The sequence below is a fragment of the Condylura cristata genome, unplaced genomic scaffold (assembly GCF_000260355.1).
Source record: "Condylura cristata isolate star-nosed mole 26May11 unplaced genomic scaffold, ConCri1.0 scaffold00021, whole genome shotgun sequence".
Lineage (NCBI taxonomy): Eukaryota > Metazoa > Chordata > Mammalia > Eulipotyphla > Talpidae > Condylura > Condylura cristata.
The window spans coordinates 27,104,829-27,176,917 of NW_004567122.1; positions in this window are offsets into that span (position 1 = coordinate 27,104,829).

Genomic DNA, 72,089 nt, shown 5'->3' on the forward strand with positions numbered 1-72,089 from the left:
TACTTCACATTGTGTCCGTGACCCACTGCAGTGTAAAGTCTGCCTTGGAGGATGGTCCCGCACACCCCACCCCGATCTCCACCACCCGCCACTCAGGCTGTTCTGTCTGTCTCGCCAAGCCCTCCTTGCCACACAGGTGCTCCCCTGTCACTTCTGGCTGCACTTGCCGCCTGCAGTGTGTCCGCCTCAGAGCCCTGGGATACTGTCAGCGAAACCTCCGTATCTCTGCACTGTCCTGCCACAGACTCCTCTTCGCCAGAAAGGAGGGGAGGGGACCCTGTACCTTATCTGTGTTCTTCCCCTTCTCCTGGCCGGTGCTGGCCCCTACAGCTGTCTGCTTCTTCACTGCTTTGCTCTCTCAGCAGCCCAGCCATAAGCCCCTTTTTCCTTTGAGATCCTTTGAGTGAACCTCTGGTCAGAACCCCAACTCATCTCCAAACACCCTGTCAGTGGGGCTGGGGCAGCTTAAGCTGTGGGAGGTGAGAAGGAAGCACCACCCAGTGGGGCCAGGAGGCAGAAGAGTGTGGGCTATTATAGCTGGGGCCAGTCCTGTAATGAGAAATACAGGAGGAAGCAGGCAGCTCTGACGGCGCGCCAGGGAGGACCTGACCCCGTGACAGGCCGTGTGACTCTGGGGACACGGGGAGCTCTGACTCAGCAGCTTACATCCTGCCCTTCCTGCTCCATGGCAGATGAAGGTGAGCCCCACTGAATAGTGGAGGTCTGCCAGAGGGCGGGCTGGCCTGCCCTCCCAACATCCCACTGAGGTACTCCAACCTTGCATGTCAAAGGAGGATGAGCAATTTCGCTGAAGGCCAAAATAAACAGACATCTTAATGCCAGTCCTCCAGGGGGAGGGGGCAGGGTGGGGACCCTTTTATTCTGCTCCTTCATAATAACCTTTCAAATCCAGGGGATCAGATGCCTTTGTTCATAAAAGGTCACAAGAGGAGCTCGCTGGCTCCAATCAGCATTCTTTTTTTTTTTTTTAAAGATTTATTGTATACAGAACTGGGGTACAGGCCAGAGGTGCAGGGGCGGTGAGAGGATTCACCAGAGACAGAGTGGGGAGCAGAACAGGCAGATCGACAAGGTACACTGCTGAGGGGAGCAGCGGGCGGGTCAGGAGAGGTCTGCTGCGCCATGTGGGTCACCTCTGGGGTGGGGATGGAACTCATGCTGAAGTGGCTTTAGCTTCTTAGTGCTGTGCTTTAACCCGCTGTGCCACCAGGGAGGGCCCCCAATCAACATTCTTAGGCTGTTACACAGGTCAGGCATTGCAGAGGGTCCACTCTAGAAAGCCATGCCATGCCATGCCACACAATGACTGCAGCCACACAGGGCAGCGACTGATTGCAGCTCAGAGCTCTTTACCCATACTAACTGCAATGACCCAAAGTCCACTGGGCTCCTCCACAACGGGCACTGAGATCTGCCCTGGTTTCTGGCCCAAACCCGACTGGTTCTACTCACCCTGGGCCTTAGTTTCCACAGTCTGCAGTGGAGGACAGAAGTGTCGGAACACCCACCTCCAACCTTGGCTCCGCTTTGGGGTGACCAGGAAGCTCTTTATTTTGTCTTTACTGAATGCAGCCTCTTGGCTCCGCTTGCTAGGTCAGGACCTCAGGACTGTCGCCTGGACTCCTGAGGATCTGTGGGCCTCCCTGGAGGTGCAGAGGCGGCCGAGGGAACTCAGCCAAACCACATTTGGGATCCACTGAACTTATTTCACCTTTGAAGGTCCTTCTACCATAGGATTTTTTTTTTAATACTTGATAATATTTTAGCAACACAAAATATAGGCATTTTTCAGAAAAGCAGAGATGCTAGAATTTTTTAATTATTATTAAGCCAGTGATCCCTATGCTGTTATTGGCTTCTGGGGTTTTCGTTTTTGTTTACATATTGATAACCACATTCCAAACAGAAATTTGCATGTTAGCATTATAGCATCTTCTCACGCTTTATCATTTTTAGAAGTAAATGATACCATTTGGGGGCTTTGACGCCAGTTAAGTTACCCCTCCCTGTTGGGTGTTTGAAGCTAAATGATCGGACCCTCTCCCCTTGTGGCCGGCCCCTCACCTGAGGGAGGCAGGCACAGTGGCCACCCTCGCTCCTTCCTGGCTCGGGGCAATCCTGACAGCCCGCAGACTGCCCTACTTGTGTTGATGCCAGACAAAGACCAGGTCCCTGAGGCAGGTGCTGCTGTGTGCAGCCAGCAGGACGCGGCCCTCACCCTTGCTCCGTGAGCTCTCCTGAGAGCCCAGCCTCATTGCTGCTGATGGAACAGATTAGCGGAGAGACGGATGGGTCTGACCTAGAAAACATCTTCTGATCCTTCCCAGTCAGTTTTCATTTGCTATGGCTGGTTTGGCCTTTTTAAGGGATGCAATGAGCTTCGATCTTAATTGGCGAAATCTCAGGTCTGGGAAGCTCATTCATCGACCCAGTCACGAGCTTCCTCAGACTAAGTAACAAGCAGAAGACTCGGGCCTGGGTTTTGGGCCCAGGGGATGCTTAGGGTGTGATGGATCAGGCTTCACAGCTCTCACTAAATGTTTCCAGAAGCAGGAGAATCCAACTAAAAGCACATTTTTCTGTGGGAAAGCTGAGGCTCGCAGGGGAAGAGACTTGTTTAGGGGCTTGTAGTGAGTGTGTGGCAGTACCCGTTGGCCAGGTCTGGCTAGCTGCCCTTGGCTCTGCACTGAAACGCTCTGCCAGCTGTCTGGGGTTGCTCCTCCAGGATGTTCCAAGAGCCCAGGATGACCTCACTCCACCACCGAGTGCACTGCCTCAAGCCCTTGCCAGCCTAACATCCTTGTGGTTACTGTCTTCCTCCTTCCTGCCTGCCTCCCCCACTGTGTGCAAATATCAGATACTCACTAGATTCACGTGGATGAGCAGCGTGATGAGCCAGCTCACAACGGCTTCACCACCAGTGTGATAAAGACTGTAAGGGGGCTGAGGGCACATAGGAAAGGACCCCCGTCCCCAGCGTGCAGAAGGCAGGTGCTTCCTGGAGCAGGTGACCTTCAAGGCAAATCCTGACGACCCGGTAGGAATGAGCCATTCCCTCTTGACACCTGGAACAGCATGTGCAAAGTCTTGTGGGTAGGAAAGCATATCGCTCACACAAGAGACAGAAATCATTTGCTATATCTGGGGCCCGAAGAATGCACAGGGGGATGTATTGGGACTGGAAGTGGGGATCATAGCAAGAGAAGCAGCAGACAGTGAGAAGGATCTGGGTCCTAAATGGCCCCAGCCACAGCTGGTAGTTCAGACACCCCGAGGGTGGGGAGGAGGGGCACACACAGTGTGCACCTGGGTGTGCTTGTGACCACTCACATGGATGGAGTGGGAGACAGACACCCAGGAAACCATCAGTGTTGGCCTCAGCCCAGCCTGGGCTGTGGGGCAGGAGGGATGTGGAGGGAGAACTTGCATGGCGAAGCTCCAGCACAGCACTGTAGAGGCCTTGGGGGTTACTTCTAGACCGTGCCCCAAGAGCCCCAGGGCAGGTAAGAGGGCCACGGAGCTCAAATTGCTCAGCGTTCTCTGGCCACCCACTAGGTCCACAGGTTCCCCGGACAGTCCAGCCAGTCTCAGTGATGTAGACACCTCAGCGCCACTAGCAGGCCTGAGCAGCGCCCCCAGGGAGGAGTCCCTATCCTCTTCAGTGCCACATGCAGCCGGGCACTTCTGATGGGGGCTGATTGAATTCTCTGTCTCTAAATTCATTCTTTAATGCTCAAAAAAGGAGAAACACTTGTGTTTTATTCGCCTTGTTATTTCAATAAAGCAGACAATTGTAAAATGTAGTCTTTAGAAGATACAGCCAATTTCTCTGTCCCCTTAAAATCTATTGGCTGAGGTACCAAATCACACTTTACAATGACGCTTTACTGTTACCTGTTATTTCTGTAACCCAGAGGTGCCACCTTGTCCCATACGTGGAAGGGTCAGGACAACGCAAGTAGTTAAGTTCACATGTGGGGGCGCAGGCAGAGTGAGGGAGTGATGTCTCCAGACTACCAGAGGGGCTCTGTAAGCAGTAGGCTCTGCACTCAGGGAGGTTCAGGGGTCCACTTGGGTCCTGAAGGGGGAGAAGTCTCCTTCCATGGGGTAATGCCTTGGGCCTCTGTGAAGTACAGATGTAACCGGGAGGAGGTGGTTATATTTGGTGCTTCTCACTGGCTGGTGTCTCTGCTTTCCTGTTCCTAATTTGGCAGGCACCCAGTTGGGAGATGAAGTGATGGGACACACCGCAGTAGGTTTTGTGGGGAAGCATCTGCCCAAAAGGGACACTCCTGGGAGGCCCCAGGCCCCAGGTGGCCGGGCAGGGAGTCAGCAGCGACGCCTGTAGCAAGGCTTGCGAAGAGGACCCATTTGGCCCGTGGCTGTCTTGACTGTGTCTTGTGAGCTGCGGCATCCTTATCTCTGGGATCAAGCAGCTCATGTATTAAAAACCAACGCCGTGGGTTTTCTTCCTCATTGCATCTCATTTATCAAAACTCCAGTGCCACAGACAAGTGATTCTGTTTTATGAAGACAAACAGTGGTCTAAGCATTTGTGAGAGATGTGTTCAGAGACTACTGGAGGGACAGAGACTCTGACTTGAGCTTGGACTGGAGCACTGTGTGAGAGACAGCAGCAGGCAGTGGGCCGTGCCTCTGTGGAAGGTGCCAGGACACCAAACCTGCAGGCCGAGGGAAAGAGCAGAACTGTGAGTTGCAAGGGTTTCCACCTGGAAGTTGGCAGGCTCTATGGGCTCCAGGAGCTTTTTCATCACGGACTACAGCTGGTGCTGCGGAAGTCATGGGCTTGGGAGGAAGAACGGTTCCTCGTTGCCTTCCTTGTGGGTCAGGGTAGCTGAGTCAGGAGCAAGGACGTGCAGCCAGGGCGTGTCCACACAACTACACTAGTCACATGCATGACTAGCTGAGACTTCAGCCCACCAGGTCACCCTCACGGATGCCCTGGTAAGCACAGCTATTCCCACCCTCCAAACAATGACATCACTGGGTATGATCCATTTGTCTTAAAAAATCATCCGCATATGTCACTGGGATGCTTCCAGCATCCCTTCACAGGCCTACAGTCCAGCCGGTGTTTACCGTGTGGCTAATCTGGGATGGTATGAGACACAACAGAGCCAGAGACCCTGACCATGAAGTAGTGCCTCCTACCGTGTTTTTTTTTTTTTTTTTTCAGTGTAATCCTTAATACAAGTATGCGAAGTAGGTTTACTTAGCTCTGTTTTTTTTTTTTTTAAAAAAAATTTATTTATTTATTCATACAGAACTGGGGTACAGGCCAAAGATGCGGAGGGTGATAGGATTTACCAGGGACAGAGTAGGGAGCAGAACAGGCAGATCGATGAAGTACACTGCTGAGGGGAGCAGCAAGCGGGTCAGGAGAGGTCTGCCGCGCCTTGTGGTCACCTCCGGGGCAGGTGGGAATCGAATTCATGTGGAAGTGGTTTCAGCTTCTTTGTGCAGTGCTTTAACCCGCTGCGCCACCAGCGAGGGCCCTTATCTCTGGTTTTTAAGTTAAGAGCCCAAGAAGGAGGGTGAAGTGGCAGGTGAGGCGTGCTGGCAGAATTCCAAGATCTTTCTCATTGACCTGCCCGGGATCCATCCTTTCCCTGAGGGTGGTATAACTGTGCATGTGCAAGGACTGCACTCTCATATATAGGCCACATTACGTGGCCAGAGGATTGGACAGCTACAATTAAGGTTGCTAATCAGCTGACTTTGGGTTCAAAAAAGAAAGGAACTTTGGGTAAGGAAGGACCTGACTAATCACATTACTCTTGACATCATCAAGCAGAGGTCAGGGATGGACCAGGTCAGAGGTTTGCAGGAGAGGTCAGATGCGGCAGGATCTTCTCTGCCGGCGGTGAAGGTGGAGGGTGACGTGCAGCATTTACAGTGGCAGCCAGCACCAGAATGGAGCCTCCATCTGACAGCCGAAGTGAAGTGAACCGGGCCGGCAGTCACCTGTGCTTCAAAGTTCTGAGCCCCAGAAAGGCACCGGCCTCACCTGCCAGCTGAACTGCAAGCTTGTGAAACTCGGAGCACAGAACCCAGCTCGGCTGGGCCTGCACTTTGGGAGACAGAAGCTGGGGAATAACAGGGATTTTAAGCTTCTCTCCTGTTTTTGGTTACACAGCCGGGGAGAATAAACAGCAACTCGAGGCCAGCCGAGCACCAGCTACAGCGGCTGCCTCTGTGTCCTGCACTTCACCCGGCGACGTGCGGGCGCCTGCCGGACGCTGAGCTCTGCTAGTGATTGCTGAGGCCCTGGATTAGGCTGCAGGTGCCCAAGATGGCGAGGACTCGACCTCACCCTGGAGGAGCTCGCTGTGCTGGAGGCGAACGCGGGGTGGGTGGGGGCGTCACGTGCAGCCTCCTGGGCCTGCGGGCGTGGCGGAAGTTGCCTTCAGCGCAGGCTCAGGAGTAAGGAGACAGCAGGAGCTTGGGCGACTGCGTGTGAGGCCGTGGCTGGCAAACGGGCTGGGCTTCTGTGAGAGGCGCCAAGACCCAGGCTGCGAGCGAGTGAAAGCAAGCAGAGCGGGAGTTTGCTGCAAGGGTTTCCACCTGCACGCGGGACACTCCTGAGAAGCTCTGGGAGCCTTATGGACGCTCAGACTAGGGCGCTCCGCGGTGAATGCCCAAGTCATGGGCTTTCCCAGCAGAATGGTCGCCGGGTGATCTTCTTCCTACTCTGGGTCATGAGAGCTGGGTCAGAGGAACAAGGACGCCTGGAAATGGCGGCCACGCACTGGCACCTGGGCACTGGCATTCTCTGCAGGTTTCTGAGGAGAGAGAAGAGCTGTACATTCCTGTGACCTACGCAAGGTAAGATTGCGTTTCATTTTCTTTGATACACCTGTGTGCGCCAACTGCATTTTGCCAAATTCAGGGGGTCAGTTTTAGTTTAGTTCTACCAAGGACAATATGGGAAAAGAACAATGCAATTTAGTTCCAATAAGCAGCCCGTAGAATCAGGGCAGGGAGGGTGGGAGATGCCGCTGGAATGTGGGTGCCCAGAGCAGAGCCTTTCCTGGCAGGACGCCGCTGCCAGGCCCCTTTCTGGCTGGTGATACGCAGTGACTGTTAGGCTCCACAACCTCAAGTGGCCATGCCTAGCTTACTTCCCTCTGTCTTCATTTCATCAGGGATTCGTCCCACAAATGTTTCTGGTGCCGCCAGTCTCGCTAGACCCTGGGGATGGTGTGGGGTGGGGCGGGAGCATTTCCTGGAGGAGGCACATGGAACTTTGTTCTCTTCTGGAAAGTGAGGGAGGAAGAGGCCAGAAACATCAAAGGCTTCTCTTCCCAAAACGCCGGGGCATTCTCTGGGCCCAGAGACCCCATTGCTTCCACCGAACAGCGTCGGCCGTGAGCGGGGAAGAGTATGCAGGTGCCGGGAACCCTTTGGGGCGGTCCCAGCTTAATTGGATGTCCAGGGCTGAATTGCCGGGAGTTCTCTGTCTTAATTACATAATGGCTTCTTCATTAAGATTTGGTATGATGACATCACAGGCAACACAGTTTCAAGTGGCTTTTCGGAAAGGATCGTTTTCGTCCTCCCGCAGATACCGCTTTCCTGGTCTCAAGATTAGTTTTCCAGGCTATTAGGAAAAGGAATAGACAATGAGGGCTGGAGATGGGGACTTGTTCTGTATCTTAATGTGGCTGTTCCACGGACGCGTGAGTCACTCCAGGCAGCCGTTTCCCAACGCCCTAGACTGGGGCCTTGACAACAGGAAGTTATATTCTCATCGTCAGGGCCTTGCAGCGCCAGCAAGGCCCAGGGCAGGTTTTCTGTGGACCCTGCCCGTTGGGTAAAGGAGGCGTCCGGCAGCCCTTGGTGGTTTGTCAGGCCGTTAGTGATCTTCCGCAGCACTTGTAGGGAGGCAGCCAGGTGCAAGGCAGGTATGGGGCCCTGAGCTCTCAGGCCTCCAGCCCCTGGCGAACCTTCACGCTCTCTGGCGTCCTCTCGTGGTCTCTTCTGCGGTGTCCCCTGTTCTCTGCTGCACAGTCCTCTGCCCCTACTCCCCTGCTGCCACGCTCTGCTGGCTGCTATCTGCACCTCTGTGAGGCCACCTTCATTCACTCCTTTACTCGGCCAGGGGCACCCACTCGCGCACGTCCACACCACACTCCAGGTGCCTCCATCAGGTGCATGCAAGGCCACAGGTGTCGGCCATTGGTGCTAATGGTGGGAGGGCGAGAAATACCGAGTCACTCCCTTAACCCTACAGGCCTTAGTCAGAGCGGTGCTGGCCGCAGTGGCTCCCAAGGAGAGCGGTCTCCTCACTGCATAGGCATGGGGGCGGGGGCGCTGGCGTCTGTGCTCTGTGTCCTGTGTCCTGTCTTCCAGACAGTGACCCTGTGTGGCAGCCCCTCTCCCCGCCCCAGCTACTTTAGCCTGGTTAGTTATCTCCAGTGCAGTCAGGGGTCAGGGCGGTGGGCAGAGCTTTAGCTATGGCTCTTGGTGGGACGCAGCTGAGTCTGTAGCTCTGTGTGTGTGTCCTCAGCTGTCACCACAGCAAAGACCCCACTGTGTTCCAGAGATAACAGTGGACTATGTAGTTGCAGTGGACTATGCATTTTCCTATTGTGACTTCTGTTCCATTTAGGAAAAGCAAATGCACTTTAAACAGCAAACACCTGTGTCATTTAAGTAAAGAGACAAAGCCATTTTTACGGTGAACTTTTTCAAGCCTAAAACATGAGCTAGAATGGGTAGTATTGTTTCATAATCAAATGAACTGATATCAGATAATAAATTCATAATTTTGAAAAAGAGCTTTGCTTGAAAATTAGAGATTAATGACATCGATTAAAAAGTGCTAAGCTTTTGCTATTAGAACATTTACATATCCCCTTATCTAGTGCATTATAGGATAATATAATTTTTAAGTTTTCAGTTATTAGGTCAGAAAGGTAGTTATCTCACCTTATGGTACTTATTTTGACTTCTGTAAAGTTGTTTAAGCAATCAGAACTTGGTCCTGTAGGTTTAATACGAACAGAAAATATAGTCAGGTAGTCATTACTCTAAAATTGAACATTTAGGTCACACATTGCCCTGGGGAACCATGGAGCAGGCACCAGCCCCCAAAACCCTTTTGTTTTGGGGCACTCAGGACCCACATAAAATTGCACACCTTTGAGAAACTGATTCATTTTATCACTTAGGCCCCAGCATAAGGTACTCCCAAAAGACCCTCAGAGAGGCATGCCACGGAGGAAGGGTCTCAGATGCCCACCTATTCAACAGGTGTCCCAACACTGCCCTCTAGTGCACTGGGATCCCACCATCTGACCCCTCCCAAGGGGCTCCATGCTGCAGCACACCTGTTGCCCCCCTGGCACCGGGCACAACCACAGGCTGTGCCGACTGGGTGGTGGTGATGCCCTTGGCGCAAGTGCTCTGCAGAGGGTCTCTGCGCCTCAAGGAGTCTTGACTCTTCTCACTTCACCCACTCTGAACTCTTGTTTGTCTGGCCTGCCATGCCAGGGGACTTCTCTGGCCCCAAACTGGGTCACACCACTTGGCTAATTATATTCTTTCATTATTCTTACTGTTATTCATTTTGAAATTGTATTTCAATTTTCTGCTGTTCTAGGCATTGGGAACACAGGAATGAGTAAAATGTAGTCCTATCTTTTGAAATCACTGTCTCGCAGAGGCAGATAAACTTGTAAATAGATACATGTCACAGTGGGCTGTATAGAAGCGATTATAGGATTTAGCGAATCCAAAGGAAGGAGGTGGCAGTTCTTCCTGGGAAAAGAAGTTGTCAAAGAAAGAAAAAGCTACACTGAGCCAGGCCTTGAAATGAGAGCATCCAGACACTCTGGAAAGGGGAACTGAGGTGTGCCCCCACTTTATTGAGAAGAAAGGTGAGGCTCAGAAAGGGTAAAACCATACCTGCGACCCCAGTGCTCACAAGGCTGTATGGCAGCTACCAAGTGTTATTGCCACATCTGGGAGTACAGCAGGGAGCAAATCCAATTGCAAGTACAGGGGACCCCCCTCTTTAACGTGGCACCTCATCTTTTCAAGGTAGCAGCGCTGTCAAGCAGACCTACTATGCACAAGACATGTTGGGGAAATTTGCGTTAGGAAATGCTGCCCTCAAAATGTACCTTCTATAAATTGGAAGCATATTATAACAAGAGCAAATAATCATGTGGTGCTGTCAATGTTGTAATTTTATTTTTTTGGGAAAAAAAAGGTCATTATATTGTTTTGTTTGTTTTATTTTCCTGATGACTAAGTGCAAACATTACGACAGAACCAAAGTCTTATTGACCTGGTCCGTAGCACTTGACCAGGGTTTTGATTTATATGTTCTTTGAACAAAATGCAGTGCTCTCTGACTCAGAGCCAGTGGGCACTATTCTGTGTGTATTCATACTCAGGCCATGTAGCATGAGTGGGCGTTCTGAGAAGGGTCAACGTCTGTCATTGTGCGGAGTCTGCCATGTAGATGTCCTTGTCCTGTTTCCTGAACAGGAACCCTTGAATCCACAAATGAGAATCAATACTCAATCTACTTTTATGCCAAGAAGATTTTCACATGATTGCCTGAACATTCATCTCTGGCTGCGAAAGGGAAAAGCAAGTGATTAGATAGAGACAGATAATGTCAACATCCCCACATGACACCCCTGTGTTAAATGAAGCTGAATCTTGTCATCTCAAGTCCTTCTGTCCCTGGGCCCTCCTGGGCTGACCAGCGTCAGTTCTGTTCTGGGCTATCGGACCAGTACCTTGGGTGCCACTGATCTTGGATGGGAGAGAAGGCAGGAACCTGGAAACAATTCTTGCTCACTAAAACCCACCAAAGCTTTCTCCCATCCCCCTCTCCAAGGAAGCCACAAGACCTCTCAAAGCCCATTTGGTTTCACAGAGGAGAAGTTTAGTTTTCACAGATACCTGCATGTAAAACTTCAGTGATAAATAGCAGGTTCTGCTAGATTTTTCTTTTTTTTTTTTTAATCTGGGTTTAATATTACAATGCATGGCTCTCTGTGAGAAAGAACGTTTAGGGCAAAGCTAAGCGAGAAATTCACTCAGTGTTAGGCTCAACAGAGAGAGTGCTGGTGGGTGAGCCAGCCCTGCAGCCTTCCTCTCCCTGGTAAGGTGAGCCCGCTCTTCAGCCCAGGGCCCCCAGAAGCTGATAACCAGTTTCCCTCCTGTTGCTCCCAGACACAGCTTCAGACTCCTGTCTGGGATGACGTTTCTAGTAGACACTCCTGCTTTGTAAAATTAGGACAGAGAAGAAGCCTGCCTGCCCTTTTTGGTCCGGAGGATGAAACTTGCTCTGTGCTGTCCTGTCTAGGGGCTCCCTGCCTGACTCAACGGCCATTCTACATGGCCACCAGGTTCACGCCACTAGGACTAGGGCAAGGCCTTGGTCCCTGCGCTCTTGCCACTGTCACCTGTGCTTCCTGCCTCCGCCCTTGACTTCCAGCAACCTAGCGACGAGGAGCAGTGTGTCCTCTCGGTCTTCCTCCATCTACTCTGTCCCTCACTCAAAAGTCAAGTCTGAAAAGTTTAACCAGAGTCGTGTGACCTCTTTCATTATCAACATAGAATCCTTTATGCTGATCTGGCACCTCTGACTTGAGGGTCATGTTTTACAGCTCACAGTGCTGTCCCCCATGGCCCTGGGGTATCTCATGCCCCACTGTTTCATCTGGTCTTGAATATTCTTGTTGAACATTATGTCTCTCAGTGAAGTTTCGTATCTTCCCACTTCCTCTAGAAAGCGTCCATCTCTGCTTGACCTCGCCTCCCTTGCCTCTCCAGGTTGGGCCTGAATCTCCTTTATTGCCCCGAAAGGGAGTCTGGGAAAGGGTCAGGGAGGCACAAGTGGCATCTGCTACTTGGAAGCCCAGACACACAGAACAATTCACTGGTTATGCCTGCTTCCTGTGAAGGGTGGAATTTACACTAATGCCTCCTGGGGAGAGAGTAATCTGGTTAGTGAGATATCAGGATTCAGTTCCCCAGAGGTGACAAACCTTCAGGGAAGAAAGAAGCCGGGCTCCTGATTCCTTCCCTCCAGGAGATGCTAGCTGGTGGATATCCATGTTATATAGCAATGAGATTCAAGACTTGGGAGCTGAGATAGTGGAACTTGGGACACAGGCAGGCTGCTCTATAGTCTCTCTTATCTGAAGTTGCTCGGACTCAGTGGAGTCACACAATCAAGGGCCCTTGATACCCATTCTCGGAACTCTGAAAATGCCTCTTCATGGACTTCTGATTCTCCAGCCCTGTCTTTGAGCCATCCTGCACTTTATGAAACATGAATTTGATAATCTCTCTACTTGTAGAAGGAGAAAATGCATTCAGAGCATTGGCCCACGTATCAGAAAAGTGGCCCTGCTTTGGGGGGTGGGGGCGACCCTGTGTGCCTGCAAGCAGTGACTGATGAGGGAGTTCAGGTTCCAGTGGAGCCACTTGAATTTGGGCTGTGATGTGAAAACAGAAAACTGGTAAGGCCTAGCGGATGCCAGGTGCATTGCTGAGTGAGTGCCCGTGCGACCTCCTCCCAAGCTGGGAGTCTGCATCTGCTTTCAGGTGGGACCTTGGGTCTGCTGCGTTCCCTTTCCAGGGTGAGGCCAAAAGCAAAGCACGGCGGCCCAGGCTACTGTCCTCTTCAGGGCTGCTAGCTAGGCCTTAGGAAACAGCTGCTCGCCTGGGTCCAGCTAGGGGGAGGTGGGCACAGCCAGCTGTCATGACTAAGGCAAGAAAAGCCAAAGCCGGACAAGGTCAGGGGTGTGGTGGGAGTGGGTGTGGGATGGCATGAAAGGGGGCGAATGGACTGGAGGACTGGAGCCCGAGATCAGGTCAACTCCATGGGAGACCTCTAATAGGAGCATTGTGAAATGGAATCTGGAGGCCATTCAAGGGCAGGCAGTGCTTGTTGGAAGTCAGGGCCAGCTTTCAGGACAGATTCTTGGCCAGCTGCGGGAAAATATCACCTGTAGGTGAGAAGCGGCCAGGAGGGCGCTTCAGTCTTCCCTTTAGATTTCACCTCTCAAGACTTAAAGGCGCAGTCGCCCAGAGCTGGTGTCTGCTGTAGATGGAGGTAATATCTCCCATGAGGCAGTCAGGAGTCCCCACGTCCTGCGGACAGCCCAGGAGAGGCTCGTATCTTAAAGGAGGAAACACCCTGCATCCCCTCATTGTGCGTGACTGAGCAGGATGAACTGATTAGGATGGAGTGTCTCTCACTTCAAAAATGTTTTAAATGTCTGCATTAAAATTTGAAATAATCAAAAACCAAAAACTAAGACTGCAAACCACAAACATGAGCGGTAGCCAGGTGGTTGCGCTGTGGACCAGTGCCTCTTACCTTCCCTGTGCTCCCCGGGGACTTCCTGGCCTCTGTGCCAGGACAGCCTTCCCCAAAGAGCGTGCGCGCCTGGCAAGGCTCTCAGAAGTGCCATAGTTCTTGCTCCCTTCTCCCAGCTCGCCAGGCCAGACCGTAGGGCAAACTGACCACTTTGCATCATTTTGCTGGTTGAAAACAAGCCATACAGTAGATTTTCTGGGGTCAAAAAAGTATTTAAAAAGGCAAGATAGTTATCTGTATGCTCAGGAATGCCGGATAAGTGGAAGCATGGTGTTTGTTATTTTTTTTTTTTTCCTCTCCATGATGCCCCTGTCTCAAGAACTTTCATACAATTCTCCCGTTTTAAAATGATAAGTGATTCAACAAGAAAAAGAGGTGGGCATTCTGGCATCCCACTGAGGGATATGACTCGTCTTTAAAATTTTAATGGTCTTGGTTTTCCATACCCTGGACCTGACCTTGAACATCAGTGGAAGGGACTTCCTTGTCAGCCAGTGTCTGCAGCTTCCACTGAGAATCATGAGAGGTTCATATAGCACCCGTCACCCCCAAACAACGCAGGGCTGGCAAGGGTATTTGTTAAGGAGTAACCCTTCATTTATACAGGCGCTTCCGTCCCTCCCCACTCCCCACTCGCTGCTCCCCATTCCTGGACCTGTGCCATCACCTGTAAGGAACATGATGAGAGTAAGACCCAGGGCCCCACACCTCTGCTTTCCTCCCTGATGTTCCCACAGGTGCTCCCCTGTCCAGTAAGGTGCACCCCCAAGTGGCCTCTGTGGCCCCACTTGTACGTTTCTTAGCTGCTGGTCCACAGGGAGAGCCCAGTTCGCAGAGGCACATTCAGGGGGGATCCTGTGGCCGCTGTGCGGCTTAGACACAGACCTTACCACCTGCTGCGCTGTCAGAACGAAGAAAGAGGTGGCAGAAAGGACGCCCCTTTCCAAAGCTGGATTTGAAAGCCATAAACATGCTTCAGGCTGGTTTGAGGTTAGAGCCAGGTCTGTGCTGTGCAGCCTCCGTCCGCGCTGTTCTCCTGAGCACCCCTCTGTGCCGGCCGCTAAGGCCACGCAGTCGGCACACAGACGCGGCCACGCCCGGCAGAGCTCCTGCTCGAGACGGGTCTTTAAATTCGCCGCCCTGGCTGGCCGCCGCTCTCAAGAATGGGTGATTCCTGATCCTGAGGACATGTTGTGTCCTCTTTGTTTTCGGCAAATTCTCTCTTTTGTATATTTCATGTCCTCTGCTGCTTTTCTGCAGCCAAGGAGACAGCAAGGACCATTTTTCTTTTCTCTGTAACGAGCACTACCGCCCAGCAAGCATTCAAGGAAATGTTCCTTGTTTGACTGACTACGGGTAGCAGGACTTGACTCCAGATGGGCGCCTTCAGAAGAGCTGCAGTGGCAAGGGCCGCGGGTTGAGAATCACATGTCAACACGGAGGTCTGGATAGAAAAGAAAAAGGGAAACAGGCCTTCCGGTTGGGCAGTTGGCAGGCGAGGGCTGGGCGGAACCCCACGGAACCCCGCAGCTCCCCGGGCACCGCGGGGTGGGGCCGCTGCCGACAGAAGGCAGCTGTCCCAGAGCCCCCTGGCCCGTCCCTGTAGCTCCTCTTGTGTTGTCCTGAGGAGCGAGCAGATGAGGACGAATGAGGAAAAAGCAGAAGTGGGACTTGTTACTCTGAGTTAACGTAGGTGATTTTAGCAGCAAGTAGAGAGAAGCTCCTTTAACAAATGAAATCGATTGTGGTGACAAAGCATCCTGAGTGGGGAGGCAGGAGCTGGCAAGCCTCAGTTCCTTGCTAGCGGCTCTGAGACCCAACTTTATGTGATTAAGCTAGGAACCTCCTTTCTAGGAGAATGAGCCAGGAAAGCCAAATAGCAACTTTTCAAAATGAATTTGGAATTTTCTGTTTCCCACTGGTGCGAACAAAGAAAACCATGATCAAAAGAGAACAATAAACGAACTGTTTCCAAACTACAAACGTTGGTAGGGAGGCCTCAGTCCATCCTATTGAAAGGCGGCTCCCTCCTCACAGCCAAGCCCCTCAGCACAGACAAACTTGGCAAAACCAGGCCAGAGCCGCTGCTCTGTTGCTTCAGAACTGAAGCTTCAGGGAAATCTAGAAACCCAGAGAGGAGGAACTAGAGAGGGCCATTAGCTTCCGTTTCCCTCGGTGGCTCACCAGCCTCGCCCACGTGGCTGTGCACACCACACAGCTTATTTCTGTTTTGTCACAGTTACAGAGGTTGGCTGAGTGACAGTTAGACAGACTCGACGCCCCATGGTGGCCCAGGCGGGGGCAAGGCTGGCACAGCCCTGTGCAGAACCTTCAGTGCCCCCCTCCCCGGGTCAGCGGGTCCAGTGTCTGTCCTTGCCTACCTTGCTGGCCTCACTGTGTTCGTTTGAGTTGACATTGCTTGGCTGTTTCCTGGCCCTAGGCTTCTTACCAACTCTTCTCTGCTCAGATGTCTTTTCTCTTTTCGGTGCAGCTGAGAAATCCCCACACTGCCCCCAGACCTGGCTGCAGGACTTCCAAGACTCCTCCCCTGATGGTCCTCCCCATCTCGGCAGGGAACCTAGTTCATGGGGTTGGTTACCTGTCTGTTCCTACTCCTGAACTCAGCTTCTTCATGGCTGGGGCGTTGTTGACACTTGTTTTAATCTGCCACACCTAAACAGCTTCTGGGACTGGGACTCTCTCAGTTAGCTACTGATAGTAGAAGAAAGGAAAGGAAAGGATGGGGGGACCAGCTGGGGATGGCAAACTGCGACAGAGTAAAAGAGCTCCCTGCGGAGACCTGGGGTAGAGATCATCTTGTGTGTTGTGGAGACCAGTGAGGGAGAGGCCAACTCAGCCAAGTAATCAGAGTAATAGTCAAACTTCACAAAGGCAGTAGAGAATCTGCTTTGTTCCCAGGAATGATGACTTGTGTGAAGAGGGGTATCTTGGGCCCATAGAGAGGTGATCCTGGGCTCCCGTTATTAGATGGGTACCCTGGGGTAACTCAGGCCCATGAGCACAGGAGCCATGCTTAAAAAGGCCCACTTTGATTGTGTCTAAGTCAGGGCTCTCCAGAGAAGCAGAACCAGCAGGAAGGATGTTTGTAGAGAGCAAGATTTCTTGTTCAGAATTGACTCACATGGCTATGGAGGCTGGAAGATCTCAAGATCTGCAGGGCTAATCGTGGGCAAACAGAGGGACACTCTTGGACTCCCAAACTATTATACTCTAAAGGGGTTCTGTCACCTGCTCCATGCAGACAAAGCATACTCCTAGTGTGAAAGAACTTTAATAGGGTGAGAGGGAGAAGAAAGCGTAATCATTTCCCTTGAAGCACCCAAAGTTACCCATCCTCTTGTAGGTGAGTGCCCAGCCAGGCAGGGTTGATCCAAACAGGGGCTGCTGGGGCCTGAAATCCTGCCACAAGTCTGAGGCACCCTCTGGTGGGGACCATAGGAAAGGGGCAGAAAGGGCCAGACAGGTCTGGAAGGAAAAGAGCAAAATCAAACTGCAAATCAAGAGAAAGGCTGCCGTGGGTCTCACCCATGTATTTCTTCCACATGTCTCTTCATGTCTCTACTCCATGTCTCCCAAGTCCCTGCTTCAAGCTCAAAGGTGAGAAGCAAAGGAACTATTTTGCATGTCTCTCCACAGCATGTGCCTCCTCCGAGTCTGTTCTGGCCGTGCCTTGCTGCTCAGTTCCACCCTTTACTAGGTGAGGCAGGGAACCTGGCTTTTTAGAGCTCCCTCCCTGTAAGAGAGGGGTCATTAAGCTAGAGAACCAGGAGAATCAGCTGTATGGTTCCAGGCCATGCAAGAGCGACAGGTTTGAGACTGAGGAAGAAGAATGTTTCCATTTGGGTGGGAAGAAGTGGATGTCTCCGTTCAAAGGAGTCAAGCAGGAGGAATCCTCTGTGTGTTCAGAAGGCCAGCCCTGCTTCCTCCTCAGGCCTGCAAGAGACCGGAGGAGCCCTTCACATTGGGGAGGGCTGTCTGTTTCACTCAGCATGCTGATTTAGTGCCATTCTCAACTCAGGACATGCTCCACAGACACACCCAGAAGAGCGTTTGACCCAGTATCTGGCCACCTGTTGCCCAGTCAGATGGGCACATTCCAGTTTGTAATAGTAAAAAAATAAAAATAACCTAGTATTTTAAAAAGGGAATTAGACTGGATCAAGAAATTGTATATTCATACACTGGGATAATGTGCTCCAGTGAACACACATGAACCAGAACTAAATGTATCAGCATGGATGTACCTAGGGCACATAAAGTCCAGTGTACAGAGTTGCTGAAAGATAAAGCTATATTTGTGGACTTTGAGAAGACAAGATCATGTGTGGATATACAGCCATGTTGTAAGGCTTTAAAAAGCATATGGATTTGAACTGACATTCATTTCAGTTCCCTTTAAAAGGAGAAAAAATCTGATGGAGGCATGACAGAAAGCTAATGTGAAAATTAAAAACAGCATTGGTGAGCTGTGTGCTTTAAATAACTCCAGGACAGGATGGTCCTGCAAACCAGGTAGAAGCCAAGGCTTCTGCTAGCTTGAAGTCCCCCCTCGCAGCCAGGTTAGAAGTCCATCTCAGCAAGGCTGTTGCTCACGAGGACGCACACCTGTGTCACCTGTGGGTGAAGAGCCTCACTGACCCTTTTGCCTCACAGATCAGGTACTTTAAACTTTACCCATCTTTTTTGTTAGGCAGTTTGAGTACACAGGGACCCCAAGTGATGTTCGGCCTCTCTGGGGCTTACTGGCTCAGGAGACACTCTCTGTTGGACACTGTGCAGTTTGGCCGGATTAGGAGACTAACAGCAATGAGGAAATAAATAGGAGCCCCTGGTCTCTTGACAAGGGGAGGAGTCAGCCTCAATACGTAGCCAGACAGCTACCGCTTCAGTGGCATTTTCTCCATGTGCCAGTTTCATGAGTGGGGGCAAGTTCATCCTCATTTAGTAAAGGGGAGGGAATAACATCGCTTTCATAACATTGTGAAAATGAAACAGGATACGATGGTTCAGCAGAAGCCTGACTCAGTGAGACAGTGAGCATTTCTTCTCTCTTTTATGACAACCTTCCCATCTTGGAAAGAAAATTCCTTCCCAGTCACATCCCTCAACTGTGTGGCCATAAGGTTTTTGCTTTACAAATACTTATAACCTAGGTGTTACAGAAAGAGGGATGTCACAACCCAAGGTTGTAGTCAGTAATGTACAGTCTGGTGCAATCCTTATCTTGAATGGGAAGAGAGGCTCTGAATTTGACCCTGGGCAAATTGCCACACAATTACAGGTCCCAGGTTCTCCACGGTTAGAAGGGAACATGCCCAAAGTCTCTTACGGTAATAATAGGTCTTTAACAGTAGAACAGTATAAAATAGTAAGAAGCAATAATTGTTAAAAAAAAAAAACACTTTTCATTTTTCTTCCCTAACTGCAGTCTTTGAATAGATGTATGAACTAAAACTTCTTTACATTGTCAGTGTGCTCTATGAATATGGGAACCATAATTAGCATGACTCTTACTGGGTGAAAATATTCAAAAACAAGGCACAAAATGAACTCTTATTTTAGGTAACGTGCTTGAAGACGGCATCCGCCTTTCCCTCCAGCCACTGGCCATGAAGTGTGCAAGTGCAGAATATGTTAATTTCCCAGGTTCTGTTAGCTGCCAGCAGGAACACTCTGTCTAGAATTTGTAGTAGGCACTTTGTACCCTTAACCCAATTCTGAAGTTTAAATGCTAAGGAGAGAAAATACCTGAAATGACTTCCCCAGTTTATTTAGGTCACCACAATTAAGCTTAGGGTACTAAAAACTGTCATTTCCTTCCCTGCTTTGCAATAATAATTGTCCACATGATCAACCTTAAGGCTCCTCTGTTTCCTCATATTGGAACACTGGTGATCAAGGCAGGAAAGCCAGCTGGTGGGCCTTAGGGAGGTTTCCAACCCCACAGGTTGAAATCCAAAAGCTTCTGTGGCTAAAAGAGTTAACCAGAAAATTCAGTTCAGAAAATACTGTATTCACTGATAATGGCAACTCACCATTTTGTATGTTTTGCATTAAAATGAAAAATCAGTCACTCACTGCTTGTTGAAATGTTGCCTGGCATCACCGTGTGGACTGGAAAAATGTCAGCTGGCTTCCTCTATGCCCTGCGTGAACTCGACCGGTGGTTCAGAGACTTTCAACCCCCCTGAAATTCTGGGCACCCTCTGTGTGCTGAATCATCACCAGGTGCTGCAGAGGAGGCCAGATACGCCACCCTGACTTATCTTCAAGAAGTTCAACTGGGAGCCTGTCGTCCCCATCCAAATTGACAGCCCTGTCTCAAGAACTGAGCCAAGTTCTTGGAATCCCATTGAAAGCTTTGTATCTCTGAAGGACTCTGCCCTGTGATCTACAGGTAGGAAATGAAGTCTTTTACCACCAAACTTCTGACACAGCAGCTGCCGAGCCAGCAGGTCAACAGAGTGATGTGAGGCTTTCGTCACTCAACCACCTTCCCCTTCTCCGGCCCTCCGGTGTCGCTCTCAGGCAGGGCTGGATGCAGTCTGGAATTCTAGATACAAGCACACGCAGAGGCTGAGTGGCTGTTTATCAAGCCCTTTTCCTCAGCCATCTAGGATCACAGCTGACAGTTTCCCAGCAGCCCTTGCAGATCAATGAGCCTGGTCGCCAAGTTCTGTCCCATAGATGGTGATAGACAATAACCTCTTCCAGCCTGACCTATGAAAACCTCACCCAGGCTCCTCAGATTTTGTCTCTGTGCATCTTCCATCTGAAGACCACTGCCCAGGGGAGCTCTGGGAAAAGCTGCTCATTGAAGTTGGGGGAGAATGTGTTGTGTGGAATTCTGTGTGAATGCTTGTCACCACAGGCTGGACTCTGCAAGAAATAAACTTTTGTGTTCAAAAGCAGGAAATTTGGACTTTGTTATAGCAGCTAAGCTTCATATCACAGTGCCTGGCTACATTCAGGGAGGGGTATTTGCATTTTTCACTTATGGCATATTGTCAGTTAAGTGGCAGCTTTTAAGGTTTTGCCCCTTCCAGTCAGTAAACCATCCGCTGTGTTTCTGAGGTTCTAGTGAATGAATAAGTACTGAATAAATCACAAGACAGATAAACAGTGGATAAATACATCAGTGCTTGGTTAAATATACAAACAACCCTGTCAGGAGGCAGTGACCTGGAGGGCCGAGTGGGGTCAGGTGGCAAAACACATCTCTCGTGTCGCTTCCTAGCTCTGTCAGGAACTACTGAGGGCAGCCGCTGATTTATTGCTGGAGAAGTGAGACATAAATTGTACTGCAGATGTAGGACTCGCCGATACCATCGACAGGGAGAGACCCAGTGCCCAAGCTGTGCTCAGCTCCAGAGCAGGGAGGAGGGCAGATATGCCCATGTCCTGAACCAGAAGCCAGGGCAGTGGCATCTCCTGGAATGGGGACGTTTCCCATCTGGTCTCCATCCTGGAAAGAAAGCTGTGTCCAAGTGTAGTTTCCAAACAACTGAAGCATGAGTCTTTATAACATAGAATGACTGAAGAGGGTTTTTAACTGAATACTGAAGGAATCAGTAAGCTGGGCTGAGGAACTTTTTGCAGAACCGGGGTTACTGAGTATACCACAAAAGGATTCAGAAATCAACTCACTGAGTTAGACACAGAACTGGAATATCCAGTAGAGCAAATTACATGACTTCTGTAGATTGGTTAGTTTCCTTAGTATCATCCTTCAGTGGCAGAGCCAAAGATGGTTTTACCCTTGGATTTTTGATTAATGCGCCAATGAACCTGAGAAACAATTCTCCAGTAAAACATTGAAGGGACATGTTGTCTCCTGCTTTGCCTCATTTCCAAGTTTGCAAAGATTCTCCTAACAGTCCCCCTGTTTTAATAATAAATAATACCCAAAGATTATTTCTGATCACAGAAGGGGCTGGTGGCTCAGCCTGATTGGTTACAAAGTTCAAGCATGAGTTGTAACTTGAGCATATGATATTAAATAAATCCTGAGGTCAGAGACCTAGTTTCAGTCTTGGAATTTCATTCTGGAATATTGGGTTGGGCTTTCATAAAAAGGCTGGGCTATTGCTGCTTCTATCCTGAGGCTCCAGAAACTTCCATCAGATTTCTTATGCAGTATCAATGGATTTTGTTGAGTTCTCTTTTTGAGATCCCCAAGTTTTCTTCCGGTCACTGACATGCCCAGGACTTACACCCTGTGAGGCTGGGACTCCACAGGCCATAGTCCAGGCCAGGATCCCCAAGAGGGCTTTGTGAACACTGGCATCACATGTTAAGTGTATCTTCTTTTTTTTTTTCTTTAAGTTTTATTTATTTATGCATATGGAATTGGGGTACAGGCCAGAGGTGCAGGGGCGGTGAGAGGATTCACCAGAGATAGAGTGGCAGATCGACAAAGTACACTGTTGAGGGGAGCAGAAGGCGGGACAGGAGAGGTCTACTGAGCCATGTGTCACCTCCGGGGCAGGGATCAAACTTATGCTGAAATGGCCTTAGCTTCTTAGTGCTGTGCGTTAACCCGCTGTGCCACCAGGGAGGGCCGGGTGAGCTTGTCACCCTTTGGTTAAATGAAGTTAATGTTCAACCTGACACCCCCAGATGTGGCTAGGCAGCTCAGTTGATTTGTCATTATAACCAAATTCTCGTTGAACTTATGCAAATACTACAGTGTTGTGCAAAATAAAGACATTTAGTAAAAATACTAGTTTCTGTGTTCTGAAGTATCAGTGAAAAGTAGAAAACATTAAAAGCATCATGGTTCAGTTTGCCAAAGCATAGTCTACTAAGATAGAGGAAAAAGGAAGAAAGAGGCCCTCAAACCTACCTGAAATGGCATATTTTAGAAAAGAGCAATATTCCAAAATAAATAGCTCTGATGATACTTCCCTCATCGGTTAATTCAGCCTTATGTAATTAAACTGATTCCACTGAATCTTGGATCAGACATGAAGTTGTCAACTCTTGAGCTGGAAACGACCCAGAAGCTCTGACCATCCCCTGCTAGCACCTGACAGCTGTCCACGTTAGCTTTAAATTTGGGGTTCCTATTGAAGCCTCATCCTAGAGATGTCAGTTACTGACCCCTGGTGCAGTCCCCTCCTCCAGTCCCCCGAGTCTGTGCTCCGTTGAAGACAGCCTCTGCCCTCACAGTCTTCAGGAAGACAGCAGAGGGAACTGTCATGGAAACCGTCCATGGGGGAGGTGCTTTGTCAGTGTAGGGCTTTACAGTAAATCTCAAAACAGAGCGTTAAATCCTCAGTTGGGACAGAATTTTAACGTTTTCCTGCGAATTCAGTGTTCCCTTCCGGGGAAGACTAGATCATGCACAATGAGATATTGCCAGTCTCTAGGAACTCCCAATTCCTTGGGCAGTTTGTACACTTTTGGAGACATCAATATTAATAACATTGACCTATATAAGACTATTCTTTGAATTGACTAATCAGTTTTTGTCATTCTGCTTTTACAACTAATTGAAAGTATGAAAAACAAACCTAATTATTTCCTGCATCTCTTCTTTTTAAGGTTAAGAAATAAATCTGTGTGAGCTTCCCTGGAAACTTTGGAACATTTCAGAGAGGTTTATGTGTAAAAGAGATCCTAAATTTTTTTTTTTTAATTGTGGTTTTGATTTTGGTAGCTGGCAAAATCTGGAATGATGAGAGGGAATCTAGGCACTTGAGTAACATGGGAACAAGAGCTTGGTTACCTGTTAATCAAAGTAGCAATAGAGTATTAAAAAGAAAAAAATAAAAACTGTACTGGGAGGGGGTCACAGTTCCTTAGGGTCTTAGCAACTTAAGAATCGAGGGCATGGCCCTCCCTGGTGGCGCAACGGGTTAAAGCGCAGCACTGAGAAGCTAAAGCTGCTTCCGCATGAGTTCGATTCCCGCCTGCCCCAGAGGTGACCACATGGCGTTGCAGACCTCTCCTGACCCGCCCGCTGCTACCCTCAGCAGTGTACTTCGTAGATCTGCCTGTTCTGCTCCCCACTCTGTCTCTGGTGAAGCCTCTCGCCGCCCCTGGGCCTCTGGCCTGTACCCCAGCTCTGTATGCACAAATAAATAAATCTTTAAAAAAAAAAAAAAAGAATCGAGGGCATGATTAAGTCAGGATGGAAGTCTGGAAAATGATGCTAGTGAGACGTAGAATCTTTGCTATCCAGACAGCTAACACGGAACAGTCTTTTACCATCCTATGTAAGAATAGACCAAACACTTCAAAATCAATTTATCATTTTAACAGAGAGAAATCAAATCACAATTTCACATTAATATCAGATTTGAAAGTAAAGGCTCTCCAGTTCCTCCAATGACTTTCATTAAATTTTAGTACATTATAAATAAGTCCATCAACACTGTGCAAACTCTTTCAGAATTTTGGTACATCCCATTGAACTTTTTCAGTCTCATTATTTATAGATATTACAAACCAAAATGAATAAAATGTAATTCCTATAAATCTCCTTCAGCTTTCTCTATCCAGATATTGTCTTTTCTGTCACATTCAAGAACAACCAGACACTTGACTTCAGGCTAAAATTATCCTCTTCTCCCCTGGAGAGACCGCCATTATCTTGCAAATAGTATAATTTCTTTGCCAATGTTCCTAGTGTACTATTGTTAATGATTTATACTTATAATAACTTTAAAGTACATCTTAAAAGAGAGCTGACAGTTCAGTAGGTAATAAAGAAATACTTGAAATATACATAAGGACTTAATATTATGTACAAGTGCACAAAATCATATGACTCTATATACCTTTCACACTTTCTTGAAGTGGCAAAAAGAAACCTCCATTAACGTGACCCAAAGATGTAGGTACTCTAACATAAAAATAAGAAAAGTACACGTTTATATAAGAAGTCTGGACTCAATAACAAAGAGGCCTGCATTCCATTTCACTTAGAAATTATGAAAGTATTCACAGTCTATTCATTAACTTAATATTAGTCTATGATTCTAAAGTTACCTAACAACATTGGAAATGATGTTCAACTACAATACAGTTACAGTCATAATTGCTGTATATGTAAGAGGTTTTTCACAATTATATTTCAGTTTAGTTGTAATTTTACTTTAATCCCAAATAGTATGTAGGAATAGCATTCGTTTAGCTGATCAGTAACTTAGTAAAAAGTAAAATTAATACCTTCAGCCTTTTCAGGAAGAACATGGCCAAACCATTAACTTATGAAAAAGTTAATGATGTACTATTGTTTTACATGCTTGTCAGTATTTTCACAGTATAGGGTTTCCCCCTCAGGTATGGGCATTGAAGCTCTCCCACCACCAAAGTCCCCAAAGTCCACGGTACCTTGTTGATAAAACCACAGAAGCTATATTTTATTTATTGTGAAGCCCAAATTATGAAATCAACTTGATTTGTCGAAGGAGTCACCTTAATCATTTATCTTTCAGTTCTTTATAAAAATACATCCTATTTAGCATTTTCTGTAAGAAATGATTTCATAAGTCAGCTAGATAAAATATCAGAAATTCAGTTTCTTTGTTTTGGGGGACTTCGGAGAATGTTATGTTACTTATGAAAGAGATTAAAATCTCTGTGGATCAATTAATTAAATGTAACCTGCCTTGTACACTATTATACAATGAGACGTAAAGACTCTTGAGGTCTAGTTGACATATAATATGTTGGATTCAGGTGTACAGCAGTGACTTGGTAATTGTATGTGTACAATGAAATAACCACAGTAAGTCTAGTTAATGTCCATCCCCCTATTAGTTACAAGATTTTAAAATTTTCTTGTGATAGAACATTTAAGATCTACTCTCTCAGCAAGTTCCAAACATTCAGTACAGTGTTCTTAACTGCACTCGCTTTGCTATTACATCACCAAAACTTTTTATATTGCAAGTTTATGCTTCTGGCCATCTTAATTCACTCACTCTTGCCCCAATCTCTGGTGACCGCTAATCTGTTGTCTGTATGCGCAGGGCTTAGTTGGTTGGTTTGGTTTTAGATTCCACATTTAAGTGAGCAGATGTGGTATCTGTCTTTCTCTGACTTGTTTCACTTAGTATAATACATTCAAGTTCCCACCATATTGTTGATACACGTGGCAACATTTCATTCTTTATGCCTGAATTTATTTATATATGTGTGTGTGTGTGCGCGCGCACGCGTGTGTGTGTATTATATAATATATAATTATATCCACTGTGTTCATCCATTCTTTCCATTTTAGTGAGCATGTTTATTATGAGCTTTACTTTTGAACTGTTGATCGTGTAGATTGCTTATCTTCATGTCATGAAGGTTTTTTCCCCTGAGGTTTCATCTTGTTCTTTTGTTTGGACAGCGTCCTCCACCTCCTCATTTTGCTTTGGTGTTCTATGTTTCGGATGATACAGCCTCACCTTTCAGTCTTGAGTGGGTGGCCTCTTGTAGAAGGTGAACTCTGTCATTCAACATTGCCCTGGCTCCTGGTGGTCTCTGGAATTGTCATGAGTTCCCAAGCAGATGCTTTTGTTTTTAACAGATCTCAGTTGTTGAGGATGTTCAGTCAGCACCTCAGTTCTGTCTGAGGAGAAGCCACCCCTTCAGGCAGCAGTTTTTTAAGTATGCAAATGTATGGAGTGCCAGAGTACCTCTCCTGACCCGCCTGCTGCTCCCCTCAGCAGTATACTTCGTCAGTCGGCCTGTTCTGCTCCCCACTCTGTCTCTGGTGAAGCCTCTCACCACCCCTGCACCTCTGGCTTGTACCCCAGTTCTGAAGTGACACTCAGAAAGCAATCAGGGCTTCAGATTATTGGATGAACTTTTGTTTGGGAGACCCCAGCAAGATGTAACTCAGCAGAGGGAGAGTCCACTGGCCATCAAAGCATGTCCCTAGACCTCTAAAACTGAAGTCGGGCCCCCAGACAGGAGCTCAAGGACTAGCAGGTAATCTTTCACAGAAAAACTGGGGTGTATTTCAGTTCGCTGTCTGTTTAGTACCCTGGGCTGGTAACCGATAAACTATTTTGTCTCTGATTGTTAAAGTTCCATGGGTCCCAGGAATGTAAGCCCCCCCATGCCCCCACCACGCCCACCCTTGGTCACAAGGGCACCCTGTAGTCAGCAGGAGTCAGGGCATCAGACAGGTGAGAGTTCCCTTCCGAGAAATCCTGGCTCCCGGGAGCAAGGCACAGGGAAAGCTCAAAGATAGCACCCCCTTCCAGGGTGTCTACAAAGGTTTGTTGTCACCCCCAGATGTACGTGTTTAGTTAGAAGCCTGCCTGCAGACTGCAGCTGTGAGGATAAGCGGGTAATCCGCTTTCACAGAAACACTGAGCTCTGGATTCTGTCGCCGCTCGCTGTGCCTGAGGGTGCTGAGTGTCTGAGAACTCATCTCCGTGGGCCTGTGAGCATAAACCCCGCGGGCAGCAGCAGTGCCAGGTGATACAGTAGTAGTTAGTGCCTGGCCCAACTTCAAAATGTGGGCAACGGATGAGGGTGTACGGTGTTTTCAGAGGGATACCAGTGATCTGACACAGGGAGAATGGGGGTGAGGGGGACAGAGATCGCACCCTCCAGCATCTGTTCCCTGAGAGAAACTGCAGAACTCCCGAGATACCCCAGGCCAGCCGAAGCTGCAGGACAAGCCGATGGGCCTCTTTTTCCGAAAGAGAGAGAGTGTGTTGGAACTGTGTAGCGCTTTGGCTTGCTAGTCAGCCGTGCTCTGTCTCCCCAGTTAGTACAGTACTAGGTGACCCAGGAACGCCAGTCCCCCTGGCTGTCAGAGTCAGGAAGTCAAGGGGTGACAAACACCAGGGCACCAGAAATAAAAGTGGGGTACCAGAACAGTATAAAACTCTCCTGGTGCTGTGGAGCAAGAGAGGCGGCTTGCAGAATGGCACAGGTTTCGGAAGGAGGAGCTTAAAAGACCTAGAGTAGTAAATAGGTAATAAGATGACACCTGTGGCTTTAGTGAGGCAGTGGGAGGTGCCCACCAGTAGGAGGGAAAAGATGACACCGGCCCACCTGCCAGCTTTGGCGAAGTAGAGGGCAATTATGAAACTGCCACCACAGTGTCTCCCTTCCCTGCCTTACAGGTGGGGCACTGAGGTTCAGAAGGAAGTCCTCTTTCCTCTGAAGTCGAGGTACTTTCCAATGGCTGCCCCTTACCTGCGCCATGGGGCAGGGGCCCGTGTAGGAGAAGTCACGTAGAGGTGGTCTCGCAGTTCTCTGCCATGGCTACCTGAGTCATGGTGTGAGCCACACTGGCTTAAAGGCCAGCTCCTTGGGAGGCCAGCCTCTCAGGTGTGGATCTTAAAAGCTCAGGTGCTCAATACGGGGCATAAGCCCTTCAATCTCCAGGCATGTGCATTCCTTCTCCAGAGGCGGTGTTTGTTGCTAGAACACACTCAGCCTCTCCTATCCCCCTGGGCATGGCCTTCCCTTGCTAGCAGACATGAAGAAACTGTTCGGCTAGTTTTCTGGTCTCCTTCTAGAGGAAACAACCTCACAAGTGGCTGTAGATCTGGTGTGTCTGTGGGAGGACATGTGTTTACGCTCTTCCCAGAGGGCCGTCTTGGATCACCTCCGTTAAAAGCTTCCCCTGGTTATGGACACACAGTCTAAGAGAAATGGCAGTTTCATTCTGCGGACTCAGGTCAAGAACCAACATAGATAGAAAAATTCATGGATCCCATCTCACAGGGCTCTTTTTGGTTCCGAGAACTACAAAGTATTTTCCAGTCGATTGGGCTCACAGATGGCTAAACAGAAAAACATTAACACTCTGGATTCTTTATTGTTTCTCACCCAATATACCACAGACCCCGTCGTCCCTGTAAAATGATCAGACCATAAAACTGGGATCCCAACCATTGCAGTTACTGAATATTGTATCTCATATCTCGATCAGACCAGAACTAAATTTGGTCAGGATCAGAAACAAAGTGAGAAAAATCACAGATGTCAGTTAAAGGGAGAGAATGTTGGGGAAATATAGTTAGCTAAAATATGGGGGACCTCAGTTCTTCATCCATATGGGGCTGAATTATTCCAGCACCTTGGCTGAGCAGGAAAGATTCTCCCCATGAGCCTCAGAAAGGAACACAGTCTGCTTACAACTTGATTTTAGCTCTGTGAGGTCTGGGCCAAACTTCTGATATCCAAAAATGTACCATAATAAGTTTGTGTTGTCTTAAGCCACTGAGTTTGTGATAATTTGCTAAAGCAACAACGAAGTCACTGAGACAGATAAAATTTAAGACTCTTTAGTACCAGAAAACTGGAACCTTCCCTTTTCGACCAGTGAGATCGCTACATGGTACGTTGAACATCACAAGAGTCTGCTGTTGTTGCTTGTGAAAAGCACAGTCCTCTAGATTAGGGAATAATTTTGGGGTAAATCATCACTGCTCCAGCTGACTTTGAAAGAGCGTGCTATTCGCCTTTTTGCCATCTTTCCAAGTTTAACTTTCTCTCAACAGGTGAGATGAGGAAGTGTCTTTTAATTTTAGAGACTCTAAGTTCCATAAGATTATCATTTTATTTGTATCAATGTCTTCCCACAACGTCTGGCACGTACCAGGTGCGAAATAAATACTTGCTGAATAGATGAATAAACCTCTATCGCCTCATCTCTAAATATGTCCTGCTGGGAAGAAATGAGTTTCTTCCAGTTTTTGAATTTAAAGAGCTATAAACTTCTGCGCTCTCCCTCTCGCGTTCTCTCGCTCTTGCCCACTCACTCACTGACGCGCTCTCACCGTGATGCTTTCTCATCTGCCTTCCCTCTGCTGGGGGCCCACAGGGACCTTTGGCTTGGCTACCCAGCCGGCATGCTCCAGGGCTCAGATTCTGCATCGCTGCAGTGCGGACTCTCCTCGTCCCACCCTCTGCTCTCTCTGCCCTGCTCCCGAACTTGACACGCACTGTGCGCCCTGTTCATCCCCCTCGGCGGCTTCAGGCAGCCAGTGTGATGGTCTGAGCATCAGCTCCAAAGTCACGCTTTGGGCTTCAGTCCCGACACTGCCACAGACCAGCTGTGTTATTTTAGGCAACTTAACTAATCTATCAGGGACTCAATTTTCTCACTGATTCAGTAGGGACAGTTTTAATACATCCACTATGTGCGCTTGTAATGGGGATTAAATGTTGAAGAGTTGGGATGGAGCCTGGGATGGAGCCAGCCCCTGGCGTGCTCTTATCAGTGTGTAAGCTCCTTGAAATCAGGACCGTTCTGTTCACCACTGTCAGCAGTTTCTCAATACCTGATGCCAAGCAGGTGCACAGTATCCTTTGGTAACTTGAATATTATTGTGAGAAGCTCCCTTTCCATGGGTCAGAAATGGGGACCAGAGAACAATGTCTTGATAGTGAAGAAAACTACTCACAGAGGCTCAACTTCACAGCCGGGCAATGACACCCACTCAACCCGCTTCCAAGGTCTGGAAGTCAGAGTACTACTGGCTCTCATGACCCTGGAGATTGCTAACTCAGACCTCTGGGATTGATGCCACATGTGCCAACAACCTGGTCCTGAAAGAACGGGCCTTCTCAGCATGGCAGAGGCATCCATGCCCAACTCCCCAACACACACACCCCCAACACCACCCCTATGCCTTCCTGGGTCACCAAATTCTTCAGCAAACTCGAGATCCAATGCCAGACCCCAGGAACTAGGCTTTGAGTCCCCCAAGCCTAGACTTGATCGGGGCCAGGTGTCCCTTGCAGGAGCTCCCTTAGCTCTGGCTCAGGGCCTGGAGTGCCTTTGGGCCCTTGTTTGGCGATTAGAGTTGCCCAGTGGGGTCGGGAAGTACCAATGAGTCAGGAACACAGAGCCGCCCACTCAGCCAAGAGCCTGCAATGAGTTCATCAAACGCACACTCCCATAGGTGTCTGCCGTCAGCCCCCACACAGTGAGAAGAGCACATAAATTATGAGAAACGCACAGTCACTTTGCAGAAATTACCATGAGCCAGCATGGAGCTCTACATGGGCAGAAACAAAGAGACATAGGATGAATTTTTAGAGGCCCGGACCCACAACAGGTTGGGCTGGTGTGGGCTGCATGCAGATGAGCTAGGAGGAAGCCTCACCAGCAGTTGTCGGCACGCTCCTGTATTCCATCTGGTATTCGATGAGATTTCATAATCATTATCTCTGTCAGGCTCATTTTGTAGTTTTTATTTCTACTAAGCAGCTTGAAAACATTCCTTCAACGAGAATTTTTTAAATGACATAAAATTAAATAGCACTGCCCTGAATTATTTGACTTAAAAAAAAAATTGAAACAGAAAAGGTTCATTTACACCCAAAATGTCAAATGTCGCAAAGCACGGCAACCAGAGACCAGACGCCTGGGCCCCAGAGTCCTGGAATCAGCCCCGCATCTGGTCCACGTGACTTATGTAGGGAAGCACTCACTCAAACGGAGGAGCCTGAATTCGAGAACAGTTACTTGATGATAAACTACAGTTAGAGTTTTCAGACCTGGGTGCATGAGAAAATGATAGCTCTAAAGAAGGGCACCCAACATGCTGAGACCAAGCTGAAGAGGCACCAAGACAACCCTGCTTTGGAGATGCCCAGGCACCTCCCGACTGGAATGAATGATCACATCTCAGCAACACCCCGCTGCAATTTCAGAGAAGAGGTTTGCATCATCCCTTTGAGAACTATCCTCTTGGATCCAGCTTAGAAAAGAATGTAAGGCAAAATTCTTTCAAGCCTAATCTCTTCTTAGGATTTCCATTTCTGCAACTTCCAGGTCAGTGGAGGGGAGAGAAAACAGCGATGAAGCAAGCAGATCGACATTTTCTTTCCTTCTAGAAACCCCTCATTGTGTCTCTACCACACAGTTGAGAGCAAGAGAGAGTCAGCATGAGGGAGAGTAGTAGTGAATGTCGTCAGTGGTATGTGAGCCCTTCCTCTGCCAGCCACAGCCAGAACACTTACTATTTTCTTCCATGTGATCGTTCACGAATTCACCGCAGAAAGGATGAATAATATTGGATTTCTGGCCTCCAAATTCTTTATACCAGATGTATAAATTCTAGCAATGTTTCATCTAAAACAAATGTTATAATAGACACAAGACATTATTTGAAAGACACACAGATATCATCTATGTAAAACAATAAATCTCATGTTCGGGATGTGTGAAGGCCACGGTAGCCATCTCAGAAGCCAATGCTGAGAAAACTGGTCATGTTGGACGCTGCGGCCCCGCTCTTGAAGTCAGCAGAATGCACTTTATGTAGGTTGTTGGATGAGAGCCATTTTTCTTTCACATGTAGACAGAGCAGAGCCAGTCCCCCGAGACCTCACTGGCTACATCGTTCCCCGACCAGAGGCCAAGTATTGCAGGTGGGCTTTTGGGTCTGTGGAGACACATACGTCTGGGCCACTCTGCCAGGTGCCCTGTGAAAGCTGCACTGTGCTGGCTGTGCACTGTGCCAGGGCAGGCACACCCCACACTAAGGCTGAGGAGGCTGAGGGTATGCTGGAAGCCTGGAAGCATGGGCTCCTCTTCAGTCTTCCCCCATGTGAGCACCTGCCACAGTGTCTGCCTTCCACCACGGGATGGACTGGCTCAGGCCAGGAGCCTTTGGGGAGAACATGGACTACCTGAAATCAAAGATCCGCAACAGAGCTGGTCTCCTCCCCACTTGTCTCAAGTCTCTGTGCACTTCTAAATGTCGTGCCTGTCGCCGAGGAGGGAAGGCCCAAGAGGGAAGGTCAAGAGCCAGGACCCAGCCCTGGACCCTCAGGACATCCCCTTATTATCTGCACAGCTCCCGCAGCGTCCCAGGAGTCCCAGGTGGGCCCTGGAAACCCTCCCCACAAAACATTCCTTTCTCCTACTTCTTAGACCTTTGAGGAATTAAGAGCCCTGACCCCGAGCTCAGCTGCGGCGGATGGTAAGCATAGTGTCACAAAGACCAGGAACACGCAGGCGCTGACTGCCTTCCCTGCCGGAGGGAACGCTGGTGCTAATCACAGCAGGGTCTTGGAGGACACAGACCATGGATCTGTTACAGACTTGATGTTAATATGCGAAGAAACCCTGTAAAAAGCCAGAGGGAAACACGCTGAACTAGATGGGTCAGCGACCTGGTCCGTATTTCTTTGCCTGCTCTCCTCTTGGGACGTGACTGCATGCCACTCCCCCGGGGAAAGCCTCCTGCCTGCCCTCCTACCACGGCTGCTGTCTTCCCTCTGCTTTCCGGCCCCCTGGGCTTCTCTCTACCAGACCATCCACCCTCATGCCCCCTGAGATCGTGCGTGACAAGCATAGTCCCTTCCGTTAGGTGCGAGCTGCAGGGAGCTGACTTCGTCTCTTTAATCCAGTCCAGCCCAGTGCTAAAGGCAGAAGATGCTCCCAGCATAGGGTGGCCAAGTGGATGGGGGGTGGGTGCAGAGGAGGAGGGGTGAGTGAAGGTTTGGGTGGATGGCCGTGTGGATGGGTAGAGGGTGGGGATGTTGGATATAAATCCAGTGCTCGGGTCCAGCGGGTATGAATTCCTCTTACTTTCAGGTATGATGCAGGGTAAGAGCTCAACAGTGATTAGTCATGTTTCCTGCCTTCGAGGAGCTTCCAATTAGTTTTGTGCTTATGAGCCTGAACGCCTTTCCTCTTCCCTGAAGAAACCTACTCAAGAGTTTCTTTCAAAGTAGATGGAAGAGCTGTTTCCCAGTGCTCCTTGGAGCACTGATAGAAATGTGATAGAAATGTGGGTGGCAGTTGTGGGACAGCAGCGAGCCCTTCTGCCCTGTGTTTGCTGCACAGGCACTCTCAGCCACAGGACACTCAGCACCTGCTCTCCTGCTGACCTCCCTGGTCATGTGTGAGTGCAGCGCAGGCCAGAACTTTGCATTTCCGTGAGCCCTGCACACCACTGTTGCCTCCCTTGGCTGAAAGGAAACGGTGGCAGGTGCTGGTTTCCAGAGTTGCCCTCCCCAGCCCTCAAGCAACCTGCAAAACAGGCGTCATGGAGGAGGGAGTGGACACCTCGGAAGCAGGGCAGGCTTGCTCGAGGCCTCACGGGGTCAGCGCTAGATCCAAGCAGTCCTTATCTGCTGTACCAGGCTGCAAGCAGCAAGATACAGTGCTCCGCTTTGAAAGCTCTGGGGGTGGGGTTTTGCTGAGATGAGCAGACGAGGGCCCCTGCAGCCCTACCGAGGTGTTTCTGCTCCTCCCAGGGCAGCAGACTTTCTTCTCGCAGCCTAGGGAAAAAGCCAGTATCTGCCGGCGGCAGGGAGCCAACGGAAGGAGGTCAGGAGGGCATACAGGCGAGGCGCAATGGCCAGCGAGCCAGCGGGCTACGGCAAATGCTTCACTCACGAGCAGCTTTATAGTCCAGCTGGGGCGGGTGCCGCCTGATGTGCAGGTGAGGTTCCAGATAGATGGGCCGAAGTCTCAGTAAACTGGGTCTTATTCCCCCAGGATCCTGGGCGATGAGTGTGGGGTGATGTCTTGCCAGTTTTCAGTCAGGGCAGCTAACATGACCCTAGGAGCTAGGCTTTGAGTCCCCCAATCCTGGAGAGTGTGGGGGAGCATGGGGAGGAGGAGAAGAGTAGGCAGGGAGTGAGTGGGCATTTCAGCAGAGAGTGAAGCACTTTGTGAGGAAGCCTGTCTGGCTCATGCATATATTGAGGGTCGACCTAGCTCCAGTGGGGAGAAGAGCAAGTGCAAAGGCTCTGTGGTGGCTGTGCTTGGTGCCACATAGGTGGCTGCTGGAGCAGGTGGTGAGCGGGGGGAGAAGTGTTCTAAACATGAGGGTCTCGGGGCTCACTGACAGGCATCGCTTTGTGTGCTGAATGTGATGGGGTTGGGGTTTGTGCAGACTGGGCTACATCTGATTTACCGTGTAAGAATGTCTCTGACCCCGGGGGCTCGGGAGCCAGAGGGCAAGCAGGAGGCCAGGTGGGAGGTCAGGCTCCTGGCAGGGACGGAGCAGAGTGCTTCAGTGGAGGAGACAGGGTGGTTGGGGTCCAGATGCCAGGGAGTTGACTGCATTCACACTGGACATGCTGATCCTGGCCGTAGGGAGGGAGAGGCCGTCAGCGGTGACCTTAAGGCATGTGGTCTGGGCAGAATAAGAAAAGCTTTTCCATTTCCTGAGATGGAAAGACCACAGGAGGGCAGGCCCCGTGGAAAAACCAGGAGTTACTCTCGGGCAATAGTCCCGATTCCGTCGCCCTGCCAGCCCTGCACTCACTATGCGCTCTCGTGGTCATCGTTCTGCTTCATCCTCTGACCTCAGGGCCTTTGCACATGCTGCATCCCAGGTCAGATGCTCTCCCTGTTCACGAGGGCCATGGGGAACAGCTTCCTGATAGACAGAAGGGCCTCTGCCCCCCCAGACACGTTCTGCCTCAGGTCTGGCTGTCGCTTCCTGCCCTGTGTTTTAAAGGAAGCCCCACCCCTTCTGGGTTTCATGAGCTGATATCTATATTTTGAATCAAACATGAATAACTACCCATGAGCCTGTCTGATGGCTGTGTGAGAGCCGGAACCCTGACTCTGTGGCTCCCTAACATTTCGTGCCTGGTTCTGGGCCGCGTTTAACTGAGTATTTGTTAATATAACCAAGCACTGGACCGTTGCCCTGTATTCCGGGGGTCACAGGCTGGAAGAGGAGGTCACATGGGAAGAAGAGTCGCTGCACACACTGCCTGCGGCCACCTCCTGGCTAAGTGGTAGACAGGGTTTGACAGGAAGGGCTCTTCGGCCAGGCCAGTGAGAGGGGGGGACGGGGCGGAGGGCACAGAGGAGAGGACAAAGGGGCAAGTGGGAGCAGGCAGCGAGCCTGGCTACGGGGGGCTGCGAGACCCCCACCGCAGGCAGGTGGGTCAGGCCACGGGAAGGGGCAGAAGCAGGCAGGGTGGTAGCGTGACCTCTGGCCACCAGGGCAGCAGAGAGGGCGGGGCCCCACCCAGCCCCTGGCAGGATGCCGGGAGAAAGCAGCTGCAGCCTCATCTGCCACACAGCTTTTTCGAAAGCTCCTCCAGGTAGCAGGGAGGCGCGGGGGCCATAAATCAGAGTTAACTGCGACTGTCACGGGGACATTAGCTCCCCGCACATCCTCCAGCCCCCAGAGGGGAGGCAGCCCCCTGGGCTAGGCCTCCTGGCTGGCTGCTGTGTGCTCTATCCGCTGGCACCCCTGCTGGCCCCCCAGCAGCAGCCCAGCCAGAGCATCCTCACTGACCGGTCTTGACCTCAAAAGCTCTTGCCCTGGAAATAGAAAGTAGCCACCTGCCGAGGCCAGGGACGGCAGTGAATACAGCTGAGCCCTGACCGAGCCTGCTCCCACCCACAGCTCCCACCTCCGCCCAGGCCTGCAAGACTTCTCTGAGCTGCGTGTGCGTGGGGCCTGGGGAGCACTTTCCTCATCAGGGAGGCAGGAGGAAGTTGGGGTGGGCTGAGCGAGGCAAGGGCCCTGGGGGACTGGGCGCTCTGCTGGACCCCGGCAGGGGGAAGCCAGCCTGGCGCCTTTCCTGGGGGTGGCGCTGGAGGTGCTGAGCAGCAGCTCGCAGAGCCGAGCTTGGTGGCTGCATGGAGTCCTCTCTCGCACAGGTTTTCCTTGGCTTCCCCAGACCTTAGTAAGTGTGGCCTCCCCTCCTCATGACTCCAGCTGGGGGGCAGGCCAGGAAGGACAGGACTCCACCGCACCAGCACTCTCCAGCACTCTCTCATGCACCTGACAGTTGAGACCCCTCCCCACTCCACCCCTGGATTTCCCAGTGCGCCAGTGGCAGTTCCAGGCACTTTGGGGCAGTGGGACATACAGATGAGGGTGGGAAGCGTGGCTCAGCTGGCTCTGGTCAGTCCTTTCGGTCCTCTTAATATCCTTGAGAGGCACCTCTCCCCAGCAGCCTCCAGGACTGAGGTGAGCATGTACCTGCAGCCACACTCAGCCTGTGCCTTCACCGCCCCCCAGTGGTTACCTCAGCCCCCTGCACCCTGAGAGTTCTCTGACAGCTCTGGCAAATTGAGCCCAAAGAGGGGATGATGCACAGCCCATCTGTGGCCAGGCAGACAAATAGGTAACAACCTAGGCTTGCAGTTGGCATCCAGAGTGCAGGGGGTGGGCAATCTCGTAGCACACTACGAGAGCCCTTCACCTGTGAGATTGGATGCCCTGGAGACGGTGTCAGAACTACATTGTAGGTGTCCCAGCTGCAGTCTGAGAATTGCTTGGTGGTACACCCGAGCCCTCAAGCCCCTTTAGGCAATGCATCCCCCATCCCGGCCCAACGAAACGCTGTTTGGGGAGAGCGAAAGGATGGAATGCACATACACAGCCTGACCAGAGATGATGACAGCCTTCAGGAGGAAGGAGGGGAGGGCGAGAGGGGCAGCCCGGAGATGGTGAATGGTGGGAGCTCAGCAGAGCCCACCCCTTCACCTCCCAGTGCAGTGCCTGTGTGGGGGGACCCCCGACCAAGGCGCATTTGCAGCTGGTGACAAGGGATCTGAAGTCACAGTGAAAGAACAGTAGCCGTCCTTTCCTGTGTGGCTGTGCTTCTGCTCTGCCCCAGGTCGGGCTGACCCTCAGCTACTAATGGGGACGGACAGGCCAAGTGCGGAAGCACCATGTGTACAGGGAGCGTCGGCTGGCAGGCGCACGCTCAGAGGACACCACCCTTGGGCGCTTCATTAGCAGAGCGCTGCACAAAAATCAAAGCAACAGGCATTCAGTGGGAGCTCTGCCTGAAGCTCGAGTTGGAGACTCACGGGCTGCCTGGGTGGCTGATGTCAGCACAGTGCTGGGCCCCGGGGCAGTGTCACCAGGAAGGACCTCAGTGGAGTTCACCAAAAGTTCTTGCCCATGCAAAATGACCTTGCAGGAAATCAGCTACATAGCTCGGTTCCATTTGTTTGCAAAGGTTGAGAGACACAAATTTTAAGTCGAGATAAATACAAAGCAAAGCAAAGCAAAACAACAAAAATGAATGGAAGAAAAAGGAAGATTCTATCTAGAATTGGAGACACCACCAACTGTGTCGTTCATGTTAAGTGTTTGGTCTCCCAGACTGTTACAGGGCAGGGGCAGGGGCAAACCTGCCTGTATAAATGGGTCCTCCCACTCACCACATAAAGACAAACATACTCCTAGTGCTTAAGATCTTCAGTGGAAAAAAAAAAAAAAAACAAACTTGAATTAAAGTTGTGTAATAAAGAGAAGGAAAAGAATAGATAAGAATGAAACATCCACAGCTGCCCGCCGCTCACGGGTAAACTCAGCCAAACAGGGTTGGCCCAAAGCAGGGCCCCTGGGGCTTCACAGCCTGCCACAGGTCTGCGGCACCTTCTGGCAGGGTCCCACCCAGGACAAGAGCAAAGTCCAAACCAGAATCTAGGCTGCCAGAGTCAGCTTCCCCTCGGGCCTCCTTCATGTCCCTCCAGTCCCTGGCACCATGTAAGCCCGAGAAGTGGGCTTCTCCGCACGCCTCCGCTCCGCACACGCCCGGTCTCCCGGACCTGCTGCTCTTCTGGCTTCCCCTCCCGCTCAGGGCCGCCTCTCCTCCCCTTAGTGGGTCAGGTGGGGCCTGCAATCGCCTGGTCCCTGGGGGTTGCCCTGTTCCAAGAACCAGGGGAGAGACCCCCGAGCAAGCACAGAGGCGGCCTTGTTTCTGTAGGAAGCCAAAGAGGGGGTGGGCCCAGAGCAGGGGCGGGGGGGCGTCGCCTTCCCCAAATCTACCCCACCTGGCTTGATCCGGGCCTGGGAGACATGCCAGGCCCTAGCTTTTCCCCAGCGTGGCAGAGATCACAGAAGACAGGCAGGCCCCACTCCTGCCCTGGCTAGCCCCCTCGATCAGGGATTCTCAGTGTTGGCTGAATATTAGGATTTACTGAGGCACATTTAAAATTCTTAATGTCAAGTCACATGCCAGACCAGTTAAGATAGAATTGTTGGGAACTGAACAGCAAAGATTTTTTTTAACATCATTTCTTCATTTTGTGCCTTTTTCCATCTCAGTTGTAACCCCCGTGTGCCATCACCATAGTCCCGTGACGCTCTTTCCACCTAGTCTTGATTCCATTCCCCTTTCCACCCCGTAAAATGTCTCTGGTTGATAGTTGTTCATAGATTTTGTTTTTACTTTTTACTTTATTACAACTGCCTTCTCCCCCGCCCCGATCCCTTACACGCCTGCTATAGGTGGAACCATCCGGTATTTTTCTTTTTCTTTCTGGCTTATTTCCCTAAGCAGGATCCCTTCCCACACCGAGCAGCCAAGTTTAAAGGCAACCTTGAATTTCAGTGGCAAGCTCTCTCAGAGCACCCCCTTCAAGAACCCACCTGTTGGCTTAATTTCCTGGGTCATCAGCAGCGTTTGTTCACTGCTTTATGCCCTCACCCATGATTAAGACCTGGATCCAAATCTCCTCCTCACCCATCTTTGCTGCTATGTATGTGTATTTAACTGTGCTAAATTCCTCCAAATAAGCATACAGTGGAGTCAAGTAACTAACTTATACTTGAACACTGCATTTGTTCTCCCCGCATATTATGTTTTCTAAGAATACAATGGCAACCAAGTTCTGTAGTCACAAATGTCTTTGCAAAAGAAGCTTTACCCCTAATAACACTAGCCAACCACAGGTTTCCCCATTTTCATTCAGTATCTTGATTTTATCTTTAGCATAACAAAAAAAGTTTGAAAGATCTGCCATATCTTCAAATAACTTTTTTTGGCACATGTGCTAATGTGGTGCAGCCAGCCAGTCTGCGATAATTTTCCCCGCTTCACTAGCATTCTCTTGTCCTGTTTCTTTAAGTTCTTTTAGAAGTGCCTCTTCCAATCAAAGGAAGGCCATTCATTTCAAGATCTATAAATAGCTGTGGAGTTTAAGATTCTTCTAGCACATTGTATTCTCCTCGCTCTGCAGTATTCATTTTCTTCCCAGTTTTCTTACTCTTACCCAGCCTGACAAATATTTCCCTGCAGGGTAAGCTATGACAAATGCACTAAACAAAAGAAACTGTGCCTAGTGCCCAGAGGGTGCACCTTACTCCCTCAGTAGACGGAAGAATAGCAAAGGGTCTCTCCGGCCCAGGTGTGGACACGCACCCCCTCGCAGGTGCACGCACCACACTTCCGGAAGCTGTGTGCCGCTGTGGTCTGTGCCTATGAGGTGGCCACTCTCACGGCCAGTCGACGGAATGGCCAGTCCCACTCTCTTCGCTGCTGTGAATCTCTAGTGTGTTGGCATAAGCTCTTGCACGACCTTGACTGGCACCTGGACTCGGATACCGAAAGGCACGTGAAAGCACATGTGCCTTGGGGACGTTCTTGAGTGCCAGGTCTGAGCTCCAGGAATGTGAGAAAATAGGTCAAGCGAGCAAGCAGCCACGTCTAAGATAGCAAAAGAGCATATCGAGAGAGGTGTCGGGGGTGCGAGGGCTCTGTCATCTAGGGCTGGACAGGGTGTTCCAAGAACTAGAACACCAGATAGAGAGCTAGAATAAGTCAATATGCTGTTGTTGCTGCTTGAGACTGTCTAGATAGATTAAGTCAATATGCACTGTTACAGCTTGGTAATGTGGGGTGTATAAAGAACATGCTGCAAAATAGATTCACGGCATGCTGGACACAGCAGTCATCCCTCTAGTTTGTCTTTCACAGGCGCCCCAGGTCCCGGGCCCACTTGAGGTCCACACGAGTGCATCTTGGGGAAATCCTATTTGGATTCAGAATCGGAGGGAAAGGATCGTGATTATTTGGTGATGTAGTGACTTTGTTTATATTGCCACTTGCAATAATCAGATCATTTTTTCATTTCTTTTTATCTCACTCTTGAGCCTCTTGTAGACCATGCATTTTTCACTACGACACACTTAGCCATGTGTTACAGGCTGTCAACCGCCTAATCTTTAGGAGTAGATGGCGATTGAATACAAGATTTTGTTCCAGTATTTCAATCCAAGAATATGTTGGTAATATGTCTAAAAGAGAGTCATTCTCCAGGAGTTGTGCTGAAGTGTCTCGTTGCCATTTTGTCTACATTCCAAGCTCAGCATTTGATGGCCCCAGGGAGAAAGCTCTTGATTTTGGATGTCTCAGTCTTTTCTCTGTTCTTTCAAAAGGCATATATTTTCAAAGAGGAATATAAGAGACCATTGTTTGGAAATTTAGTTTTCCATGTGGGTGATAAGGTGGGGCCCGCAATTTCCTGCCTGTGCTCACAGCTGACCTGCCCCAGATGACCAGGGAGAATAATTAGTTTGGAGAGAGCCCCGGGAAAGGGGGAGAGGGCCCATCAGCACCTTCAGCCTGACCGTGGGAGCAGGCAGTCCCCCAACAGCCTTTGTTTCCGAGTTGAGATTCCTTAATAACAGTTGTCACGAAATTTACAGTTTTCCAAATGCCTGATTCTGGGAAAAAATGAATCTGTCAGGGAGATGGGAAACATCATAAGTATTTGGAAAAATTATCTTCATTACTGACTAGCAGGAGTCTACAGATTTGGGGTTGAAGCAGTTGCAGAAGCAGCAGGCAGAATGAAAGGTTAAGGAGGCCCCTCGGGCCACCTAGGAGGCCACTGCTAACAGGTCAGCCTGCTCCTTTTACCATTGTTGTTAAGTGTGTACCCCTGGCCCTGTCTGCTGCTGATGGTTGAGGCATATTGGTAATTAAAATGAATATAAATAAGTATTCATGGCATGCTTTATACTGAGCCTAGGAGTGACAGTCTGAGAAATAACGAGTTTTACAAAGACCTTGCATCAGCAATTTGGACTGGTTGCTCTGGGTGATGTGTATCTCATCAGATTTGACTGCTCTGCCTCTGTGATGTTCATTTTGGAGTTAGTGGGGGGTCTCTGGGAAAGGTTTCACAAGAGCTCCCCTTTCAGTGGCATGAGGCGAGTTCCCAGGTGAATGTCTCTACAAGACAAACTCAGTTATATTTAAAGAACAGGTTTATTAGGGAAAAGGACAGGAGTGTTGGAAACTTGCATAGGCACAAACAGGCAGGAAGAGCTGCCCTGAAAGGAATGGGCTTGCTGAGAGGCCTGCATGGTTGCAAGCAGGCAGCCTTAGGACAGCAGCCTCCATTGAGGGAGGTCAGTGCAGAGAAATCCTGGCAGGTGCGGGTCACGGACAGGCAGGAGGCTGCTGCCCTGCAGAGGGAGAGAGTGGGTGGAAAGCAGCACCTGCATAGTCGCAGCTGGGCAGCATCTGCTGCCCGGGTCAGAGTGGGTCAGAGCAGACACCGCACTGATACAGTCTTCTCTTTGGGAGGGGCCCACTCCTTGTGAGCCTAGGTTTGTTGATTTGAATAGAATCTGAACGGGACAGGAGATCCACAATGGGCTCAATCTCCTATCTTTACCTTCACCTTTTGGGCCTGTGGTAGACACTGTCCGCAGCAGTCTGCTACCTGCTTTGATATTATGCGTTGTAACCTAGGCCCGCAGCTAAGGATCTTGGTTTCTGTAGCTGGGTCAATGGCTGTGCTCATGCCTCCACCCTCCTGCCTCTTGTGTGAGTCAGCCGTGCACTGCCTCCTTACTAGAACTTCCTCCATCAACTGCAACACTGTCTACTGATGTTTGCTGCTTGTTTCCAGTGTGCAGATACTACTCTGAGTTACAGTTCCTTGTAACAGTATTAAACTTAGAATTCCTTGCTTTTTTTTTTTTTAAAGATTTATTTATTTACTCATACAGAACTGGGGTACAGGCCAGAGGCTCAGGGGCGGCGAGAGGCTTCACCAGAGACAGAGTGGGGAGCAGAATAGGCAGATCGACGAAGTACACTGCTGAGGGGAGCAGCGGGCAGGTCAGGAGAGGTCTGCCACACCATGTGGTCACCTCTGGGGCAGGCGGGAATCAAACTCATGCTGAAGTGGCTTTAGCCTCTCAGTGCTGTGCCCTAACCCGCTGCGCCACCAGGGAGGGCCTAGAATTCCTTACTTTTATTCTTAAATTTTCTGAAATTTTCAGAAAACTAAAATAATAATCAAGCAGCATAAAGTTGAAAGTGTCATGAACCTAAGAGTTCTAGGGGTTCCAGTTTCTTCTAAGTCGTTGGAGACTTTCAGGAATTGGAAATACGGCCCTCATCTTTGCCTCCTAAATTTCTCTTCCAGCCTGGTGCCCTTATCTCTGGCCCTAGCCTGAGCTGCCTTCCTTTAGTTTAGATTACTGAACCAAGCTGCAAGTATATTGCTTGGCTTCTGACAGTAGCTGTGGGCAAAGAACTTGCGCGAGTTCACACAGTTCATTCCCTACACTGGAGTCAGACATGCAGAAACACAAGTCTGCTCATTTCACCCCCTTCCATAGAATGAATGTGAACACGTGGGTGAGCGTGAGCGGCACAGGCCAGCCCGCTCTGTACTGCTTCTGGTCTCTGGGCACCTGTCGACACTGGGCATTGCCCGAACTGGTTTTTCTTCTCTGAGGCTGACAGTCAAAAACTCCCTCGCTTATTATCAGTATGCCCATCCCCATCGTGAAGTGGATACTTAAAAGTCCAGATTTTCCCATCTTGAGTATGGGAAGACTGTATACAGACCCAGTACTCCCTTCCTTTTGAAAAGTCATCAGACTCTAGCAAATGACGTAAGAACTCACTCGGAAATAGTAGCCACGCCATTTCTTCCTGATGTGCGTAACTGCGCTGAGAAACAAATGAGTGTGAACGTCACAGGACCTCACATGGCACAGAGCCCCGCGCAGTGTGGCGTCCACGGTGTGACATCAGCCTGCCTGCTCGTCCCGTTAGCTTAGATTCCTGGGCCAAGCTGCAAGTGGATTGGCCTGCCCATGTCAGCTGACACCACAGGGCTGGGGCCAGCCTCCGGCCAAAGTGGAGACTCCTTCTTCTACTGGGGAGCCCCTTCTGTTCCGGCCCTCTCTGCCCTGTCCTGGAGGCAGGAGGCCCCATATTCAAGTGCTTCTTTAACAGCATCTTCATTCTATCTGTACAAAATGGGTTTTAGAATCACACCTACCAAGCTTTAATTTTTGACTTTGAAAGCTTAGAATTCCCTGTACATTTAACGTAGCTCTGCTTCAATTTCTGCATCTATAAACTGTCTTCCCCCTAAAAGTGGTGTTTTGAATATTAAATAAGGTCATGTGCTCAAGGAACATTTTCATTATCTGCCTCGCAATGAATGTAAGACTTATTTTCCTCCGAGTGATCTGAAATAATCGGGACGCTCATCTCCATAGGAGAGGGCCAAAAAGCAGATTCCCCTCAGTGAGGGACTGTGAGGCTGGGTACGACAGCTGTCAGCCCAGAAACAGAGGGAAAGGTTTTCATCACACAGAAGCCGACAGCCTCTCCCGACACCACCAAACCTTGGGGTGATGGAAGGACTGGACTAGATGCGATAAGGGAACTGGCTGCTAGGCCGAGACCACTGTTTGCAAGTCCATTCTAGGAACAAGACAGTTGCCAGGTCTCAAACTTACCATCAGCTGAGACTTCACCCTGGGGGTGGGGCTCTGCATAGCACATCTGGAAGCCACACCCACTCAACAGACACCCTCTGCACAGCCCTCCATGACTGGAGTGCCTAAGTCTGGAATTTCCTGGGGAATTGTCATCTTGAACCCAGACTTTGAATGGAAATGGCCTTGGCAGAGGCTCCCTGTGCGTGTCTGCAAACCGCCCCACACAGGCCTCCATTCTCCTTTTCTCTATGCTGGGCGTTCGCAGGGCCTCCCCAAGCTTGCATCCTCTTTATCAGCAGGGGAAGCATGTGCCCGGGGCAGCTGGACCCCAGGACCAGGGAACCCCTCCCTTGGCTTTGTGTCAAAATCACTCCCACTCTATTTGAAGTCCACCGCTGCTCTCATAGCAGAGAGGGAGCAGCTTTTCCCCAGCCCAGCTCCCAGAAACACCCTCCCGTGGGACTGTTTTCTACCTGCACACTCCCACTGATGCTCCCAGCTTTTTAGCCGCGCCCACACTGGTGCTGGCTGCCAGCACAGCACGTGGTAGGGTACCCCCAGACGGCTTTTACCCCTTGTCCTCTCCCTGTCACTGGAACACAAGCAGGTGTTTGGCGCCCAGGGAGCGCGACAGCTTTCTTCCATTCATAGTACGTGAGTTGCACTGAAGGGTGTGGACCCAGATACAACATGATAGCCCACCTCAGGGCTTGCCAGCATCATCTTGATTTCAAATCCTACATTCTGTGTCCCAATTAGGAGGTACATGTGTCAGTTGTGAAAATAGTCACTGCGGGAGGGTTAAAAGCAGAACAGCTGTGAAATTGACCAGTGTCAGAGAGAGAAGCCAGAAGGAAAATCCAGCCCTGGTGAGCAGAGCAGAATGGAGCCCTGCAAAAAGAAAGCAGACTCCCATTGAGTTCTTTCCCACTGTCGCCACAGGGTGTGGATTTTTACATAGTGTGGTTTGACTGCCCTCTAGTGTCCCAGAGTGTTATGAGCTTGTTGAACCTAAAAAATGTCTTCTTGCCACTGTCCACAGACCTGGTTTTATTAAGTCACAGAATATTAGCACTCTGTGAAAATACTATTAGAGAGAGTATAGCGAACATCATCAACTTTTGTATAGTTGGGGCACAAGAACAGAGAAGAACAACCTACCAGAATTAAAGGTAGCATAGCAAAGATTCATCTCATTCATTTGTAGAATATGTTCATTTTACACTATATTGAGGGGTGGGACTACATTCTTGTTGCTTATATTGGATCCGAGCTCCCCCAGGAGGAAAAATCACTTCTTTCCAACTGCGGGGCCAGGGTTCTTAATTCAGACTTTGCCCCTCAGTTCTTCTCTGTCCTTTTAAGAGAGGGGAGATACTGGGTCCTTCTAACTACTGTGCAGAGCTGGACATGTTTGTTAGACAATAAATCAGTGTTTGGTGAGTAAGATGACAAGTGAGTGACTGGCAGGAGAATGGTGATTCCTACTGTTATACCAGTATTTGTGGAACACATTTTAACAAGATAGAATCACAAAACAACTGCTTCCCACCACTCTTCTTCCAAGCCTGCTTGTGAGGCTAGTTCCCTCCCTCTATACACACAGGCACGTATTACTTAAATCTGGGGAGATCTCATGATGTCTTTGATTACTTTAGGACATAAAAATTGCCTCTGGTCACTTTTTTAGCACAGTAATTTAATTTTCTAATCACTTGAAGGTAGACTGTTCTAGTGCTAATCTTAGGCGTGGGGAGAGGATAATTATGAGATGCCACTTAACCTGTCAATCTGGCAAAGAGAATAGCTTATAGTAGTGAACTTCTGCTTCTGGAAATGTCAGACTAGCATATTTTAGGACAACCCTTACCCTACAATTATAAAGACTCAAAAAGATACTTGGCAAAAATCTGTCTGAAAGTATTAGAGAAGTATAAAAGCCGTTAAAATTCAAGAAATACCAGTTTCCTCAGAGACAGGAAACCTAGAGAGGGAACCCAGCCCTTTTGAAGGTGCTGTCCCTGAAAGACTGGCAGTTAGGGAGCTGTGGCAAAAGCTAAAAAGATTCATAGAAGCCAACAGATGAAAAGCTGAGAACCTAAGCAGAGTTTTAATTAGTCTCAGAGGATTGGGGGAAATTAGATTTCAGGACATATCAAAGAGAGAAGCTTTCTGGAAATTATCCCAGAGTTTGAGTTGGAAATCCTGCCCTCAAGAATAGCCCAGCCTGCACGTCTCTGTCAGCACTGAGGTTGACTTGTCTTCAGGCTAGCTGTCTTCCAGAACTAATGGCAGACCCTCTCTGGAGGAGGGAGACTTCACCCAGAACCTCAGATAATCTCTGCAGGTGTTTAAGTATTAGCCTCCTATTTGATCAAAATGAACCAGACCTAAAAGAATATAAGGTATGACCTCCCCCACCAGCTCAATCAGGCAGTAAAAACAGACCCATGGGGAGCCAGATACCAGTGTTCTCCAATGAAGACTTCAATTGAGTCATGACTATTGTGTTCTAAGAATTACAAGACCAAATGAGGACTTAGAGTAGATAACTGTAACACATGTACATATATATGTATCTTCTGGAACTGTGAAATAAAATAATTGAAATAAAAATGTAATGCAGTTAGTGAGTTAAATACACCATAGCATAGGTCAGAAAGCCATATTAAGACTGAAGCACAGAGAGACAAAATAATATCAAGTACAGAAAAGAGTATAGGAAGCATGTATATCATTTAAATCCTGGAAATTGAGATAAGAAAGAATTGATTGGAGTCTTCTTGGTGGCGCAGAGGTTAAGACTCAGCTGTCAAGCCAGCCCAGCCACTGTGGCCTGAGTTTGAGCCCCAACAGGGAGCTGACCCACATGGCGCGGCAGACCTCTCTTGTTTCACCCCCTGCTCCCCTCAGCAGTGTATTTCAGTACGCTGCCTGTTCTGCTCTTCGCTCTGTCACTGGTGAGTCCCCTCACCCCCCGCACCTCTGGCCTGTACCCTAGTTCTTGTATGTATAAATAAATAATAAAAATAATAAGTCTTTAAAAAAGAAAGATTGGATCAGAAGCAGTGTTTGAAGGTCAGTGTCTGAGGATTATTCAAAACTAGTGAAAGATATCAGGATAGATATTCTAGAAGTTCTACAAACCTATAGAGACATACATACACAGAAAACAACACATATGCAATGTAATAAACTTACTTTAAAAATCAAAGCATACAAGTCTGGGAACACAGTAAGCTTCAGAAGCATAGACAAATGTGGTATGTTAACACTGTGGCATATTACACAGCAGAAGGAATGAATTTATAATTATATACAAAACATAATACTGAGAAAAGCATAATACTGAGCAAAAAAAGGGCATAGAAAACATATATTTTGAGACCATAAAAATCATTAAGTAGAAAAAGAGAAAACTATCATAAATTTATAGTGAAATGAAATCAGAACAGTGGTTAACTTTGGGAGGGATGATAGTCCATGGAGAATAAGAGGTAAAATATAGTTAAAGCAAAAAAAAAAAAAAAGGTTGCATGAAAAAATAACAATGATGACATCTTGTGAGATTTAAATATATGTACATGTATGCATTCATGTATATATGTATTAAAATATTTAATGTCTATATTAAATATTATGAAATTATAATATGTGTATGTTAAACAACAACAATATCCAGTAGATAGGATGGAGTAACAGTATAGCAGTTAAAATGTTTTAAAGTCTTTGTATTTTCCAAGAAGCATAATACTAATTTTCATAAGAAAACACTAAGCTATGTTTTAGTACTTAGAACAACAGATGAAAGAATAACAGAATGGGTATAGCTAACAAGCAAGTAGAGAAGAATAAAATAATAAAGAATAACAAGACCCCAAAGGGAGAAGATTGTAGGATAGCTAGAAAGCACAGGACCCTGCCTCCTGGCGCAAGGGGTTAAAAGGCAGCACGATGGAGCTATTGGCAGTCACAAGTTCGATCCCCGGCCAAAGAGCTGACTCACAGGGCGGTGTGGCAGACCTCTTCTGACCCACCTGCGGCTCCCCTCAGCAGTGTATTTCAGTAGATCCACTTGTTCTTCTCCCCCCTCTGTCTCTGGTGAATCCTCTCACTGCCCCCCCACCTCTGGTCTGTACCCCAGTTCTAGTATGCATACATGAATGAATCTTAAAAAAGAAAACACATAGATAGCAGATGTAAACTCATGTCTGCAATCACATAAACATAAAATTAAATGCCTTAATTAAATAGCAGACTAGAGTAAAAATAATGTGAAACTAGTTTTGTTTACAGAGTCATATTTTAATATATAAGGGTAAAGACATAGTAAAAATAAATGATTTTTAAAAGATTATGTCAGCACTACTGCTATGATGTGACTGTGCCCCCCTAAATCAGTACATTGAAGTCCTAACCCTGAAAGGTGATGGTAATAGTAGGTGGGGCCCTTGGGAAGTAATTAGGGCATGAGGGTGAAACCCCCATGAATGGGATTAGTGATATTACAAAAAAGACTCCAGGGAGGTGCCTTACCCCCTCTACCACTCAGTATGTGGCACAGTGTCACAGCAGCTAGAGTAGGCTATGTCAGGGGTGCAGAAAGGCAAATACCAGGCAAACTACAAAAGAACAAGAGACACATTTCATAGAGATAAATGTTTCAGTCAACTAGGAAGATTGTGATGGTTAGTTTTCTCTATCAGTTTGACTAGTCCACACACCCAGATGTTTGGTTAAACATTAATCTAGATGTTTCTGTGAAGGTATTTTTAGATGAGACTTTAACAGTTAAACCAGTGGAGTAAAGCAGATCACCCCCATAATGTGGATGGGCCTCATCCAACCCATTAAGAGGCTTAGTAGCCAAAGACTGCCCACCCCAGGAGCAAGCCTGCCTGTAGAGCTGAGCTGGGCTCTTCGCTGGCTCTCTAGCTTGCTGACCCACACTTAGATTTGGGACCTGTCTAGCACCCATCATCCCCTGAGCCAGTTCCTGTGTGTGTGTGTGTGTGTGTGTGTGTGTGTGTGTGTGTGTGTGTGTGAGAGAGAGAGAGAGAGAGAGAGGGAGAGAGAGATACATGATCTAATATCCATATACAGATAGTGATATAGATACAGCTTTACATATATATTACAAACATTTTTGTGCCCTTTGATTCACAAGTTCCATTTCAAGAAATTTATCCTAGAAAAGTATTAAAGGATGCATAAAAAGATTCAGTTACAAAAAAAGTATGAGACCACATTGTCTAAAATGTGAAAACTTGAAAATCACTTGAGAGCCCAACAAAAGGTTGATTTTAGTAAACTGTGAGGTGCTAAAAATAGAGTAATATAAATATAACTGGAAAACAAACTTTTCATGTAGAAAAATATAAATGACAATTTATTAAGCCAAAAATCATAAATGATCAACGTTTCTTTTAGGCTTCTAATAAGGTGAAATTATTCACTGGGGCCTCCCTGGTGGTACAGTGGGTTAAAGCACAGCTGGCCCCAGTAGCCTCAGCATGGTTTTGATCCCTGGCCGGAGCAGGGAGGTGCAGACCTCTCCTGTCTCACCCGCTGCTCCCCTCAGCAGTGTATTTCAGTCACTCTGCCTATTCTGCTCCCCACTCTATCTCTGGTGAATTCTCTCAGTGCCCTTGCACCTCTGGTTTGTACCCCAGTTCTGATTCATAAATAAATAAAAAAAATTCATTGGGTATAGTCAGTGAGATTTTTATTATAAGTAGTAAACATTTAGACAATTTCACTGTTTACGTTTATAATTATCCTAATTGGTATTTTTCTCTAGTAACAACATACTACTTAACATATTTACTGGTATCTTTCTCCCATGTTCCTTAAAGAAACGAGACTCCAGGGGTCTTACTGTGAGGTGGATGGGAGCAAGGAGAGGGGGATAGGGTTTAACTGGGGGTAGCTCCTCTGTCCTGTCACAGTTTAGTGTCTTGGAGGGGCTGATGGATTATTTGATGCTGCCCTACTACCCATCCCATCTCGAACCCACAAAATGCAGTCTGGGAACTGAGTGTTGGCATTTGTGTATATCTTTCTAAGAAAAACTCCTTTCTGTGGACAGATTCCTGTGGGAAGCAGCAATCGGTGACATTGCTTGGAGTGTGTTGAGGGTTTTCCAGATATGAATCTGTCACTCCTCTGTGGTTCATGTCAAGGCACCGACTCACTGCTGTAAACCAAACCTAATGTGAATATGAATGTCACTAATGCACAAAATGTGGTGTTGCTCTCCAAACAACTAGCAACAACAAATATTGGCAAGGATGTGGAGAAAAAGGAACTCTCCTGCACTGCTGGTGGGAATGCAAACTAGTACAACCACTATGGACAACTGTTTGGAGGTTCCTCAAACTGCTAAACATGGAGCTTCCCTACAATTCAGCAATCCCATTCCTAGGTATCTACCCAGAAGACACAAAAACACTGATTCAAAAAGATATCTGCACCCCCATATTTATTGCTGCTTTATTCACAATTGGAAAGGCATGGAAACAGCCCAAAATGGGTGACTAGATTAAAAAAGATGTGATACATGTACACATTGTAATATTACTCAGCAACCAAAAAAAAAAAAAAAAGAAACACATGTCTTTTGCAGCAACATGGATGGAGCTGGAAAAGATCATGTTTAGTGAAATAAGCCAGAAAGAAAAGGAAAATACCAGATGGTTTCTCTCATAGCAGGAATATAATGGAACAGGCAAGGAAAATAATGATAATGATGAACAGCTATATATCACAGACATTTTGTGGGGGTGGAGTGGGGAATGGGGTCAAAAACAGTGGGGAGAGGGAAATGCACTGGACTGTGGTGATGGCACATGGGTGCTTTGGTGATGGGAAACCCAAGGGGATTGCAACTGAGATGGAAAATGCACAAAAACAGGTAAAAATAAACTATTATAAAATTTTTAAAAAAGGCAATGAGGCAAAATATCCTGAAAATAAAGAAATGAATGAAAAAAAAATGTGATGTTGCAGCCCCAGTGGAGTTTCAGTGTGGTTTTCAGTTTCAGGAATGTGTGCTTGGCAAGTGAGATAACAGTGTGAACAGGGTTTGAGTTTGGAAATGAAACCTCTGTTACAAATAACTTAAGAGCCCTCCATCTGCTGTGGGCAACATTCTCACTAAAAACATCCCTGTCTGTTCTGTCAGTAAGGCTCTATACGGCCACATCCTGTCATTCTGAATTTTGGATTTAAGAACATGGACAAAGCAAAGCTGAATGTCTTTAAAATTACCTCCTGAATGTGCCAATACTCTGATCAAGCAGTAGGTTATCCTTCTAATCTTGAAAGGTTAGAAGCTACAGGCACACAGGCACACACACCATTCCAAATGGGCATAGGACATGCACAAGGGCACACCTAGTAATGATTAGGGCAGATCACAGCCACATCTTTTTCACACCAAACCCATTTTCTACTTCCATTGCTTAACTCCTCTTTTCAGTCTTACTAATTTAATGTGGTGTCTCTCATCATTAATAAAGTGAAGTTTTCTTTTGAATATTTACTTTTGAATTATTTTTATTGTGGTAACAATGTTTTACAACACTGCTTATAATTTGGAGATACAAGTTCACACCTCTTCACACGTTTGTTACCCATCACCTTAATCCTCCACCATAGACTACTGTGTTCCCCACCCATGGTAACTTACATTCTACAGAATTAACATTGTCAAATTAGTCATCTTACCAAAAAGAAATTCCTATCAAATTTTCAACTCACTCTTCAAAGAAACAGGAAACATTACCAAAATTGATATGGAACTACACAGGACCCAAAATAGCCAAAGCGATCCTGACAAAAAAGAAGAATGAAAGTATTACTCAGATTTCAAATTATACTACAAGGCTATAGTAATCAAAACAGCATGCTGTTGGAATAAAAACAGGCATACTAAGAACCCAGAAATAAGCCTACACTTATATGACCAGTTAATTTATGACAAAGAAGCCAAGAGCATAAGGTCAACAAAGTTTCTTCAACAGTGTTGGGAAAAGTGGATAGTCACATGCAAAAGCGTGAAACTAGATCACTTGAAAAAAAAAATAGCTCAAAGTGGATTAAAGGCAGATATAAAACCTGAAACCACAAAATACATAGAAAACATTGGCAAAACACCTCATGACATCAGCAGTATGACATGTTATCTTTGGGGACGCAACTCTTATGGCAAGTTAATCAAAACCAAAACAAATGCAACTACATCAAACTAAAGGTGTCTACACAATGAAAGAAAATGTCAAAAAATGAAAAGACATCCTGCTGAGGGGAAGAAAATATTTGTTCACCTTACATCCTTCAAGGGGCTAGTATACAAGCTATACAAATAACTCATACAACTCAACCAAAAGAAAACAACACAGTTTAAAAATACGTAGAAGAGATAAATAGGATACTTTTCCCAAGAAGACATAGAGAGGGTCAAAAGCATATGAAAAAAAAAATGCTCATTATTATTTACCTTTAGGAAAATGTCAATCAAATTACACTGAGGTACCACCTCATGCTTGTGAGAATGGCCCATATCAAAAAGACTAAAAGCAGTAAGTGTTAGCAAAAATGTGGAGAAAACAGAACCCTCTTAAATTATTGGTGGGAATATACACTGGTCCATCCCTGTGGTAAACAGAATGAAAGTTTCTCAAACTATTAACTATAATCTACATTCTAGCAATCCAACTGCTAGCTGATTACTGGAAAGACGCAAAAACATGAATTTAAAGGGATGTATGCACATCCATGGTCATCGAAACACTATTTACAACCACCAACTATTGGGAACTCTTCAAGTACTGAAAGACAGAGGAGTGGATTAAAAAGTTGTGGTAAAGATAAATGATGGGCCACTACTCAGCTATAAAGAGGATGAAATCCAGCCACTTACAACAACATGAACGGCACTGTGAAGGGGATTATGCCCAGTGACGCAGTCAGAAGGGGAACCCAAATACCAGGTGATTTCACTCATGTGGAACATGTAGAGAAAAGAAACAGAAATCAGACCAAAACAAGCCCTAAAAGTCTGACTCTACGACCGAATGAAGTGAGGTTTCATGGATGTAGGGAACGGACTTGGCTTTCCAGCCTGACAGGCCCACTGCTGGTCGTCAGTGCTGCCCGGCAGCAGGCACCTGATCCTCCTTCTGAGCAGGCGCCCTGCCTCCCCCTGTCTCCCCTCTACTTCCCCCCCTGTCTCCCCCGTCTCCACCATCTCCGCCATCTCTGCCCTGCATCTGCCCGAAGCTCTCCACAAAGCACACTTTTGATATTTCAAGGCACTATCATGTTGCAAGCGACAGATTGTAACACGTCTAATTGTCACTCATCATACCTTCATTAATTTTTCCATGGAATTAAAATCCTTCTTGTGAAAGGGCAGAGAAAGTTCAGCTGCAAGGTTGGTTCCCTGAGATTTCCAAGTTGCCTCCAGCGTGGCTTCCTTGCCTTCCCTGTGGCAGTCTGTGGGAAGGGCAGTGCCCTCTGTTTATATCGTTTTATGAGTCTGTCTTTCGTATCTGTATAATTGGGGGAGAGATTTTTACATCACGTGCCAATGGCCCTTTCTTTCCCAATCCCCTCCTCCTCATTCCCACTGGTAACCAGTATTTTTTCACCGAACCTGAAAATTATTTTTCTGTGCTTTGACAATTTTTGGTTATTACTTATATTCATAGATAAGTGAAACCATCTGGTAACTTTCTCTTCCTGACTTATGTCATTCAGTGTAACCCATCCATTTTGTACATCCCAAGAGCCATGCATTTTGTGCATACAAGCACTATGTTACTGTTTCATCTTTCTCTTTTTTTTTTTTTTTAAAGATTTTTATTTATTTTGTGCATACAGAACTGGGGTACAGGCCAGAGGCTCAGGGGCGGTGAGAGGCTTCACCAGAGACAGAGTGGGGAGAAGAACCGGCAGATCAATGAAGTACACTGCTGAGGGGAGCAGCAGGCGGGTCAGGAGAGATCTGCCGCACCATGTGGGTCACTTCCGGGGCAGGCAGGGATCGAACTCAGGCGGAAGTGGCTTTAGCTTCTCAGTGCTGTGCTTTAACCCGCTGCGCCACGAGGAGGGCCCTTTTTCATCTTTCTTAATAGCTGAGTAGTGTTGCACTGAGTCTATATTCCAGTTTCCTTATCCAGACCTCTGCCTCTGGGCACTTAGGTTAGTTTGTGGAGAGCACCACTATGACCAGAGGGACTATTGATAATCTTAACTATTTGTTTTCTTATCCCTTGGGTATATACTTAGCAGAGGTTTTGCTCGATCAACTGCAACTGGTATTTCCTCTTTTGTTTGTTTTTTTTATTTAAAGGTCTCTCCGTACCTTTTCCCAGGAAGATTGCACCAAAATAGATTCCCACCACCAGTAGACGAGTGTTCCCTTTCCCACTCATTCTTGCCTTCATTTTAAAACAACAACAAAAAATGCTAACAAGTGATTCCACAAGGCAGGAAAATGCCTCAGCAGCCTCTGTGTGCCTGACACATCATGGGTGATCTTTGGATCTTCTCAAGCACATTAGTGTTCCTTCACCTTTTCTTTTACATCGAGCATTTCCAAATGCTCTGTCTCCAGATCCGTGAGGTGGCCTCAAGCGTGACGGAATGAGAGTGAAACATATTTAGAATGGCAGAAGTAGAGATTTTTGGTCCCGATTTTCCCCTGAGCAGACTAGGCATGGGTGTATTGAGAGCCACCAAAGACCCCTTCAGAGGCGACGCACGTCCATCACCCAGGTGCCCACGCTGCCCTCTGCCTGGGCTCCTTCTTCCCCCTCGGGTTGGCTTGTTCTTCTCTTTGACTTTACCTTTCAACAGTTCCTCTTTCAGGTCGCTGGCAACACAGGGTCAGTGAGGTACAAGTCCCCTTAACAGCACGGGAGCTGATAAAGACCCTGAAAGGCTCTCACCTGAATTCCAGGCCAGCCCCTCTGACTCCGGGTCCCAAGAGTGTGCTCGTGTCTCACTCCACCACCTTCGTTGGCCTGTGTGTCCCTCTGGGGGCTGATCTTGGGCAGCTGCGTCCCTCCTAAAGCACCAAGCAGGGCTTCCCCAGATGTTGCCATCTGCCCCTCTGGGACAGAATTGCCCTGGTTGAGAAATGCTTCCCTGAGGGAAGATGTTTGGAGGGGCACGCTCCCTAGTTCAGGCACTTAGCCTCCTTGTCTCAGGCCTCTGCCGGCCTTGTGTGCTATGGTCTGAGCCCTCGGGAAGGGCCCACTGGATTGAGGAAGGGACCAGCTCCTCTCTCCGTCCTGCCCCGCCATTGCATCAGTGTTCACGGAAGGGCTGTGGGCTCTGAGACTCCTTGGTGGGGTATCTGGAGATACAAACCAAGACATAACTGATCATGACCCTTGTGGGGTGGGTACCCTGGCTCCCAAAATCCCAATAAAGGGGGTTCCTGTGTAGTGCAGCCCTTGGAAAACCAGCCAGGGATGTTCCCGTGTCAGTGAAGGGGTGTGGTGGGTGTGGGGTGCTATCTGGGCCTGAGAGGTGGACTATGAGAACTTCCAGCCTAAGGATTGCTGCCTGTATTTGTGGGGTGGTGGGTGTGCTTCAGCAGTGAGATGTCGCCCTGGGAGACAAATAGCAAAGCTGTTAGTGCTGGGCCACAAGAAGGTCACAGTGACGGGATAAGATAGTGCTCAGCCTGTTGCGAGCTTTCAGTAAGCGTCCTCGTGATTTCCCGTCCTTGTGTTACAAAGCAGCCAGCATGTTCTCTGCCAAGTAAGAAAGGACCTATTTGCCGTTAGCCACCGTTTCGCAAAGCAGAGGTCAGCAGTTCCTGAGCAAATTCAGTTGGAGGGTGACCTTTTTTGTTTACTGGCTTTGTTCATTTCAGACTTTGACTTTTTTACTTGAATTGTAAAGATACTGTTTGTCGTAGTGAAAGTGGCTAACGACGCAGCAGTGCAACCGCAAAGAACATAATTCACAAATAACCCTACTGCCAAAGAAGGCGCGGCAAACAGAAGCGACACTTTTTGTCATCATCCTGTCAAGCTTTCGTCTTCTGTGTTTTTTAAAATTTATTTTGAATTCTGAAAAGATCATATTGTGTGACTCACACCCCCAGCATAAGCAGGTGATGCATGGACAGTGGAGTAACTGGAAGGGTCGGAGAAGTCTGTTCATAGGGCAGCATGCGAGGCATCAAAGTCACAGCTCCGGTGGGGTGGCGGGCGCCCACAGCCTGAGGGGAGGTGGGGACTCAGGACCTGAACCCAAGCCAGGGAGCAGCTGGGGAGCCCTGGGAGGCAGGTCTCTTGGTAGGGAATGAGGACCTGTCCTTGCTCTTCTCCCTTCCTGCCAGTCAACCCACAAGTCACTGAGGCAGGTGGCCCCCTGGGGAGGTCAGCCTCCCCAAATACAGGTCCAGGGTATCTGGAGGGTCAAGCAAAAGACATCCAACACAAGTATGAACGCTGTTCAGCTTCAAAGTCAAAGGTTATGGGTAAAGCTCCCCTTCCCCCTAAGAGGTGAATATTGGCTCAACTTTATACAGATCCTTCTAGACACTCTTATATAGTTGCCTGTATTATATATGCCCTCAAATAGGACTATGCAATTCTGTCCTGTTCTTGTGTGTGTGTGTGTCTAGTAAGTGGAATTATGTAGTGTATGTATATTGTTAAACAACTTGCTTTCTCAGTCCACGGTATCTCATGTCTTTCCATGTTGCACTGCAGAGGCTTAACCCATTAATTGAACCCCCTATGAGGTATTCTGCTTGGTCCTGATACCCCCAATCTCACTGTCTCCTGGGGACATGGTGGAATTTGCACTCCCCCACTCTGTGAAATCCCAGAGACCAGTAATATTCTTCAGGCAAGGGCTAAGAAACCAAAGCCACACATGCCACTTTCAGGCAGAAGCTGTGAGGACCACTAAGCACTTAGCCCTCTTGCTTTTCTCCTGCCACTGGGACCAGGGGTGACCTAGACCAGCACTGCCAAGAAAAATACTATGCAATCTGCTCTGTAATTTAAAGTATTGTGCACTTCTACCTCTCTAAATTTTTAAAATCAGGTCAAATTAATTTTGGTAAACTTTACATACCCAATATATCCAAGCTTATATTTCAATACATGATGAACATGAAACAGCATTGAGATATTTGGCATTTTGTGTAAGCTTTGGAATTCAGTGTGGTTTTTCATTTGCAGTGCGTGTCCATTCTCACCGAGCAGATGGCAAGTGTCCCATCACCACAGGGGCTCTTGGCTCCCCGGGGAAGTGTGGTTCTGCCTGCATCCCGAGGACAGCATGGTGCTGAGTCCATGGACACGCAGTCAGTGGGAAAGAACCTTCTGGGTAAGTCATCGGGATTTAGACACCATTTGCTCCCACAGCATTGCCTGTCTACATAGACACGTCATCATTCATTCAGTTACCTACCTGTGGACGGACAGGTGAGTTGTTTCCTATTATTTACTGGTAGAAAGATGTGTTGATAGATATCTTTATACACATCTCTTGTGCCCACCTGCATGTTTTTCTCTGTGGTAATCCAGAGCATGTACTCCTTAACACGTAAAGCTAAAGGGCTGTCTTGATTTTAAAAGTGTCCACTTCTTTAAAAAATTGTTTTTTATATGTGTAGAAGAACTGGGGTATATGTCAGAGGAGGGAGAGGATTCACTGGAAATTGAGTGGGGAGCAGAAAAGACAGATCTTCTGAAGTATGTTGTATATGTATACCAAATTAACCTATTTCCTGAGATTTTTTGGACAAATGGTTTCTTTCTAATGTATTCATAACAGTGTAATGGATATTTTTGCAGTCACCTTTTCCACATTTCATTATTGTTACATAGGATAAAATCTGTAGGTCCAAAAGGTCCATAAACTTTGTTCGTGATGTTTGTAGCAGTTGATTTTGCCCCAGAAAAGTTGTATTAATTACACCCCTCTCAAGAAACTGCAGATTTCATTTTTTTTTTTAAAGATTTATTTATTTTCCTACAGAATTGGAGTCCAGATCAAAGGTGCGGGGCATAGGGGATGAGAGGACTCACCCAAGACTGAATGGGAAACATATCAGGTAGATTGACTGAAATACACTGCTGAGGGGAGCAGTGGGCGGATCAGGAGAGGGCTGCCATGTGGGTCACCTCTCAAGCCAGGATTGAACTTGTGCCGCTGTGGCTGCGGCCAGCTTTGCAGTGCTGCACTTTAACTCATTGCGCCACCGGGGAGGCCCAAACTGCAGGTTTTACACACTGTATATTGGACATTTACCGGTCCCATTGCTAGCAGATGCACAATGTTTCCAGTGCTCGCAGGGCCCTGTGAGGTGAGTCCAGGCAGCATGACCTGTCCAGAGCCACATGGTCAGGGGAGAGATGTGGGGGCAAGGCTGACACTGCCCCTTCAGGTAGATGAAGGGTTTTGTTTGTTTTGCTTAATAACTTGAGTTTCTCCTTCATACGTGGAAAAACAGATCCCTGTTTCAGCTGCACCTCTTGACCCTAAATAATTATTATTTAGATCTCCAAATAGAGGGAACTAATCATAACAATGGTTTCTTTCTAGAAAAAAAACAGCCTTAATGCTTGCAAAAGCCAATGTCAAACTTTAGTTTCAAAATGCCAGGAGAGGGCACTGCCCACCCATACTTTGCTTTAGGAGCTAACAGAGCTCTAAAAAGAGGCTACAATTTGGAGATGGTTTCTCTGCGAGGTAGAGGAAAAGAGAGGAGAGAGACCTGCCACGAAGGAATATTAAGCGGGTATTTGGTCTAGATGGCTCTTTCTGGTGACACTCACTGGGGCTCTCTGTTCAGCGGGACTTGCCCTCACAGAGCAGCCTCTTTGTTTCAGAATGGAGGAGGAGGCATGAGACACTGAACCGTTTAAAATGGAAATCACCCAGATTTTTCTTGGTGTCTTCTCTCTGTTGCAGATGACACTGGAATACAATGGGGGGGGGGGAGCCAAATGCAGAGTGGCCTCTCAGACCTCAGTAGAGTTGCTAGTTGCAGTCTGGGCATTCTCACATTGTGCTCCTCGGACAAGGTGGATGGGCTGTAAATGTTAGCAGGAGGCAGATGTGCTGTGTGAGGAGGCACAGAGCCACCCGCCCCTGCTGTGATCGGAGGGCCGTGCTTGCCAGGACCACGGCCTTACTTTCCAGATAGGGGTCCTTCCCCCATGACTACATGGCCCTACTCCTCACACCCTTGTGATCTGTGGCCCCAGCGACCTTTGCACAGAGTTGGACCCCAGCCTTTCCCTCCTAAAACTCCCTAATTATTTCTTTCCCAGCATTTGCAAGATCAAAGCCAAAGCAAGTCTAACACCACCTTCAACAACTAAACCCCAAGCACTTTCCCAGCCTTGTTTCCTGCCCCAGCCACACCGAACTAGCCCAGAGCAATCTTTGCACTGACTCATTTCCATAGTTTCATACTAATTCCTCTGCCTGGGAAGTTCTCTACCTTTTCATTTAATCTACCAAATCCCTACTTGTTCTTGAAAACTCAACTCCCCAGCCCCATCTCCCTGATGCCTCCAGCTGGCCAGGTGTTTCCAGTCCTCTGTCAGGCTTCTCTAGGATGATAGTAGGTCAGCATCCGTGGCTGGTTTTGTTTTGTTGGGCTAGCAGTGCTGAGCAGAAGGCTCCTCCCGGAAAGAAAGCCTGTCCCATGCTCCACTTTACCTCCAACTCCTGGCTCATGTCTGGCATGAAATCAGACTGCAGTAAACATCATCATCGTCTGCACTTGGACAGAGAGACTTTCCAAGAGTTCCAGTAAGGCCACAACATGCCGTATATATCAGTGTCTATAAGTTTGGAGTTTCTAAGCTGTCATTTCTTCTAATTTTATAATTCATTCATGAGATCATTTTTTTTTTTTGATGCTTTCATTCTTTTCTCCTTCTGTATGACTTTATTTGGGAAGAAGGGAGAAAGTATCTGAGAATTTGAACCAAGGCCAGCATAAGTGTCTTGAAAGAGGTGGAATTTCAGTGAGAAGAGTGAGGTTTTCAGATGGGTAGGAAGTGAAGCCCACTGTGAGCACTCGACTGGAGGGAGCTGAGGGCAGGCATTTCGGAGGGAGCAGCCTTCCTGACAGTGTGTTTGCCAGCTGTAGGGAGGCAGAGAGGGGAGTGGGTTTGGCCATCTACTGCTCCTCCTACATCTCCTACTCCCCATGGCAGGAATTAATGTTGGTGAGAGACAATTGCCAAGTGTCTACCAGTTTTCCGCATCCTTTCAGATGATAATGAGTTCTGAATGATCATTATATCCTGAAATGCAAAGAGGCACTAACAGGAAAATTCTTCACTCAGGGATCTATGAACTTGTCACTTTGCAGTGTGCATTACTTTAGTGCATTTTGAAACTCCTACGGGTTCAGTATCCACATAGGGCATCCTAACCTACAACCTCTATGACCCTGTGCCTGTCCACACCCACCCACACAGACGTGCGTCTCCCATGTCTGCTGTCCCAATGTGGGGTGACTCCATTTCCCTGGTGATGGATGAAACTTCTGGGTTGAGACAAACCATCTGTCTACCAAATGGCATTTCATTTCTAGTGCTTCAGTCACATCTCCAATAATCATTTTCCCTAAATACATTAGTGGGAAATGATGTAAAAAATAATTAGGCCTAACTCTCCACTGCATAAGAAATTGATGATATCTATGTTTTGTAAATTAGAAACATGTAGAAGAAACTGATGATTCTCGCAACTCGTTGCTACAGGAAGATCTCTTCATTGTTGCATGGAGTTCATCCTAATAAGAGGAATTTTGATAAGTTGGTGGTTCAAGGGAAAGAAATAAAGACTTTAAAAGAACAAAAGAGCTACTTGGGAAGATTGAGTGGAGATGCTGGGAACTTGAACATGAGGGTAAATGAGGAAAAGGAGTTATTACCAGTAAAACTTCCTTGTAACCTTAGAGAAATTAGAAATACCATTGGAATGGATTAACATAGCCTCTGTGAGAATCAGGCAGATACAAGGTAGGCAGTTTTGTTCTTAGAATATTCATGTCTGACTTGAACCCTATCTTGACACAACCTTATTAGACAAAATTTCTCATCGTCCCAGTTCAACTAATTCATCTTAAAAAAAAAACAATCTCTTATCCTAAACAAAGTAGCTCCTTTGTTCCTGGCTGTACAAAGTAAGCAAGGGAAGTATCTCCTGCTTTTTCTTGTTTTCAACAAACGAAATATTTTGTTTCCTTCCTTTCATGCACTATACACCTTTTATCTTTAAGTTATATATTTTTACATCACTGTTCATTTGGGTACAAGTTTAATTTCTTCTCTGAGGTGTGAACCCCATAAACTTCCCTCTGCTGAGACACTCACAGCCTCACCCGGCCGTCCCTTGTACTCTTTCCCGTTTTGACCCTCACACACCTCTACTGCATGTCCCAATTTAGTTTGCCTCTAGGTTTGCCCTTTTCACCCCAACCCCTTGTTTGCTCCCCTATATTTCTCCTGTAAGTGGAACCATCGCTAATTTTCTTTTTCCTTCTGACTTATTTCACGGAGCATGATCCCTTCCAGCTCCATCCATCCTGCTGCAAACCCACACCCTTGCCCACTAGCTCCTGGCCCACTGGCTCCCGCGGCACAGGGACACTACAGCTAGCACAAAGCTGGAGGGAAGCAACGGGCAGTGCGTGAAATGCAAGCAAACAGGCAGGCCCTCCTGGGGCCTGTACGCTATGGAAGGAAAGTCAGCCCCAGAATCCAGTAATATGGACACAGAAGTCTACACACCCTTCTAAAGCAAATTTTTTAAAATTTAGTCACAAGTTCTATAAAAAAAAAAGAAAAGAAAAGAAAATATGGGAAGGGGAAGGCATACATGGGGGATGTGCATAGGTGTGCATGTCTGTGCATACAAGAATTTTTTTCTAGCATTTTTATTTTTTGAAATCACAAGTGAAATAATTACACATCCGCTTGCAAAGTGTTGTTCTGGCGATAAGGCGTATCTGGAATCCTAGCCTGTCACAGTCTCACTCCTGCAGAGTCCTAGTCCAGGGAGGCTAGCCGACTGTGTCTCAGGCAAGAGAAGGGTGCTGGGTGAGCGCTTCATGGAAACCAGCAGTTAGGCCGGGAACTCTGCGTGCCATTTTGCTCTCTGGCTACAAAATATGAAAAGAAAATCTTGCAAATGTTTGAAGGGAACACAGGTAGAAAACACACGTGGCAGCCTTTGACTCTGTGGAAGCTCACTACTACGAGCACGTGAGAGAAAACACTATGGGACTTACACAATATGCATGGGATTATTGAGAGGAGTTTTATTCTAAAAGTACAGGGGAATGGCTCATGTTCGAAGGTGACTTATTACATGAATCCGAAAAGAAATGTAGAATATGATGGGGATATTTAAATAAGATGCCAAGAAGTAGGCCCCTGTGAAGCAGAAACCAGTCCTCAAGGGTAGGATAACCTAAAGTATGAGACAACCCCTTAACACGGGGGCCGGGGTGGGGGAGAAAGATTTAAGGTAGCTGAAAATATAGGTGTAAATATTAAAACAGGAACAATAATTTATAAAAGGAAAATAGGGACTAGATAGTCCACTAAACAATTATAAAGATATCTGTGGAAAAATACAGAATTACTGATGTTGAATCAGTAATCCAGAGTATAATTGAATAAAGTCACACAGTTCTTTTTCAAAGGGGGGTATATTAAAGAGAGTAATGGAGGATATGTTACTACATCTACAGATGGAATCAGTGAACATTACTTATATTATCTAGATACCAAGTGGGAATGAGGTGTTTTAATTACAAATAAAAAGACATTTTGCAAATATCCTTTCAGATGAACTGTGAATAAACCACATTGTTGGAAGAGTTCCAAGTTCTTCCCATGTGATCCTAAAAAACAGAGGCAGGAGAGCAATAGTTTTGGGAGGAGGTGGTGAAGAATGGGGTATAGCAATTCTTCCGTGAATACTCTCAGAACACAGACGTTAAGTAAATGTATCAATCACATAGGTACCTTTAAAAAAAAAACTTGAAAAAATAGCTTCAACTGGCAAAAAGGCACATAAATCAAGATTTAGGGGATGTATGAAAGCTCTGGAATTTTATCAGCCATTTAGAGTCTCTGTCCGGAGGGAGTAATTTTATATGCTAACATTTATTGTACAATGATACCAAGGGAAGATTATTTCTTCTAGCCAAAAGTTACAAACAAGATTAATGTCTGATGTCATAGAGAGATCCAAATGATGGATTAGGATTCACTCATTATGTGTTATACTTAGAATTTTTTTAAGTCAGAAAATATACAAATTTAAATTAAACAGAACAGGATAGATTTTTTTTTTTGAATAACCTTCATTACGTAAAATAATATAGGAAGATAGATTAACAGAAAATATCATGTATGTCAGCCATGTATGCCTCTAAAGTAGGGGTCCACAGTTGATTTTTGTACTTTTGTGTAGAACGTAAACATTCAAGAAAACCTTGGAAGTTGGGATGGGGAGGGCAGACAGAATCCTAGAATTTTAGAACTGAAAGGTCTTCAGATATTGTCTAATATTGTAATCTCCAACCATGAAGTTATTTCTAGATTACTCAAGCAATTTTTAGTATTTTGAATAGTAAAAACAAAGACAAAAACAAACAAAAAAAGAATATACTCACTGTACAGTAATTCCATGCTAGTAACTATGATAATTTCTTTATTAATAATCCCTCCAGATTTACTCATTAAAAGGTCTAGAGTTGTGTCTCAGGTTTTCTGATAACTGGTCCAGTAGCCTTCTAATGGGTCATAATCTACATGAGCACAAAAGAATGTTCCATGGGGTAAATGTGGGAACCTGGCTTTCACTGGAGTAGACCGACATTTTTGCTAAAAGGGATATATCATGCAAAAACACTTGGATCCTGACAGAATTGGCTTTCAGATAAGTCTCAACAACCTAAAAGCTGGATGATTTTCAGTGTGTGTCAGTTAGCCTTGCTGAAACTCTGTATCCTCTGAGAAGCGGTTTAAGGATTTAATTGGATGATGCATATGGAGTGCCTGGCGTGTTGCCTGGCATGAGACCCTGGTTATAGCTATTGATTCTCTTTATGCCATCGTTGAGTCTTCAAAATTCTCAGTGATGATCTGTTTGATACCCTGACCTCATCATTTGAAATGGGGAACACTCTGTGCCCCACTTTCAAACATAACCAAACAGCTTTCTCTTGCCCCAAGTGTCTTTTTTGTTATGCTTCCTGACTGAACACTGAGCACTGCAGTTCCTCCTGGCAAGCATTCTGAGTGGCTTCCGGCTTGCTTGCAAATCTGCCTCTGATTCAATCTGTCTTCTTTCCTCTTACGATGACAGTGGTAGCCCCTGTGGAGATCTCAGGCAAGGTTGGCTAAACCTCAGGGAACAGGCACCATGCATGGACACAACTCCCAGGCAAGCTTGGCATCAGTGTGACATTCCTGCTTTGCCAACTCCCTTGGTCTAAGTCACAAAGGCCCAGACATACTGATGGAGGAAGTGCTGTGCAGGGCTGACATCTTTGTTCAGCTTACGGGCAGACTCCAGGGAATGGCAAAGGGGAAGTTGGAGCCATATCTGACATCAGACTATCTCTCTAATACTAGCCTCTTCTCACTGAATAGCACAAACCATTACATTCTTATCCTGCCCTTAAGTCTGGAACATTCTTACATTCCTGTAGCTGTCCAAACACTAACCATCCTTTATACCTCAACTGTGATCATACTTGCCCCAGTGCATTTCAGTGCCTGCCTCCTCCTAACATCTGTGATCCTGGGTTACATCTCCGCTCCGAGTATTTAAGGATTAAGACTTTGGAGTAGACAGATGGATCTGAATCTTGGCTCTGCCTCTCATTAGCTATGTGATCTTGAGAAAGTGACTAATCTTTCTGAGGAGTTGCCTAGTTTGTAAAACAGGCTCGTTGGGAGTGCTATGGAGACTGAATAGGATACCCCATAAAGAACACAGGAAAGTGACTTCCGTATTGTTAAGTATTTAATAAACTTTTTTAAAGTTACTTAGGTTTTCACTATCAATTCCTACAGGCCAAGATTGATCATCTGTTCACCCTCACACCCCCACACATGCCCGTCTTCTCTCTCTCCTTCCATGTGTGCATTCAACCAGCCAACACCTGGGACCCACAGCTAAACCAGACCCAACCTGTGTTCCCATGGAGCTAACAAGTTTATTATGACGTGATTTACCTGGAAGAGATACTAGCTTGGAGCTCAGAACCTGTCAGTTTCTCCCATTGCTGTGACAGCTCAGAGAGAGTTTTCTCAGTACTTTGCTTTCTTCTCACTGCTCCTGGCTGCTCAAGGAAGCTTTTGGGTTCCAGACGAAAAGCTGAAAGCTATGATACCTGAGAAGATGATACCACATCCTGGTTTCAGCACCACAGTAACTTCTGCTGTGTGGGAAATGGTACAACTTTGTAGCACCGGCTGCTGCAGCTTCTGGGACCTGTGCCAGGATGTTAATCCATTCCAACCAATTATTCCCAACTGAGGGTCAGTCAATCAACTCTAGACTTGACCCTGCAGTCAGACTCACAGGTTGCAGGCCACCTTCTGCTCAGCAGGTGTCTGAGCAGTCATGAGCAAGGAGTTCAGTCCTACCTTGGGCAGCCTCAGCGAGTCCCTTCCTCAGCTGTCTCTTCCAGTAGGAGACTCATCATTATCCGATGCTGTGAAGCATGCAGATTTTTTAAATCGTGTATACTTGGTTCAGGGGATAACAGTAACCTGTAAGCAGGGTCTTAGCACTGTGCTGCCCATCGGGGCCAGCTGGCCTCTCTCTGCCTGCAGACCTTCTCTCATTGGGCAACATGTGGTTTTCAGGAATCAGGGGAGCATGGTGACTCAGCACCACCCCCATGATGGAAACTCAAAGCTGCATCCCGAACTGCCTTGGGCTTTTACATAAAGTGTCCTTTCCGATAGGTACATGTTGCCTGCTAGGAGATCCCTGCTGTTCTGGAAAAAAAGAAAAAACATTGCTTAGATGGCCTCTGCTCTGCGAACTCCTCCCTAGTCCACTATCAGTCACCTGACACTTCTAGTTCCCATCAGTGGACAGTTTTGAGGCTCCATGTTGACTTACTCGTGCGCAAGTCACTACATGTGTGGCGTGTGTGCATGCCTGACATCCCTCCTGTGCAGAGGCAGGGGTGTTTTCCTCCTCAGCTTCCTTCTCAGCACTGAGTTGGAATTAGACAATAAGAATAAATAGGCGCGATAAGTACGTCATCATGACCGCGCCACACCGGTGAGCAGCCACAGGGTTGCCATCAGTACGAGAGACGAGGAATGGACGTGCCTCCGAGGGCCTCCCGGTGAGCACAGAGGAAGTCTCAGCTCCTGAGCGACCGGGCAGGATTCACACAGCCTCGCTCTGGCTGTTTTCCCACAAAGCTTAGCAGCTCTTTTATCTCCTGGCCAATTGGTTTTGCCTTTTTCCTAATTATTTTACAGTTTATTACTTTCTGAGCTCATAAGGGTTTCTTTATTTTTTATATCCCTATGGTGAAAATGCTCTGGAGGGGTCCACTTACATCCACTGGAGTAGATGTAAGGAGCCTTAAGGGCACAGATAATAGAACGGGACAAAATGATGAGGAAGCGTAAGCTGTGGCTCTCTACCAGTGGGGCGCCGGCAGGCAAGCCGGCGCACACAGCTGAGGGCCAGGGGAGCGGGTGGGTCTCATAAAGGCCATTTACAAAGGTGCAGTGCAGTGTGGTGGACAGTCAGGACCGGGCAGAAGTGAATGTCACCAAGCCTGGAGCGGGCTTCTCTAGGAAGGGGCGCCCAGTGGAAATTGTGACCTGGGGTCAAAGGACCCAGCAGGCCGGAGGTCCCCCAACAGAGAGAAGAAGAGGAGGCCCCAGCATCACCCTCCTCCTGTCTCCAGACCTCCCGCACTTGGCTCCTGTTAGCTTACCTCATCCGGGAGCAGGCAAGGGAATGCACTGTGGCCATGCACAGAGGTCAAGCTCCAGGGCACAGCACGGCTGGGGGAGCTGGGTGTTGGCCCCGGGGCGCAAAAGAAAGGTGATCCAAGACACTCTGCCTCTTCCCCTACTTTCTCGCCCACTCAGTTTCCTATGGCAGAAAGGGAAAAAGAAATCTGGGGAAGACTGCTGCCTTCGGTGTGTCTGGTTGTGAAGTGGGCAGATTGGTGGTTTCTGGCCTGTTGTGATTGTGTCCTGAGGTGACCGCCCTCAGGCCCTAGCAGCCGCTGTCCCTTAGAGGGCAGCGGTAGGAAAGGTGCTGACGTGGACAGTGACCGCCGCCAGGATCGGCAGCCGTAGGTGATGTAGCGGCTGCTGTCTGCGCCTGGGGCCTCTGTGCCGTGCCCGGGGCTGCTGCAGCTCAGTCTGCAGACGGGGCCCAGCGACTGAGTGCACCTTCTCTGGGGCCAGCGCTCCGAGGCGAGGCCGGAGCCAGGCACAGCAGGGCTTCCTGCTGGGGCCACAGGGAGGGCCTGTCCCAGGTCCCTGTCCTGGGTTACAGAGGACCGTCTTCTCCCTCCCTGCCTGTACATCGTCTCCCCTGCTGCAGGGTCCATGTGTGAATCTCCCCCTTTGTTGAGGACACCAGTCATACCACAGCAGAGTCCACCCCGACACCTGATCTAACTTGATAATCTTCTGTGACGATTCTCTCTCCAAATATGATTCCTTTATCAGGGCATAGGGGTTAGGTCTTCAACACAGGTCTTTGGTGGGGCAGGGGACAAATCACACCTATCACATCCTTAAATGGCTCTGGAATCAAGGGAGGTGCGGATAGATCTATCTATCTAGAGGACTCTCGAGTTGGCTATATAGCCATAGCTAATTTTCCAAGCAACCATTTTCCTGTTGTTTGACAAAAGATGTAAGCTGCCTTCCCATTTACCTTACACTGATGTTGGCTGGTGCCCATGTGTGCCAATGGACTAAGGAATGCAGGCACACTGCGGGGGGCACCCTCACTGGCCTCCCTCTCACAAAGCAAGTCAGGTCCTTTTGTGTCCCTCAAAAAACTAACTGGCAGAGAACTCAGAGTTTCAAACCCGCACCTGTCTGTTTACTGACTCTGCCTCTGTCACATCCTTGGGTAATATTGTCTGAGAGCCTTTATTTGTCCTGTCAACACAGGCCAGGGAAGGGACATTAAACCAATCTCTTGTCAGCACTGTCTCTTCGGCATCCTGTCCTGCCTCTCTATCCAAAAGCCCAGGGTGTGCCTGCCTTCTGCTCATAGGGACACGTAGGGCGAGAAGTTTTCTCACCACGGTCTGAACTGTTCAGATTGAGTCCTCTGGCTTCAGGGCTGAGTCCACAGATGTCCCTGGCTGAAACCTAATGATTGTCCAGGGCTTAGAGATGTGAGTGTCTCAGGCAGAAGAGGGTGCAAGGGCCTTCAGTTCCCCCTAGCAGCTTCTGCACAGGATGCTGTGCTAGGAGCTGGGCTGGATGCCTGGCAGACTGTTCTGTCACAGTTCTGTCCTCAAGGGACATACCGTTTCTCTGAGAGCCTTGCAGGGATGTGAGGGGACCCAAGCCCCTAGGAGTAGAAAGGCACAGACCGGGGCCCCTGCCCCAGCCTGGAGTGGGATGTCTGGTCCCACCTGAGAGTGGAGTCCCATGGACTCCCCTTGAGACTAATGAGCACATCCTCTGTGGGGTGTGGACATTGGTCTCTTGCAGTTTTTCCGCATAGACGCTAAGGGTCAGGCTGGTGAGGGAATTCATCTGGAAGGGTGGAAAACACTCATGACCCATCATCTATAAGACAAGGGATGACTGGGAAAGTAGGCGCTCTGTAGCAATAAGGGAACACTTTCCCCTCTCCCACGACCCATCTGACCCCCACTCTGAAGCATGGAGGGATCCTGCTTTAGGAGTGAGTGGAAGGAGGTGAGTTCCATCTGCCCAGGAAGGAATGGTGCCCAGAGGACACCATTCAGTTATGTGAGAAAGAGGCAGCGAGGATGAGAAACCTCAAGGATGGGACCATTCTGTCTGGTAGCTGAATGTGACTTCTCTCCATTAACACTGCTCACTCACTGTGCCTGAAACTGGCTAAAACTTCAGTGGCAGCCTGATCCCTACCCCATGGTGGGTAGTGAATGGATGGGCAGGCAGGTCCCCTCTCAAGAGAAAGTCTGGGGCCCAGTGGTGGCTGAAGCAAGGGCAAGAGGCCTGGGAGGCCCTGTGTCTTCAGGCCTGGGCCCCTGAGTAGGGGCCTTGAGGACTCACTGGCATCAGGTAGAAGTGGCCATTTCCTGCAGAGCGGGCAGAACACGTGTCACTGGGATTCAAGTCACACGCACGGCAATCAATTGAAATTCAGCCTGATAATCCTGTGTGATAGGTCGGCACAGATGTGAGGAGAACACAAATGAGGTTGGCCAGTGGTTCAAATGTGGCCATAGGACTGACCAGTGGTCAGAGCAGCTCAGAGCTCGGGTTCTGGAATCAGACGACATGATTGGAGGGTCATGATTGGATTGCTGGTTGTGTGGTCACAGGTTAGTTCATTTCACTGACTTCCATTTCTTCACGCAACACAGGGTTGATAGTGAAACTTTGCAGCATTTCTATGGGATTCGGTGAGAGGGACACTGTGGGTAACATACGTAGCATCACTCATCGACCCCACACAGTGTGCCAAGTCGTGTCCTAATATTGGGCAATAGCAGTGAGTAAAGCAAACGAAACCATCCCCACTCCACTGAGTTCCTGTCCGGGTGGTGTTTCGGGTAAGCCATCCACATGTTAACCAAGTCTGTCATTCCTCTAGTGAAAAGGGATACAAAGGAGAATGTGGAAATGAGAAAACAAAAACAAAAAGGAGGTGAGGTGAAGGCATTCGGAGAGAATCATCAGCACAAGCAAGCTGGGGTGCCATAAAGAGAGAGGACTTGATATTCAATCCGAGCCCCCCACCCCTGCCCGGCCATGCCTTGCCAAGTGGAAGTAGCCCCAAGTGGAGACTGAATCTTGCTGTGTGTGGCTAAGTCCTGTGATGGGTCCCAGGGGACGCTGACCTGCCCCGACACGCACGGTGGCTGAGCTGGCGTGAGCTCTGCCGTGGAAGGCGCCTGCCTTCAATTTCCAGTAACACAGAGCTGACCTTCCCATTATTTTACGAATGGGAAAAGCGGTTAGAGAATGAGAAATTTATGCAGGACTTGAGCCTGACAGAGCATAGAAATTAGCAATTCGTTGTGGGGATAGAAAACATGGCTAGAGGATTTTGAGAGCAGTGATGCCCTTGCCGAGGCAGCCAGCCTGGAGAAGATTCTGGCAACACTGGAATAGACCATTTCCTATTTCCACCACACGGAAGGCTCCCACTTGGCCTCCACCTCAGGGCCCTGTCATCCACGGCCGTCTGTGCATGTGGTGTTTGTAGGGCTCAACTCCAGGCACTGTCTGTCTGTTTCCCTGCCCAGAGTCAGTCATCTGTGGGCCAGGGCCATTGCAGTATTTACCAAGCACTGCCTGGCTCACCAGACAGCCCCAACAGTAAAGCCAGGTGATGGGAGATCGGCGTCAGCAACGTTAGGGTTCTGCTCACCTTTCCGAAGTGACGATTCTGGAAGCAGAACAGCTGGGTTCACTAGAGTAGCGCCTGCATCCCCGCCCCCTCACCTGGTAGCTTTAGTTCTGTAGACCAGTTTCTAGGGTTTGCTGTTATCTTGGCTTGACCTTTGTTTAGAACCACTCTGTTCCACATGTAAGGTATGTACAGCTGTGATTTCCACTTTGCAGATTAAAATGAGATGCTGGACAGTTAAGTAACCTGCCCAGAGTCACTCAGCCAGGAGAGGGGAGGGGCAGTCTGTGCCACAGTCCCTATGACTGTGTCATGTGTACCCAGATTCCCAACGGCCACCAGTCACTGCTTGGCCCCATGGTTCGCTGTAGGCCAAGGGCCCTGCAGATTCTGATTCCTACCCACTCTAAGGTTTCTATCTAAAGCCAATTCTTCATCTGTGAGGCCTGATTCCTTGCCTTGGTTTATGATACTTTCTTTTTTTTTTTTTTAAGATTTTTATTTACTTATGCGTAAAGAATTGCGGTACAGACAGAGGTGCAGGGGCGGTGAGAGGATTCACCAGACACAGAGCGGGGAGCAGAACAGGCAGATCGATGTAGTACACTGCTGAGGGGAGCAGCGGCGGATCAGGGCAGGTCTGCTATGCCATGTGGTCACCTCCAGGGCTGGGATTGAACTCATGCAGAAGTGGCTTTAGCTTCTTAGTGCTGTGCTTTAACCTGCTGTGCTTCCAGGGAGAGCCATTTTATGATACTTTCTTACCCTTCCTTGAAATACAACTGTGATGGGCTAGTGATCACTGAACTCATTATTTAACTGTTTCAGCTGAATTGTCCTATAATGTGGAATCTGAGTTGATTGTTACATGAGTCAAACCAGTAGTTGAAGAATCCAAGTGGGAATGTTGCCTTCAAGGCCAGAATTCCAATCCCTCTGACTCTGGTGATTTTTTCTTCTTTATTTTAAACAGAAGTGATAAGTATGGGTTGTAGTATTAAAAATATTCAACTACGCAGCACTGCTGTATTGTAGAAAGACAAAGTTTTGTTCCATAGCTTTTATGTTACTTTCCATACCCTCTTGAAATTGAGACATTTAAAAAATTATATATGTGTGCACTTACACACAAACTGTTATGGCATTGAGTTGATAGGGGCAGAGGTTGGTGTCTTACCTATCTATAATCTTATCTATCATCTATTAATCTGGGTATCATAGGCCTATATTTATCTCAGTGCTGAAAAGCATGCACATTCTGAGAATGGAGTAAGGTAATGAAAAAATAAATTATATGAGCACAGCAGAAGAGACCAGAGGACTGACTATCAGAAAGGGCAAGTTCTTACAAATTTCTCTATACTCTCCTCAAAAATAGGCACACACACACACACACACACACAACTGAAAGAATTAGGCCAAGAGCAAGTTAGCAAGTGGGGACTGGAGTTCAGAAATCGTACTGCGATTTAAGCTAAGCACCCATAATGTCACACCCTCTTTGGTGACACTGTGAAGCAATGGTCACCCTAAGAAGTGGCTGAAACACTCTTGCTAAAGTACTGTCTCTAGCAGCCCTGGTTGCTGTGGTTGAGTTCTAGGGACCTGCACAGAGGATGTCCTGGCACTGTGGCTCCAGTCCAAAGGGCAATCTCTTTTCTGTCACTTTC